Genomic DNA, 72,089 nt, shown 5'->3' on the forward strand with positions numbered 1-72,089 from the left:
TGTGTCAACTACAATGTCACAGACAAGTAAAAGGAAGCATGGTAAAGTTATTCATAGTGAGGCTCACAATAAAAATGCAACTATAATAAAAAGTGTGTGAGTTAGGAAGGTAAATCAAAACAGTTGAATATTTAGGACTAGTTGTGCAATTGGAGTGAAATTATACATTTACACTGGAAAAAACAAAAACTTTTAATTTTAAAATCTTCAATTTTAGTTTTCTAGTTAACCTACTTTTAGGACAGGACCCACACCAAAATAAATTCTAGCTACATTGTTGTGTACATATCATTGGTTTCATTACAGCCAAAATTCTTCTCTTTCTAAATCAATCAGTTGATTGGAGAATCATAATCTCGTGGACTACTTTGCAATGGCACTTGTTACTTCACACCACAAAGTGCTATTTTCTGCTATCCCCTCACATTGCAGGAGCATTCAGGTAGTGCATATATGTTTAATCCAAAACAGCTATCTTATTAGAGTATACCTTGGCTTTTTTGTTCTTCAACTAACCCTTCAACTGTACTTCTTTTGTATGTCATGTTGCCTTATAATGTGCCTGAAGTACTTGGCAATATACTGCTTTGCTACTGTAGGGCAAGGTTGCCAATATTGCACTGCTTCCTAAATTGCCCTACTGTGAATTAAAGGAGGATGGGAAATGCCAGCATACCCTCATGGCTTTGATATAAACTAAATGAGTTTCCCATCACATGTTATGTGTTTGGCCGTAGTCTGCTGAATGGTTGTGATCTTAACATTGCTGTTCTAGAATTGAATATTTTGATGTAATATTTTAACCAGTGATGTAAGACTCCTCTCTCCTTGCAAGTAGATGAATTTATTGTAACTCACTTAATGTACAAAGAAGTATTATCATAAAATGAGCAAGTTTCTGAAATCGCCTCACCTGTCATTTCCAAAATCACACTGGTGCAATTTGAACAACTCACAGAGGCTTTGTGTTGCTTATATGTTGCAGGTAGGTAACGTAATTATAGAAAAGTGTGAGTATGGAGTTTGGAAACATCAAGAAATTTCAGATATTGCAAATTTCAAAAAATAATAAGATTGGTTCAAATGAATTCTGTAGGAAATATAACATTCTGAAGAAGATATTCACCAGACATTTGACAGGTCAAGTTAAACGAGGTGTAGAAGCACATGGCCCAAAAATTTTAATGGGAGAGACACTGCTGTCCCAACCAAAGTTGAAGATGAGCTTGTCACATGTATGTTAAGATTAGAAGAATTGCTCTTTGGCTTTACACTATCACAGATGTGCAGAAACTTGTTTATGATATTGTAGTTGCAAATCACATCTACCCAACAGATTTAATAAGCAAACTGAGTTAGCAGGAAAGAAATGGTACTATAATTTTATGGCACGGCGTCCCATAAGTCTGTGCCAAGTAGAAAATGTTTCCATGGCCCACTCTAAAAGTTTTAAAAATGCTAATGTAAATCTTTGACTTTTTAGAAGAAGTGGTTGATAAAAAACAAATTTGTTACCTTGACTATTTAAAATTTTGATGAATCTAGTTATAGCACAGTTCAGTCAAAAGTAAGGAGAATCATTGCTCTCAAAGGAAAACATCAACTAGGGACAGTGGCTATTGGAGAAAGAGGAGTCAATACAACTCTCATGGCTTGCAGAAATGCTGCTGGCAATTTTGTTCCAACAATGATTATTTTCAAACGAGTATGCGATCATCCTACTCTAGCAGATGTTGCACCACGTAGTAGCTTTGTTGAGGTTTCTGATCCTGGATATTATACAGAGTGTATCCGTGATGGTTTACAAACTTTCAGGGATGATAGAGGATGGCAAATGGATCAATTTGAGATAAGGAACTGTAATCTGAAAACGTTTGAGTCAAAAGTTATTAATAATCCAAATTTTTTAAAGTCTGTCCATTCTTAACAGATGCCGGGGTGAAGGAATTTTCTCCCGCAGTAGTTCTGTAATGTGCCAGAAGCCAACGACATGAGGTTTTCACCGTTAAACACCTTTAAAAGCTACCAACCTCAGACGGGTTTGAACCTATTAACTTGGGATTAGTAGACCAATGCTTTATCGACTAGACCACTGTTGCCAGCAGTCAAAAGTTAAAGCAAAAATTGGTCTGATACCTCCAGCTGTACTGTACACTACATGTGCTAAGAGTACAACAGGGGAGACAATCCTGACAAGTGGAAAAGGGATAACAACTGAATGACTCCAATGCAGATGGCGTACTGTGTACTGATGTGATCGGTGTGCAATGTCTGCACTGTAGGCTTCAGTCTGTGTTTATGGTTTGAAGTGGTATGTTGATCAGCCCCATGCAAATAGAGTTGTACCCGGTTACGGAATATCCACCAAATATCCACGTAGGAGACATCCAGCTCACACCATGTTTCCACGACGGTTCCAACGATTAAGTAAAACAGGGCAATTGGTACCACAGTAACATGACCAAGGAGGATGACGAATTACACAGACTACCGACTTAGAAGATGCAGTGCTTTCTCACGTGGATGAGGCACCTGCAATCAGCTCTCAAGCAGTTGCTCGTGAAATAAATGCTTTGCATTTGACTGTGTGGCGAGTATTATGTGAGATGCAGCTACACCCCTACCATCCTTAGAAAGTGCAGACTTTTCCTGCTGACTTCACACCTTGAGTCGTGTTCAGCCAATGGGACTTGCAGCGCCTTGCAGTCGATCCTCACTTTCCTGCATATGTGCTTTTCACAGATGAAGCCTGTTTCACCAGAGATGGAATGCTAAATAGTCATGTTTGTGCCGATGAGAATCACCACGCTAGAGTTCTGAAGAGACACCAGCCCAAACTTTCAGCAACATGTGGGCAGGCATAGTCAATAATTATGCAGTAGGCCCATTTCTTCTTCCTCCCTGCCTAAATGCAGCAGTGTATACAGTGGTGCTTAGAGGTGTACTACCCACATTCCTGGAACACATCCCACTTGCCCTTCATCAACAAATTTGTTTCCAACATAACGGAGCCCCACCTCATCTGGATCAGACTTTTGCTGCAAAGTGGATAGGAAGAGGAGGTCCTGTTTCATGGCCTGCTCGTCCACCTGATTTCACCCAACTTGATTTCTTCTTGTGGGGCCATGTGAAAGGCCTTGTGTATGAGGCAGCTGTCGAGACTGATGAGGATCTCTTGACAACTATTCTCGTACCTGCGACACTGTTGAAACGAAATGGGGGATATTTGAACAGGTCCGACAGAACTTTGTGCGATGATGCCATGCCTGCATTGATGCAGGGGATGCCATTTTAAACATTTCTTGTAAATGGAGCAGCTTATGAAACTTGTGCAGGTAAATGGACTTAAATGAGTAGAATTTTACTTAACTTTTGACACAATTGTTTCCAGAATATGGTCCCTTATCTCATTTGCTGTCCTCCATCATCCCTGAAAGTTTGTAACATTATCACGGATACACCCTATAGCAACTCCGGTTTATTTCTACAATGTCTGAGACCTTTCATCACACTTGTATAACCAGCAATTGAAAGGTAAGCACTGCTTGTTCTCAGTGGATACACCACATATTCCAAAATCCTGGAAGCAGTCAATCTAGCCCAAGGAAATGGTTTTATAATACTGTGGTTGCCAGGACTCACAACCCATAGATTACAGCCATTAGACATTTCAATATTCAGTCCTCTTGAAACTTACTACAATGATACAATGAAAAAGTGACAGTGCTCCATCTCTGGAAGAACAGTATTACAACTTGAAGTGTCAGCTATACTTGGTGAAGCATATGAACATTCTGCATCAGTGAAGAATGCTGCAAGATTTAGTGTCACTGGTATATTGCCAGTAGATAGCAATGTTTTTTCTGTATCTGATTATTTCTATTCCTTGATGAGCACACAATTAAAATTGTATCTTACAAATATGAAATAAAACAGTGATACAATTCACAAAAGTAAGTGATATCTGTCTAAGTGAAGTGCCGTTAATGATATTTGTGTTAGGAAGTGTAATCTTTGATAAATCCTAGTGTAGAATAGACAATATCTATTTCAAAAGAGCACTAGGCAAGATTTTTTGCAGGATCTGCCATCTTGGAGCCTGCTTCACAAAAAACACAGAAAAGACAGATATACCAACCAGGCATGCCAAAAGAAAGCCACCAGCGCACTGCAACATCTAGTGAGGAAATTGATAAACATGAAATCTGTTCAATATGCAACAAAAGAGTTGAATAAAATGAAGCAGCTGTGACCTGCAATGGGTAATGCCAGCAATGGCACCACCTCTCATGTGCGGAGCTACAACAAGGTCAATTTAACGCTCTTAAATCAACCAATAAAAAGAAGACAAAACATCTATGGTTATGTATTAGCTGTAAACAACATTTTACCCTATATAAAGCAGGAAAGAACATGCAGAGAACACTGGAAGACATGCGTGTGGAACTAACTATGAAAATAAATTAAATGGCCAAAGCACTTTCCAAGCTAACTGTAGAATGCCTCAAGAAGAAAAGTAAACAACAAGACGAAATTAATATAGAACTTGATTACAGCCCTCGGAAGGCAAAGATAAACCAAATGACAGAGGAAAGACCAAAATCAATAGAGCAACCTATCATCAGCAAAACAAAAGCTATCATCCATGACTCAAACATAGAATATGTAGGACAACACTTCGAACACCATTGCAATAAAAATGGTGGAGAAGATGAACATAACAGTTATAAAGAAAGAAATAACAGAAGAAATAAGCGTTACCAACGGGTCATCATAGGAACCTCTATGGACAACACGATTCAAGCAGCAGAAACGAATGCATGGTTGTACTTGGGTAAACTATCCAAAAGCACCACAACAGAAAGTGTCAAAAACTTCCTTCAACAGAAAGGAATAGAAGAAAATATAATATGTGAGGAGTTAAATTATCGGGTACTTTTAAATCGTTCAAAATAGGATTCCCGTATAGGCAACTAAAAGCAACAGAAGACCCAAGATTTTGGCCTAAAGGAGTGATTGTGAGGCCTTTTCATTTCCAATGTCAACACAGAAACAGGCCAACTCAGGGAATCAACCTGGAAACTTACATGTGAAGATAAAACTAATGCAAACAAAAATAAGAACGTCCACAAAAATGCAAAAATTGATACCGTAAAAATTAATAAAAATTGCACCCCAGATTTATTAAAGACACTACTTTGGAACATTGAAGGATTAAAAAAACGCCCTGGATTTCATACCAGAAAACTTATTCCAACCATATGATGCAGTAATCTTAACTGAAACATTCCTCACCATAGAATGGAACACCAAAAACTTTTACTCCATACATTCTCACACAACACAAAGTCTACGTGGCAGACCTAAAGGCAGTATCACGTTGTTATTAAAAGCCAGACTGTCCCCATTCAGTGTCACGATGGAAACTGATACCAATCTAATGGTAAAAACAAAGCTATGCATAATAATCGCTGTTTACCGAGCTTGATAGCTGCAGTCGCTTAAGTGCGGCCAGTATCCAGTATTCGGGAGATAGTAGGTTCGAACCTCACTGTCGGCAGCCCTGAAAATGGTTTTCCGTGGTTTCCCATTTTCACACCAGGCAAATGCTGGGGCTGTACCTTAATTAAGGCCATGGCCGCTTCCTTCCCACTCCTAGCCCTTTCCTGTCCCATCATCGCCATAAGACCTATCTGTGTTGGTGCAACGTAAAGCAACTAGCAAAAAAATATTTAAAAATTGCTGTTTACTTTCAGCCCGAATATAAAGAAGATATCATCGATGAGCTGGCCACAGCAATAAATATGATACATCGGAACGAAAGAAGCATATTAATGGGAGATATAAATTGCAAGGTCGACATTAATCAAAAGAAATTGGAGAGCGTAGTCGAGTATTTAGAAAGCAAAGGCTTGCTAATCTATATATATAAAATAAGAGCTTTGTCTGTACATTGCTCAGAATTTGAAAAGAATGGTATTTCTGTATTGGTTGTATCCATAATAGCAAGAAAATGCACTTTTTTATTTTCCATAATTTCTGTCTGTCTGTCTGTCTGTCTGTCTGTCTGTCTGTCTGTCTGTCTGTCTGTCTGTCTGTCTGTCTGTCTGTCTGTCTGTCTGTCTGTCTGTCTGTCTGTATACACATGCATCACGAGAAAACGGCTGAAGAGAATTTAATGAAAATCGGTATGTAGTGTCCGGGAATAAGTCGCTACAATCTAGGCTAGAAATAATCTTATTCACGCTGAGAGAAATGGTAGTTTAGGGGAAGGCCTAAAATTTAATATCTCAAATATTTATGTTATTAGTTGTCCTATCTTACTGAAAATCTGTATGCAAAGTCGGGAAATAAGTCGCTACAATCTAGGTCAAAAATAATCTTATTCACATTGAAAGAAATGGTAGTTTAGAGGAAGGCCTTAACTTAAATTCTCAGATTTTTATGTTATTAGTGGTCCTATCTTAATGAAAATCACTATGCCAAGTCGGGGAATAAGTTGCTACAATTTAGGCCATAAATAATTTTATTCACGCTCAATGAAATGGTAGTTTAGGGCAAGGCCTAAAATTTAATTCTCAAATATTTGTGTTATTAGTGGTCCTATCGACAAATACTTCATTACTAAAGTTATATAGTATTAAATTTCTGATCATTTATGTCTTATACATTTTTACCATACCGGCTAAGATAACAGAGATATTCATAAATTTGGATTTTTGTTGCTAAGTCCATATCAGCGCCAAGTCACGAGAAAATGGGTTAACAGAATTTAATGAAAATCGTTATGTGTAGTCGCGGAATAAAGAACTACAGTCTATGCTATAAATAATTTCGTTAGATGCCCTAATATCACAGAGTCGAAAGAAAAACTAAATGTGAAGGCCTACAATACAGAAAGCTCATAACATCGAACAACAATAACATTCCATTGACCATTGTTTGTTGTGATGTGTTTTGTGTCTTCTGTTGCCAGTCATGTCTGATAGATGGGACTACTGATGTATACCGAGTATTTATTTTTAAAGTTTGCTTTACGTTGCACCGATGCAGATAGGTGTTATGGTGATGATGGGATAGGAAAGGGCTAGGAGTGGAAAGGAAGCGGCCCTGGCGTTGAGTACTGTACAGCCTCAGCATTTGCCTAGTGTGAAAATGGGAGACCACGGAAAACCATCTTCAGGGCTGTCGACAGTGGTTTTCAAACCCGCTACCTCCCGGATGCAAACTCACAGCTGCGCACCCCTAACCGCACAGTCAACACTTCTGGTCGTACCTAGTATAACAGCCTGCCTGAATATTGGTGGGAAGTAGTTGGGGAGTTAGATAACTTTCTTCTTAGGCATGCCATTCCTCTGGTTCTTAAATTTTCTGATACTAGTGGTACGTAACACACTGGTTCATCATGGCATTTGTACTATTCAATTCCTACCCTGAGGCACTGATTGGAATGAGCAGTGTGTATATTTAAGGGAACAATGGCAGAGGAGTGTTCACGGCTGTCTGTGGCCTGGTCATTCCAGCACTGGGACTTTGGACTGTTAGATCGACATCGTAGTACTGGTAGTTAAAAGTGAGAAAATGTGCGGTTTTTTATTTGAGCGAGTATTTTATATGATAACATTGATTTTAATCTTTACATTCCTACTGACGTTTTTGTAGTGGCCTAAGTTAACTTTAGTTAGGAATAACACAAAGACAATCTTTTTGAGAATCCCGTAGCGAAGCACGGGTACATCAGCTATTGGTAAATAACAGAGACTCTAAAACATATATATGTGTAAATGGTTGCAGCACAATTGATCTAGTCTTCAGCAATGTAAGGTCAACGCAACAGAAGGTACTATCAAATATAGTTGCAAGGAAGCACCTACCAGTGGACACTATCGTAAAACTGGAAGAGTTTCAAAAGACTGAAAATTAAAAAGAAAAACCCAAGAGGGGTAGAAGAGTTGACCAAATTAGATTAGCTGAAGTGGACACAGATGCAATAACAGAAAAAATTCGTGAAGGCAATATAGATAATGCCATTGCCAATTTAGAAAGATATATCAAAGATATTGTTATATATAACAATCAACAAAATCGAAAAGCGAAACCCTGGTTTAATCACAACTGCTATAAGGCAAGGAAAGACGTGCTGAAGGCACTGATACGCGAGAACAACGCCAACAGAAACATCACTACAAAAATATAATGACGCAAGAAAGAATTATAAAACAACAATCAGAAAAGCAAAAGACATGTTTCAAGACAAAGAAGAGCAAAAAACAAATAGAAGAGGCAGAACAACAATGGTACAAAGTAGTACTGCCCAAACAACCACAATTTCCAAGCAACATCCCAATTAAAATATGGAAAGAACATTTCAGCAAAGTCTTGCAGGCAAAAGTTACTCGACCAGAAGAGCTAAATGAAGATGAGTATCCAGAGATTAATTTCAATCCTGTTATGGTAGAAGAAGTAGAACATGTAATAAACACAACAAAAGACAAAAAGTCTTGTGGTTCAGATGGAATTTACTATGAAAATCTTAAAGGTACAGCAACATGCCTCAAGAAAATATGGACAGACCTATACAATGAATGCATAAAGTAAGGAAAAATACCTCATAACTGGAGACTTTCTACTCTTAAAATTTTGTACAAAGGGAAAGAAGACATTAGAAATCCAAACGCATATCGTTGAATAGCTCTCGCACGTACTGCCCTAAAAATATCGGCAAGCCTTATACCAAAACATCTATACAGCTTGGTTGAAGGATCAATACCGGAAGAGCAATTTGGATTCATGAAGGGTAAATCCACTCTCCAAGCAGTACAATGTTTACAAGGGGATATAGAAGATGCATTAAAATTCCACAGAGGTAAACTACACACTATCTTTATAGACTACATTGAGGCCTTCGACCTCGTAAATAGAAATGGTATGTTCCGAGCTGTCAGAGGAGAGATGGCGTGGAATGACATTAGTAGACGAATAGGTTTGAATGGCGTTTATAAAAGTAGGAAAGATCACAATATGAAGATAAAGTTGGAATTCAAGAGGACAAACTGGGGCAAATATTAATTTATAGGAAGGGGAGTTAGGGATTGGAATAACTTACCAAGGGAGATGTTCAATAAATTTCCAATTTCTTTGAAATCATTTCGGAAAAGGCTAGGAAAGCAACAGATAGGGAATCTGCCACCTGGGCGACTGCCCTAAATGCAGATCAGTATTGATTGATTGAATATAGCAATCGATAAACTAGAAAAACTCATTAGGAAAATTTACATCACGAGGATTTTAAGGAACATTCTGAACAAAAATTTCAAACAAATAGATGACAATGTTGATATATCAGATCCAATAGAATAAACAAACAAACAAACAAACAAACAAACAAACAAACAAACAAACAAACAGAGTTTTACAAGGTGATCCTATTTAACTTAGTAACTGCGGACATAAATCAGAGCATTAGAACAGAAAAGGTCAAATTGTACACATACGTGGATGACATGGTGCTTGTATCCACTGAGTTAACAAGTCTGCAGGAGGCTTTCAATAAACTTACAATATGGGCAACCGAGAACGAACTTCAATTAAATGAAAACAAAACTGTGTCAATGACTTTCAGAAAAGGAAGCAAACCGGCTGCTAATGATGTTATAATTTATAAAAAAAGACACACTACCGATCATAACATTACAAATATTTGGGAATCACATTATAGACTTGTGGAAATGTATACTGTATCCATGTTCAGGAGAGAGTTATGGCTGGTTTATCAACTATGAACAGTATACCGAATTTACAAAAGTTATCATTAAATACTGAGTTAAAAATTTTAAAGTTAAAAATCACCCCAATAGTGAGATATGATTTGACATTAATCTGGGACCAACTAAGAAAGTAGAACCTCAAGGAAATCGAAAAATTAAAAGTAGGATTCCTGAAAAAGGCTTTGTGTATTTCAAAGTTTACCCTCACGTCTGGCGTATGTTCTCGCCAAAGAATCCTTCTATCTTGAGGATTTGAGATACGACCTATGCCTGCCATCAACAGAAGCCTACCAGAGTCTACTCTGAGAACTGCAAGGAAAAAGAGAAGAAATATTTCCTGAATTTTACGCTACATATGCTATGGTCAACAGAGAATGGATAAAAGCCAATTATGCATTGAGACACTTCATGACGCGTTTTGCTGTTCATGGTTTTCACCACCGTATCTCCACGAGAGACATCTACCACCAAGCGGATGAACTAAGCATATGCAAACTTTGTGATAACCCATGTGACAGATATCACATAATGACATGTAAGCGCAGAGAAATATCTCTGACAAAATTCTGTGAAAGTGCTTAAGAGTATGTCCTTTACTTATGCACATAGTGCAAAATTAAATTAAATAAAATTTTGCTGCAGGTGACAATTAAAATACCAACCCAGGACAATCTGGAAATGAAGAAGATGGTGTTCGTTGATGATTTGTTTTAAAATGTAATAGCACTTAATGTCAATGATATGGTAATGTGTTCTGTGCATGCAAAGTGGGCTCATGAAGCATGTGTAGGTGTTTGAAAAGATGGTACAATACTTTTGTGTGTGATTTCTGTAGGAAGTGGATGCTTGGGAACTGAAACCTACAGCAATCTCTATATTTTTACAAAGTGATATGTATTCTGATCCTTCATTTTTACATTTCCAGTTAAATATTTGAAACGATCTTAGATCTTATTTAATTGCCATGTTCTACTTATTGAAGTTTATACTTAAATGGTAAAATAACTGAGGGAGGAAGGGGGGAGTGTGTGTGCGTGCATGCATGCGTTTGTGCGTTTTTTTAAGTAAGTAAGTAAGTAAGTAAGTAAGTAAGTAAGTAAGTAAGTAAGTAAGTAAGTAAGTAAGTAAGTAAGTAAGTAAATCTTGGTCTACTGTTTTATGCAGTTTTGGCAACCTTTAGCTTTAGTACAATTTAGGAAACTGGTTGCCTATATCAGCCCATTTACGAACCTTTCATTAATTAGTTATATATAACTTAAAAGTTTTACAATCTGCTGAAACAAAAAATATAACTCTTAGAACAGTATAACAAACTGGTAAAAAATGATCAATTATAAGTGGAATGACATGTTTTGTTCTACAAGAACATCAGGTATGTTATAGTGTACTAAGTGTTATATTGTGCGTTTTGACAGACTGAAAAACTTGTAAGTTATATCAACTGAGTCTACACTGCAAAAGAATGGCTTCATTCTTGCTGACGAAACATTAGTTATAAGTCCATTCAATTTCTACAGACCATATATTTTAAAATGGGATTAAGTGCAAAAATCTCTGGGCAAAAGGCTTGTAAAGACACATTATTCATGCGTTAATTCTTAGTGTATGTCCAACCCTTGTCCCATTTCTCATTGGAGTTGGGTATGAAGTGAGATGATGTTTTGTAGTGAGGTTTAATGACTGGATGCCCTTCCTGATGTCAGCCTCATAACAGGAGTTAATGAGATGAAATGAATGACGATATTAGAAAAGGAGAGGGTAAAATCCAGTGCTGGCACATAGGCTACCCCTGTCAAATACCACCAAGGGGTCTCCTCAAGGCTTAATGTCCCCATTCAATGGACGAATCATCATCAACAGCATCGTATGCCCTGACTCCATATGAGCGCTGTGGAGAGGTTTGGAATTTAATCCAGGCTTTTGGCATGCAATCTAATGATTAGAAATCCTGCCAACCAACATTCTGTTGGTGAAATATTTTCAACCAACAGGACTCAAACCAGCTAACCATGGTGTCATATAGACTTCATGCCTTAATGATAATTCTTATTTTTGTAAAGAAGTGAAAGCTGAGGCAATATAGGGAACTGTACCCTGCATACATTCAGTTTGAGCTTGTCTGGTGTTGAATGACTGGTCCCGTGGCATTCTCAGCATCTAACTCCAACAACTCTTCCAGTTCTAGTACCATCCGTCAAGACAAAGTGACTGCATCAGAAGTGACAAATATATTTCACTAGGTTATTCGCAACATGCCTAATTGTTATTATGATTGTGACTCTAAAGTACTTCCAGCAATATTTCCAGACTAAGAAACAGGGGAAAGCATATATCTAGGACAGACCAAAGCAACAGCAATTGTTACCAATATACTTGCACCTTTTTCTGTAAAAGAACATATCAGAAAACTAGTACAGAAAAATATGTTTTGTTCTGTATCTACAGTACCAGCCATAAGTATTTTGACATCCATATGTTCGACCATAGATAACATAAATGATACCCATGATGCAAAAAAACCAGGGAACCAATTCATTACTTTACCTGCTTGTGTCTGAGTAGAGACATCAGTGTTGTTTATGTCTTGAACCTAGCAGTAAAGTGACACCAACTGTTTACATGGAGACCATAAGTATTTTGACATATGAGATTTTACTTACAACAATACTCTACTTATGTCTGATTTCCAGTTCTTTCTTTCACCCAAACAGATATTACAATAAGGAAAAGGAAAGAGTATTCATTAGATCATAGGCAAGCAGTGAAAAAATGAAATGTTGTATGGCTTTTATTGCCGGGATGTCCCAGGACGGGTTTGGATCACCAGGTGCAGGTCTTTCTATTTGACTCCCGTAGGCGACCTGCATGTCGTGATGAGGATGAAATGATGATGAAGACAACACATACAACCAACCCCCGTGCCATTGGAATTAACCAATTAAGGTTAAAATCCCCGACCCGGCCGGGAATCGAACCCAGGACCCTCTGAACCGAAGGCCAGTACGCTGCCGTTCAGCCAACGAGTCGGACGGCAAGCAGTGATTGTGGCTTAGAAGAGAGGCAATAGCCAAGTGCAAGTTGCAGAAGACTTTGGCCCTTCTAGACATATTGTAAATGTTTGGAACAGAGTCTACAACAACCACAGAACATTTTCAAAAGAAGCCTAGATCTGATCATCCTACAGTTGTTACCCCTGCTGTTGAGAGACTCATTTAAAGGCAATGTGTTGCTGATCCTTGTATGATGGCAGTAGCTGTACAGAATAATTTAGAAGACAATTATAAGATCAAACTTGGCTTAAATACTATTAAACAGTACCTCAAACACCAAGGTTTAATGGGCCAACAATCAAGCAAGAAGCCCTTGATTTCAGCAAAGAACAGGAAGGCACATCTTGTCATTGCTAAGAAATATAGTGCCTGGACAAACAAAGAATGGTGGAAAGTATCGTGGAGCGAATAGAATAAATTCAGTATGTTCAACTCGGATGGAAATTAGTTTGTCAGACGTCCCTTTAACACACCAGTGATATACGGTACACAAACCCACAGTAAGACATGGTGATGTAAGTTCTGGATAAGAGAACTGCGTTATCTCCCTGCTTGATTTTTACAAGCTGTGAGAGGCTATCATGTTTAGTCAAGCATGTGTTGCGAGCTCTGAGACCAGATATTTTGCAATTTATAGAGCTTCTTTTTTTTGCGACATGTTTAGTAAAAAAAAGGAGTGTCAGTGAGTAACAGATAGCTTCATTTTTGGACGTCACAGATGTAGATTAAAGTGATTTTTCATTTGAAGTGTCCGAAGATGGAAATTCAAGTAGTGAGTCTTCTCAACGCAAGAGCGACTCAAGTGCCACAGAGAACAAAACAGTTGATGAGTGGTCTGACGTTAGTAACTTAGACCTAGGACCGTCAAGTACCATTCCAATATATAATATTAATCAGGACCAATTTTACCAAGTCTACAGAGTACTTTTCACTATTTTTTATACTGACATTTTTGACATAATTCACCAGGAAACAGTAAACAAACGGAGACAACAGGTAACACCTCCGACTAGAAAATGTAGAATCAATGGCTGTTCATTATCAACACTATCTGATATATGGGCTTTGATTGGCATAATCACTAATAACTTATTTGTGGAATGACACGTATGCCTTTTATGCACTAAAATACTGTCGCAAAAAAATTCATTAATATCCCATGCATCTCTGGGACCGAGTACATCCATTATTCAAGGTATGTTATTAATATTATGTACGTATGCATGTTTATAGAAAATGTTCGATAATTCTGGATGAGTGTTAATTTGCCATATTTGCGGTCCGCGTGCAGACGTAAAACGCTTCCCCTCGCGTAGGGTTAAAATATTCTTTCGGTTTATCACCGGAGTTCACATTTTAACTGTTGCTGTTATATAGGGATCTGATTTGATTTACCAGATGGTGTGGTACACCCATTTCAAGAATTACCTATCATCCATATATTCTGCCGATGAATGCAGCTGAATGCTTTACTCTAATCAATGAAGCATATAAATTCTGTAACATTGACTATTCTGCATTTTTCAATAATATGACATATGTTAAGGATCTGTTTATGAATCTCTCATGCTGTTCTTGTGGTATTTGTGACAGGAAGTATGATTTAATCCTTTCTAGGATAATACCATACTGGCAGGCCTATACAGCATTTAGTTTGTTGGGGTGGATCATTGGAGCTGGTGTCCTAAAATTTTGAATATCATAGCAGCCTTTTTTGCAGACTGGAATGTAGACTGACCTTGGCCAATCAGGTGGCCATGTACTACTATGCCAGATTAATTGGCATATTCTGAACATAACCTCATCAAGACTTGTGAGCATTTCACTGACTTCACCTAAATTCTATAGAACAGTTAAAATGTTGTTTTCTGTGATTTCCCATTTTCACACCAGGCAAATGCTGGGGCTATACCTTAATTAAGGCCATGGCTGCTTCCTTCCAACTCCTAGGCCTTTCCTATCCCATTGTTGCCATAAGACCCAGCTGTGTCGGTGCGACGTAAAAGAAACTAGCAAAATAAAAATTGTTTGCAATACCATAACAGTGTTTTATATCACAAAACCTGAATGTATAAGTACCTTTTAGAATCTTGATCAGTAAATAACATATCCTGTGTTGCCATTTGAATTAAATGTTTTAATAATTTAACAGTTTTCAATAATTATAAAAGCCATTTTATTTAACTAATGCTGAATTTTACTCAAGCTATAATATAGATAATTGTCATTTTTTCCTAATTTACAGCAAGTAGCACATATGGGGATTTATGCAGAGAATCAAGACATTTCTCACGAATATCCATTTTTTCCTGGTCCTCGAGAAGAATGAGAAAGTGCTAAGAGTGAAAAAGGGAGCTGTGTACACTTCTTTGCTCTCTCATTTTGAGAATAGATATTCAAAATATTCACACATATCCTGTAGATTTGATTAGAAAGTTTCCCAAAGAAACTATATGTTATGTCATTTTTACATAATGTAACGGCATGATGATTTTGTTAGATTTGTTATATTTTGTTAATAAAACCTCAATGTGTGAATAAAGACCTTTGGCTCTTAATGTGGTCCTGTCACTGACAACTTTCAACCTCTGTTCCCAGGAACCTTCAAAATGATCAGAATGAATAACTTATGGTATGAATGTATGTAAAGACAAAGTCACCTCCGCACAGGCCATGAAGTCCCTTGGAGGAGTGGAAGATAAAGGCTTCCACCGCAGCATGTGATGGGGTAGAGTGGTTAGCTCTACGCCCGGCCGCCTTTGCCCCCAGGAATTAACCTGGTACTCATTTTTTGTGTAGGCTGAGTGAACCTCAGGGCCATATGCACCTCCGGAAGAGGAAATCTCATTTCTTAAATTTTATGAATTCCTGATGGGGATTTGAACCTACGTCCTTCCGGGCGAACCGAGCACGCCTTTACCGCCTCGGCCAGGCAGCCCCTTATGAATGTATGTACAGACACTAAAAAAAGATTGTATGTTCCTCCCACTTAATCATCTAACAGATTTCATTTTAATCATTTTCAGAATATAATTCACCTCGCACATAGATACACACCCTATGGCTAACCACAGCAAAAATATATATAGGTTCAATTGTTTCTCAGAAAAGTGTACCTGGGAAGAACTTACACAATATCATGTACTCATTCTTTCTTTGAACTACTATACATAATCTATTTTCATTGACTATTCTCTCTATTTATTCTGCCCGAAGGCAGGTCCGAACCTTCGCAGAGGTATTCCTGAGCCGGAGTTTACGTGCGGTAGGGTGGCCAGTTCCTTTCCGCTCCTCCATTCCCTTACCCCCCACCAACAGCGCGTGGCAACCCATCCAACTCCTGACCACGCCCAATGTTGCTTAACTTCGGAGATCTCACGGGATCTGGTGTTTCAACACGGCTACGGCCGTTGGCTTCATTGACTAAATACCCTAATAAATAATTCAAAACATTTCTTAATAGCATTATTAGTGTTGCAACATATGAGTGTTCAAACAGCTACTACTCATGATCTGAATAGCTGGAGTTAAAATTCTTTGAGTCCATATATTACAGGTTGTTGTTAGAAAATATTTATATGCAGTATGACTGCCTTAAATGTTTCTCCTCTCAGTTCAATGACCATGCCAGGTAAGTCACCCTCATACTTCTCTGCAGCTTTTAAAACCCTTGCATCTTAAACAATACCTACATCATGTTTCTTAGATAAAGGCACTGCTAACTCTGACACAATATGATCTAAAAAGGAATGAACACTGTAATACAGTAGTATGTCACTGGGTCACTAATTGGTTTTGGCTAATTGCTCAACAAGTATTCTGAAAAGGACTCTAGGTAAGCTGACCCATACAAATGTGATAGTGACAAACGTACCCCATAGACATGATTTAACAGACTGGTCAATTGTGAATAAAGCTGTCAAGGACACAAATGAGAAATTCAGGCAAATATGTAGTCATTTCAAAAATGTTACACAGTTAGACATTAGTAAATTAAACCGAACATCTCATACGAGGCATGGCATGCACTTGAATGAACTTGGGAAGCAATATGTAAGCAAGTTAATAAGTAACATCATTACAAGTAAAGATCAGGAAAAGACTGTCCTAGAACTACCTAGTCCGGGAAACGTGTGTTAGATTCTGGACCCAATAACATTTCAATCGAAAATGTGGGTCCAGAATTAAATACCGGTAATGACTTGGAGGGTAGGAATAGGCGGTTCAAAATATTTCATCAGAACATTCAATGTCTTAAAAATAAAATTTTAGAATTACAAGTAATTTTAAGTTCAATACAGGATGTTATGTTTATCTGTTTGGATGAACATTGGTGTAATAATGATGAACTTGAACTCATTAATATTGAAGGTTATTATCTGGCAAGTAATTACAGTCGGGTTAATAAAGAGCATGGGGGAGTTTGTATTTTTGCTAAGTCAGGAATTGAATGTAAAGAAAGGAAGGATCTTGAAGTGCATAATTATGAATTAGATTTTGAACTAACTTCAGTGGAATTTAAGCTTCCCTATGGTAAAAGGGTAATTCTGTTAACCGTGTACCGTTCACCGGATGCTGATGTGGAGATTTTCTTAGAAAAATTAGATCAAGTCCTTCATAACATTTTCGGTAGGAATAGCAGCACAGAAGTAATACTTTGTGGTGATTTTAACATAGATTTTACTGAAGAAAACCTTCCATCAACATCACAACTACTGCATGTTCTTCAAAGCTGTAATCTAAAACACTTAATTTTTACACCCACTCGGGTAACTGCCACCTCAGCTACAACGATAGACAACATTTTTATTAATTTCCATTGTTCTAAAATGCAAGCATCCAATATAAATTTTGGATTATCAGATCATCACGCTCAAATTTTACAACTAGAATTTGAGAATGCTAGCAAGCATTCAACCAAAATAAAGCAAGCACAATTAACTGGTTTTTTCTCTGCAGCTGCATGTAGCAGTTTCATTGAAAGCCTTAAACTTCAGACCTGGACTCCAATAACATTCGGTCATAGCATTGACCAAAAGTATAGAACCTTTTTAAGCATTTTTTTAATGGAATTTGAATTACATTTTCCAAAAAAACTTGCAGTAATTAATGAATCTTCAAAAAAGCCATGGATCACGAACGGTATACGGATCTCAAATCAAAAATGTAAATTACTACGTAGATTAGCACAGCAGAGTTGTGACCAGGTTTTTTGTAAGTATGTTAAAAACTACAAATCAGTCTATCGAAGAGTTCTTAGGATGGCTAAGATAATGCACAATAACAGGAAAGTTAAAGAGTCGTGCAATAAATCACGAACCATATGGAAGGTAATCAAGGGAGAAACCAACAGACATGCAGTTGGAAATAAAGTTGCTGCCATAAAAAATGATAAGGGAATACAAATGAATGACCCTCATCATTTGGCTAATTATATAAATGATTTCTTTCTATCCCTACCATACAAACTTGAAAATGCAAATAAATCAGATGTATTACCAGAACTCCCAACCTTTGTGCAAAACTCTATGCAGTTAACTCCAGTAACAGAACTGGAAGTTTTTAAAATCATACAATCTTTGAAGAACAAAACTTCCACAGGTGTAGATGAAGTTCCCACAAAACTCATTAAAAAATGTGCTCCCTATCTGGTACAGCCTTTAACTTATCTCATCAATGAATCATTTTCTAGTGGTCAGTTTCCTAATCTCCTAAAAATAGCTAAAGTTATCCCAGTCTTTAAAAGTGGAAACTTACACGATTTACATAACTACAGACCAATATCAATACTTACTGTTATTTCAAAAATATTTGAATGTGCTATGAAAGATCGGCTTACTAAATTTTTAATCAAATATAACTTGTTAAATAATGCACAACATGGGTTCAGAGCTGGCAGAAGTACTTTGTCTGCTTTATCACATTTTACACAGTTGGTCGTAAATGCTCTCGACAATGATGAAACTGTGATAGGACTATTTCTTGACCTTTCAAAGGCATTTGATACTGTTGATCATGAAATATTGTTGCACAAATTATATCAGATTGGAGTTAGAGGAATTGTTAATGACTGGTTTAGATCATACCTGAATAAACGATCCCAGTTTGTTGAAATTACACATTGTAACAGTAAAGGGCATAATGAGACATATCACTCTCAGGTAAAAAGCATAGACTTAAGTATTCCGCAGGATAGTATTTTGGGGCCTGTTCTTTTCTTGATCTATGTGAATGATCTTCCTCACAATAATCAAGTAGAAACAGCAGTTCTGTATGCTGATGATACAAACATAATTATTAATAATCCTGACCCTACGTCTATGGAAACTACAGCAAATACAGTCCTGTCTAGGTTAGAATCATGGTTCAGGAAAAACAAATTAACATTGAACTTTAAAAAGACCCAATACATGGAATTCAAGGCATCTAACTACCATGACAAAACTGCAAAAAAACACAACCTTATATTAAATGCAAATGCAATTGAAAATACGTTGACCACAAAATTTTTAGGTGTCCATATAGATGAAAAATTAAAATGGTATTGTCATATTAAAAAAAAAAGGGAAGTCTCTGAGTTCTGTTTGTTTTGCCTTAAGGATTTTGTCTAATAGTTATAGTGAAGAATATGCTAGAATGGCATATTTTGGATATTTCCATTCAGTCATCACTTATGCTATTGGTCTCTGGGGCTGTTACAAATCAAATCTTGATGTTATTTTTCGAATACAGAAACGAGCTATCAGAATTATATTGAGACGTAACAGGTTAGATCATTGCAGACCATTATTTAAGAGACTAAGGATACTCCCAGTACCAAGTATATACATCATGCAATGCATTCTACACGTGAAAAAAAATATTGATCACTTCAGAAAGAATTTTGACAATCACAATTACCAGACGCGAACAAGAAATAATATTTTTATTGAACACAAGAGTAAAACCATTGCCTTGAGACATGTAGACTCTGTTGGAATCAGATTGTATAATAAGCTTCCAAATACGATTAAAGATATTAGTCCCGTCAGTTCATTTACCACAGATTTAAAAAATCTCCTGCTGAGTAGCTGCTTCTACAGTACAGAAGAATACATGATGAAGTGCTGGTAATGATGCTACTACTTATTAACTTGTAATCTAGTATATAGCCTTAAAAATATGTTAATGTCACATTGACTATGTTCACATTATTAACACCACACCAATATATTTTTATTTTGTCTTGTAAATATTGGTTATTAATATTATTTAAAAAAAATTAAGATGTGCTGTCCTAACATTGAGGTATGTGGTGTTTCTGTTCTTCTTTTTCAAAATGTTCATTGTTGTGCATATATTATTGTTATTATTAGGAAATCACTTGACAACTCCTATACTGTTGGCATATTTCAAAATATGTAATTGTACAGTCTATGGAAGCTAAATAAATGAATGAATGAATGAAAGGTACTGACACTCAACTTTCAATCTGTATTCTGTCAACTAGCATAGAATATGCAATAGACATTGTCATGTACATGTTGTATATATATTTATTGTTATATGTTGGCAGGGTAAATAAATAAGCACAGAACCTGGTAACATTATACTACTAACATTTGCTAAGACCACACATTAACACACAGGATGACTGAGCTCACACTTACACTGACAACACAAAATTACACAGTTTGCACTCTCTCTCTCTCTCTCTCTCTCTTAGCCTCCGGCTGTATATTCAAACTAATACACACAGATTGCCGACGTTTTGAATACATTGCAGTATTCTTTGTCAAGGCGACTGAAACACCCCTATGCTCGATCTAAGGTAATCAGCCTCCCAGGCAGCAGCAACTGTACGTAATGTACAGAAAACAACAACACGGTTCAACCCGGAAAATAAACTAAATATTTCTACACACTGTGGAAGCTTCAACTCTAAGATAATACCCACAGACTCCAGTCACTTGCACTACAGTCTCATTCAGTCACACAGTCCTCTCATTGCCACTGTCACAGCCCCCAGTTTGCAGCCTGTGCAGGACAGTTTTGCACCTCAGGATGATCCTCACTGTCTGCACTTTCCAGTAGAACTTCATTCACAGCCCTGTGCTGACATTTCAGCATTCTCTTCCACACCTTCCCAACATTGGAAATTGAGAATGACGGGCGGAGAGGCCACGCCCGTAGCAATGTATTACAATTTTGGTACATTATATTTACAGTATTGTGAAATTAAATTAAAAGTTCAAATTTTCCTTGAACTGATGTTCTGTGGTTTTACAGTGTGTCAGTTGTATGAACTGCTATTTATTTTTATTGATCAAGTTAAGCAAGGTACACTGAAGTTGGCACGACAATGGTAAAGTTATTCAAAAAATCTCTCCATCTACTTTCAATGTGACAATAAAATGAAACTGTGTGATGGTAGATAACATACCGTTAGCTTAAGCCATGATTATTCCTTCCTGTTCTTCAACAATTTCTTTGAGTGCAACATATAATGGAAAATCAACACAAACACAGGTCTTCATATGGTCTCACATGGTGGTTTAAGCCATTTCACTTTAGACCGAGTGAAATATTTTTGAATTTTTGCTTCCAACAATGAAATTTGTTTTGAAGAATCACAGGTGAATTTACACACTTCTTTTATTGTCCAGAAAATATTCCTTTGGTGTAACTAGATCTAAATACTGCCCTAGTCCAAATTCCAAACAAACCATAAAACAGTTAAAGTGGTATACAGTAGAGTTGGATAATGTGAAGAATTGAGTCGTGTTATGCTATAAATTGTCAAAGAAAGGGAGTAAGAAGTATGTAGATTTATACAATAATGAAAGAAAACACTAAATTTAGCAGCATGTCAAGTAATTAATAAGGGGAGTAATAGAAAACAACAACACGGTTCAACCCGGAAAATAAACTAAATATTTCTACACACTGTGGAAGCTTCAACTCTAAGATAATACCCTGTGCTGACATTTCAGCGTTCTCTTCCACACCTGGTGACTCTCCAATTGATTTAATGGACTTGATTGCCCAAACCTATGCAGTTCCAAAACTTGTTTTCATGTGGAAGGCTGTATCTATTCATGAAGTTAAAAGTATGGTGAAGAAACTTAAAGTTTCACACATCCAAGATATGTACCGTCAAACAGGGCGATTTTGGACACAGGGGTGACTTCGGACAATATGGTAGTTTTGCCGGTTTTTGTTGCATAGCAACAAGTCGCCGCTGCTTTGCACTTCCGCGCGCATTTTATTTTGAACATGAGGTTCTGTTTCCCGCGTTCCGCGCTTTTTATTACGATTCGACTTCATATCTTGGAAATTTTACAATGTGCACTTTCATTGTTGAATGTTCATGCATTATCATTAAGCTGATACTTTCTATTGTCGCGACCAGAAGGAACGCATTATAACTACAGTTCTTAATGAGATAAACTGACTAAAGTGTTTATGAGCGATTGCTGTGGAATTCTGGTGCGATTTAGTGAAAAGTAGTGTTTTACGCACATTTTATTGAAAACTGAAAGTAGTCTGGGTGATTTCGGACAATGCCTAGAAACTATCAGAGGCAGAAAGGAGCTACTTCAAGGTGTAATTACGAACCAAATGTATTACAAAAAAGCCGTTCGTGATATTAAAAGTGGCAAGTTGTCTTATAGGAAAGCATGTGATTTGTATGGTATACCTAGGTCCATCCTACAAAATAAAGTGCAGAAAGTACATCCAAAAAAATTGGGAGGACAACCAGTGCTAAATGAGGAAGAAGAGGAAATGCTAAACCAGGGTGTTATCAGGGCTGCACACTGGGGATTTCCTTTCACTAAACTGGACATTAGGTATTTAGTGAAAGGTTACCTTGATAAAGCTGGCAGGAAAGAGAAGAGATTTTCAAATAATCTACCAGGAGAAGAATGGGTTCAGTTATTTCTCAAAAGGCATTCAGAAGATCTCTCTGTTCGCCTTAGTGAAAATATAAAAAGAGCTCGCGCGGAGGTGAACAAAGCAGCTGTTGAAACGTGTTTTGCCAACATAAGGCCAACGCTGGAAAATCTTCCCCCCAGCAATATCGTAAACTTCAATGAAACCAACATGCCAGATGACCCGGGCAAGCAACAGATAATTGTAAAACTAGGGAGTAAGCATGCTGAAAATGTGATGGATTCATCGAAATCTAGTGTTTCTTTAATGATGGCAGCAAGTGGAGATGGGAAAATGCTCCCTCCATATTCTTTATAAATCGGAGCATTTGTGGGACATGTGGCAAGAGGGTGGTCCACAAGGTACTCGCTTCAATCGAAATAAGAGTGGGTGGTTCGATCTGCCAATATTCAAAGACTGGTTTTTCACAATTGCGTTACCCTATTTAAAGAAGCAAAATGGACGAACAGAGATGATCGGAAACAACCTATCAAGTCATGTGTCTTTGCGGGTCATCCAGGAGTGTGAGCGGAACAGTATATCTTTCATTCTCCTCCCACCAAACACAGCACGCACCTCCTCCAACCGCTGGATGTAAGCTTCTTCAGACCTATGAAAGCAGCATGGCAAGCCGTATTAACTGAATGGAAGAAGTACACTCGTGGGATCATTTCTAAGGACGCATTTCCGTCTCTTCTGAACCAAACATTACGTAAGATATCAGCAAATTCTGCTGATAACATAAAGAGCGGGTTTCGAGCCACAGGCCTAATTCCATTTGATCCAGCTCATGTCTTAAACAAACTGCCAGATAATGAAGAGGTTCGGCAATGCAGCGCAGAGGCATGGACTTCCAGGTTCGAGGAAACGCTCAAGGAAGCCTGTTACCCTCCAACCAAACCTGCTACTTCCCGCCACCGCAAATTAAATGTTCTTCCTGGGAAGTCAGTTTTGGGCCATGACTTCCGCCGAGATGAAAGCAGAGCAGAAACAAGTGATAGTGTTCGAAACAGCAGTGAAAGTGAATCCGAAGAAACGCACAATAAAAGCAATGACCAAGGTAATGACGTTCTTGTGTTGCAAGAAGAGGTTTTTCTAGTTGCAGATTATAAATACAAATTGAAGAACAAAGAGCATACGAGGCAGTATGTTGGTCTGGCCACAAATATTCGTTCAAGGGATGTTGATGTCTAATTCTTGCGCCCACATAAAAACAGCAAAAAAGTGTTTGTGTTCCCTAACATCCCTGATAGAGGATACAATAGCTAAAGAAAAAATTTTGAAAATACTTCCAGCCCCAGTTGAGAAGAGAGGAATGTTTATTTTCAGAGAAAATGTGTTTTAGACTTATAGACCATAGCAGCTACATGTTCATTATATCGACCCTTTTAGCATTACAATTTGCATTGTTTGTAAGAAAAAACATTTAGATTTTTCAGCAGGATTTCTGTGTAGTTCATAGCTATTAATATTTTAATTTACACTGGAACATTTTACATTTGCCTTGTTAGAAAATAAAGATTGATCAAACCAGCTAATCAAATTTTGGACACCCTTAGCACACTTAATAACACTGCACGGAAGCAGAAACAATGTGGAATAAAGAAAAGGACTATTTGTGTCCGAAATCACCTAATAAGCTTTGAAACTTCGGACAGCTGTTTAAAAAGTGTGCGCGTCCGAGATCACCCTGATGTACGGGGTGAATCCGGACACTTCTTTTTGTTTTCTCACGAGCACATATGTTGGCGTATATTTTTCGTTTTTAGTGTATCGTAATAATTGGGTATATACCCCATTATTTGGGTGATAAACAATACAATTTAGGATTCCCTTCGTGAGTTAAGATGGAAATAACCTCAAAACAGTCCGAAATCACCCCGTTTGATGGTATAGCATATGAATAACTTTCCGCAATTACTACCAGTAAATAGATCATGCTCTCAAACCTCAAACTATCGGTATTAATGACAGTTTGGAAACAGTAGCATTCTCAAAAAATCGAAAGTATTCAAGAGTAATCCCATAATTTAAAAAAGATGAACATAATGAGCCAAGCAGTTATGGTAGATTTCAGTTGTCCCAGTATTTGGAAAAATTTTAGAATGCATTATTATAGAGGAATTGGTAGACTTGTTTTGAAGCTTATAATCTTCTATGTAAAGAATTTGGATTATGACTGGGTAAATTAACTATTGGAACAACTGACTCCCTGCTTGTACACATTTTCTTTGCTTTAGAAAACAAGAGGCTTGCTCAGATTATGTTATGTGATCTTAGCAAGGCTTTTGACTGTATATCTCAAACAAATGTGACTGCAAAATTGCAATACTATGGAGTTAAATATAAGAAGCTTGATATCCTGAGGTCATACCTAAGTGATTGTTAACAAGCAGTAAATATGGAAGGCATGAGATCATCTACCCTTTACATTAAATATGGTGTCCTTCAGGACTCAGTGTTAGGGCCATTTTTGTTCTTGGTGCTAATGAATGAGTCAGTTAGTAGCAAAACTAAGCATGTTCATGTTAAAGTGAACTGAGAAAAATGGGAAAAACTGTTATCAGTGCTAATATCGGGATTAAACCAGTGAGAATGTGTATTTTTATAACGGAAATTGTTGTGATTGAAATAACAACAATGACAATAATGTAGGGTTTCACTAGAGTAAATAATAATGACATTTTGGTGGACATGTTGAGTTTTGGAACAAACAGCAATGAACACAGTGAGTTTTGGAATGGATTCTAAAGGAAGTTGCAGACTTCATACAACTAAACATTCTTATTTTCATGTTAGGCTCAAGGTAGCTCATATTCGATGACAGTGCTGTATTTTACAATGGGAAAATGGGATAATGTTCATCCTCAATGATTACTTCAACAATGATTACTTCAGATTTCTGGGGATATAATAAAGACAATGGGTTGGGATATAGTGCCATATCTGAAGTACTTATATGATTATTGTTTGGTCGGAGGAGCTATACCAGATGAATGGAGAGTTGCTATAGTAGCCCCTGTGTATAAAGGAAAGGGTGATAGACATAAAGCTGAAAATTACAGGCCAGTAAGTTTGACATGCATTGTATGTAAGCTTTGGGAAGGCATTCTTTCTGATTATATTAGACATGTTTGTGAAATTAATAACTGGTTCGATAGAAGGCAATTCGGTTTTAGGAAAGGTTATTCCACTGAAGCTCAACTTGTAGGATTCCAGCAAGATATAGCAGATATCTTGGATTCTGGAGGTCAAATGGACTGTATCGCAATTGACCTGTCCAAAGCATTTGATAGGGTGGATCATGGGAGACTACTGGCAAAAATGAGTGCAACTGGACTAGACAAAAGAGTGACTGAATGGGTTGCTATATTTCTAGAAAATAGATCTCAGAGAATTAGAGTAGGCTTTATCTGACCCTGTAATAATTAAGAGAGGAATTCCTCAAGGCAGTATTATCGGACCTTTATGTTTTCTTATATATATAAATGATATGAATAAAGGAGTGGAATCAGAGGTAAGGCTTTTTGCGGATGATGTTATTCTCTATAGAGTGATAAATAAGTTACAAGATTGTGAGCAACTGCAACGTGACCTCGAAAATGTTGTGAGATGGACAACAGGCAATGATATGTTGATAAACGGGGTTAAAAGTCAGGTTGTGAGTTTCACAAATAGGAAAAGTCCTCTCAGTTTTAATTACTGCATTGATGGGGTGATGATGGGGTGAAAGTTCCTTTTGGGGATCATTGTAAGTATCTAGGTGTTAATATAAGGAAAGATCTTCATTGGGGTAAGCACATAAATGGGATTGTAAATAAAGGGTACAGATCTCTGCACATGGTTATGAGGGTGTTTAGGGGTTGAGGTAAGGATGTAAAGGAGAGGGCATATGTCTCTGGTAAGACCCCAACTAGAGTATGGTTTCAGTGTATGGGACCCTCGCCAGGATTACCTGATTCAAGAACTGGAAAAAATCCAAAGAAAAGCAGCTCAATTTGTTCTGAGTGATTTCCGACAAAACAGTAGCATTACAAAAATGTTGCAATGTTTGGGTTGGGAAGAATTGAGAGAAAGAAGAAGAGCTGCTTGACTAAGTGGTATGTTCAACAATAATAAAGGTGTTTTAATTTGTTCCACCTATTCAATACTTATATTTTCACTTATAGTGGTTACATAATTAGATTCTTAGTTACATGGGACATGTTTCGCCCTCAATTAAGGGCATCTTCAGCCTAAACACAATCATCAAAAATACAATTAAATTAAAAGTGGAAGTTAAAAGTTCAGTCAGGTATTAAAATTCGGAACATAAAAATGTGAAAAGTGATAAAATATAAAAATGCTAATGGAAAACTGTCTTATGATTAAATTATAATCTTGTCGGAGACTAAAACTTCTTCTATTAAAATTCCAATTAAAACAGTTCATATAAAATATTAGTGGAAAATCAAAGTGGTAATAATATAAAGCCAACGACATGAGGGCGTGAACACAAGCATAAACTTGATTGTCACGAATACAATCTTTCCAAGGCCGCTGATGAAATTCGTCAGCAAGTGAGGCAGAAGCATCTGTTGAAAAATTGTAAGTGGCCGTTAGCATCGGTAGGTAATAAAATGGCTGAAACCTAGCCAGAAAATGTCAGTAGATGCAAAAATAATGTTTTCTGTAAGAGAAGGAAAAAAAGAAATAAAAAATTGAACGTAAGGAGAGAATTCGGTTTATATAAAATTGAAACAGATGAGGACTTACATGAGCACTTAGAATCCTTCTATCTCCCAAGAATTTGAAGAAAGAATTAAATTATATTAGATACCTCGCTAAACAAAATGGTTTCAAAATATAAATGATTAACAAATTAATCAATAAAATTAAGAACAAATTATCTATGAATCTGATACCAGAAAAGACCAAAAAAACTGAGTATGCTACATTCACTTTTAATAATCCAGCTATACACCAGATTACTAATGTATTCAAGAAACATAATTTTAATATAGCTTTTAGAACTACTAATACTAACCAGTCCATATTCTTTAATCATAAAAAAGTTAATTATGATAAAAATCGTTATTTGGGATCGGGAGTATACAGACTTAAATGTACTCAGTGTAATTTTTCATATGTTGGTCAGACTGGGAGAAGTTTTATGACAAGATACATGGAACATGTTAACGCGGAAAAACATAGGGAATATTCAGCGATGAATCTGCATATGAGGGAGACTGGTCACAGATTTGAATCCATAGAGAAAGACTTAGCGATAATTAGAAACATACAAAAAGGAAGAATGCTGAATGAATTAGAAAGTTTATACATCTATTTAGATCAGACGTACAATAAGCAACAGAATCTCAATGAAACCACGGACAAATAAAAGTATGTTACATGAATTAATGCCGAAATTATTAAAGTCAGTTAGTTCGAATAATTTTAGGATACCTAATATATTTAATTCTTCAAACTCTAATACTCCTCCCATACGTACAGATATTAGGCCTACTTCCAGCAATGCGGTTGACTCCGCCCCTTTGTCTGCCTCGTCACAATTGACTCCACCCGTCCTCTCCTCCCTTCCGTACTCCCCTATTTCTTCCCCTCCGAGTTCACTGCCGCCTCTGCAGCACAGTTACAACACCAGACTCAGAGCCAACAGACGGGCAGCAACCAACTCAACAGTAGATAACAAATAACAACTTCCACTTACATGTAAGTCCTCATCTGTTTCAATTTTATGTAAACCGAATTCTCTCCTTACGTTCAATTTTTTATTTCTCCTTTTCCTTCTCTTACAGAAAACATTATTTCTGCATCTACTGACATTTTCTGGCAAGGTTTCAGCCATTTTATTACCTACCGGTGCTAACGGCCACTTACAATTTTTCAACAGATGCTTCTGCCTCACTTGCTGACGAATTTCATCAGCGGCCTTGGAAAGATTGTATTCGTGACAATCAAGTTTATGCTTGTGTTCACGCCCTCATGTCGTTGGCTTTATATTATTACCACTTTGATTTTCCACTAATATTTTATATGAACTGTTTTAATTGGAATTTTAATAGAAGAAGTTTTAGTCTCCGACAAGATTATAATTTAATCATAAGACAGTTTTCCGTTAGCATTTTTATATTTTATCACTTTTCACATTTTTATGTTCCGAATTTTAATAACTGACTGAACTTTTAACTTCCACTTTTAATTTAATTGTATTTTTGATGATTGTGTTTTGGCTGAAGATGCCCTTAATTTAGGGCGAAACATGTCCCATGTAACTAAGAATCTAATTATGTAACCACTATAAATGAAAATATAAGTATTGAATAGGTGGAACAAATTAAAACACCTTTATTATTGTTGAACTGTTAAGTTTTCAGTATGGACCTAAAATGAGGTTTATAACATGTAATAAGTGGTATGTTCTGAGCTGTCAGCGGAGAGATGGCGTGGAATGACATTAGTAGATGAATAAGTTTGAATGCCGTTTATAAAAGTAGGAAAGATCACAATATGAAGATAAAGTTGGAATTCAAGGGGACAAACTGGGGCAAATATTCATTTATAGGAAGGGGAGTTAGGGATTGGAATAACTTACCAAGGGAGACGTTCAATAAATTTCCAATGTCGTTGAAATCATTTAGGAAAAGGCTAGGAAAGCAACAGATAGGGAATCTGCCACCTGGGCGACTGCCCTAAATGCAGATCAGTATTGATTGATTGATTGATTGATTGATTGATTGATTGATTGATTGATTGATTGATTGATTGAACATTAAGAGTAAATTAATATTGTCTTCTTGGAGAATAATTTGAAATAGCATCACTGTCAATCATTGGCTGATCTTCCTCATTCTGTTGTTCTTCCTGCTCTTGGAAGTTCAGTTGTCTAGAATTTGTCAGTTCCTTGTAGAAGCCGAGATCTGGATTAGATTTCCATTCACTACCATAATGCTTTTTGAGTAGATTTAGAACGTCATTAACTTTTATAACTTTAGATAAAAAAGATGTAATGTGTTGGTTCACTAAATATTTGGTTTATGTTCTTGTCTGTTCTGCAAACTCCTTTTGGCTCCCCCAGGTTTGTAAAATACATTGCTTCGGCTTGAAGGCCTACTGTGGTTTTGTTCCTTTGTATGATGAATCTTTTTTGTGGGAGCAAATTTGAAATGCCTCTTAGTAGGTGGTTGTAAAATTTCACTGACTGCTTTCTTCCAGTTAGAAAAATTATCAGGACAGATTAGAGTTCCAAATTTCTGAAAACTATCTCTATAGTCCCCTGGCTTTAGAATTATTTCCTGTTTTCATATTTCTTTTTCAATGTGACCAAATACTCTGTCTGGTGGTATAAAATAATGTTCTGGTATTGGAAAACTACAAGTACTCATTTTATGTGATTTAGAGCATCACTTTTAAACCACTTACTTAACATATGGTACCTATCACAAATTGATTTTTGTTCCCCCCCCCCCGCAACCATCGACAAAAAGTCGAATAGTGTGCACAGTCGCAGTTCGACCATAATATTCAACCTGTGATGAACACAAGAAGCTATTTCGTTGGAGCTTTTAAAATCGTCATTTTCTTGCCAGCAATAAATAAGTGTGTTTTCTTTCAATTGAGCTGTCATAGATGTTCCTTTGCATATTGTAAAATAATACATGTAGAGCTGGTGACCGTAGTAGGCAGCTTGGTCGGGAAGCTTTGGCAGTACAGCATTCTTCTGCCAGATGAAGAAGTAAGTAATTTCATCTTCATTCTGTGTTCGTAACAGTCAGTAAAATGCCTTTGCATGTTCTTTGTGATAACCAAGTTCAGCTAACTTACCTTTCAGTGCTATATTCCTATCTGTTTTTGCTCTCATAATACATTCATCTAGCTCAAAACACATTGAAGATTTGTGTGTTGCCAGAATCTTGAAACTTATATTGTACTTGGTTGTAAAAATGTGATGAAAGAAATCATATTTGACTCTCAGTTCAGTACTTTGTCCTGCATTATAAATAAGACATAGTTGTTTAATAGTCAGATCGCTTGACAAATACCGCCTCTTGTATGTACTGCAACATTAGTGTGACTCAATGGGAATCAAAGATTCAATGAAATTCCTCAAGTTTTCAGTACGCACCTCGAACTTTCTTCAATTAGTATCACCTCCTCTTCTTTCCTTTAGTGAGAGACCTGTCTTCAGATGTTCCCTTCCAAGTCTCTTAACACAAAACTTTGAAATTTCCAAAATTGAAACAAAGGGATTTTTGACATATGTACCTGAACCAATAGACTTTCTCAAATCAAAATCAAAATCTCTTTATTTGCAAATGAGGTGTCTACCTCGGTGGCAAATGGTACACTAAAATACATTATTGTCAAGCACTAAATATTAAATTAACAAGAGAAGAAAATTTTTCCTATAATACAATATTATACAATTTACGCTAACAATGTTTTCTATTAAACACACAGCTCATCCTTAATAAATTTATATTGTTTACAAAATTCTACTTATAATATATCCTGTCCTACTTACAAATATAGTCAACTGATATACAGTATGTGGAATTACTTCAAATGATACTATACAACTGGTATAACATTAATATTTACATTGCATTTATTTATTTACTTTTTTTTTTTTTTTTTTTTTTTACCCGTTCTGGATCCTAAGTAGCATAACGACCTGCTGCGTCTTAACCAGAGCCCCTTTTGCCACCACTTTTCAGAGTTCCTGAAGGGCCTTCACAGCTACCGTAGCGGTCCCAGGGCCCTCGAAGTCCCCACTGTACTTCACCCCTACAGGCAGTCCCCTACTTTGGCTGTCCAAACTCCTTAGACCAGGGGATGGAATTAATTTATTCACACACATTTTTTTATATACAATAACCTGCACTGGTCGAATGCCCTCTAACATTTCATTTATTTTCTCTGTTGCTGTTTATTCTCTTCTTGAATATCTGTACAGATTTTGGAAAAGGATCAAACACTACCCCTGGTAAACTGTTCCACTCCTTCACACCCTTCCCAATGAATGAAAATTTACCCCAATCGCTTCTGCTAAAATTCCTTCTAATTTTATATTTGTGGTCAGTCCTGCCGATATAATTATTTTCCAACTGAAGCCTCTCACGGATATCTCCCCATGCTTCTTCTCCTGTATAGGCTCTATATAATCCTGTAAGTCTAGTTTTCTCCTGAAATCCCCTGTTACAAATCTTGCTGCTTTCCTCTGCACACTATCTATTTCTTTTATTAGGTATTCTTGGTGAGGATCCCAAACACTGTTTGCATATTCCAATAATGGACGAACCATACTCGAGTAACTTTTTTCTTTTAATTCTTTGTTGCATCCTTTAAGTAGCCTCATTATGACATGTAATGATCTGTATGCTTTCCCAACAATGTCATCAATATGACCCTTCCAGTGCAAATTACTTTCAAATCTCACACCTAAGTATTTGCACTTGCCATCTTTTGGGATAACTACCTCATCCAAAGTATATTCAAATTCAGTTTTAAAGCTCCTGTTTGTAAAAGTTGTAACAGTTGATTTGCCTCCATTAACCTTCATATTATTTTCTTCAACCCATTGTTGGATACTTTCAAGGTCCCTTTGTAATTCTGAACAATCCTCAATGTTGTTTATTTCTCTATAAACAATTATGTCATCTGCATACAATCTTATTTTTGATGTTATATTGTTCCCTAAATCATTTGCGTATATTAAGAAAAGTAACGGACCGATTATACTACCCTGTGCAATTCCCTTCCAAACTTTCTCTTCCTGAGATACATTATTTCCTACTTTGACTTTCTGAACCCTTGAATTTAGAAATGCTTTTATCCAACGTGTAACCCTACGTCCAATCCTATTCCCTCCAATTTCTTTAATAATATTCCATGTTCCACTCTATCAAAGGCTTTGGAAAGATCTATGGCTATGCAATCTAACTGACCTCCTGAATCCAACTGATCTTTCAGAAACATAGGAATATAGTACCTCACAGTCACTTGTTTGCCTTTGTTGTTTGTACTTAGTCATGGTCGCTTTCTCTGGGGGAGATTCTTATGTCACATACCAGAGAATGAATGAATCTTGACGTACTTTATTGTGAGAAACATAAAATGACTGGTAGAAACATCTGACCGGGCGAGTTGGCCATGCGGTTAGAGGCGCGCGGCTGTGAGCTTGCATCCGGGAGATAGTAGGTTCGAATCCCACTATCGGCAGCCCTGAAGATGGTTTTCCGTGGTTTCCCATTTTCACACCAGGCAAATGCTGGGGCTGTACCTTAATTAAGGCCACGGCCGCTCCCTTCCAACTCCTAGGCCTTTCCTATCCCATCGTCGCCATAAGACCTATCTGTGTCGGTGCGACGTAAAGCCCCTAGCAAAAAAAAAAAAAAAAAAAAAAAAAAAAGAAACATCTGACATCCTGCAACCCAAAATCATTATAATTAAAACTGAATTTAGATGGATGGGTGCAGTTTGGTTCCTTCGGAAGAGATTTTGATGAATGCCTGAAATTAAAAAAAAATTTGATAATTTCAAAACCATAAGGAAATTATTTGTTTTTTCTTCTTCTTCTCCTTCTTCTTGCATTCCGGCCTTCTAAGGACCACGTTACAATATCAATTCTTCCTCCTTAGTTGTTCTTTCCTTTTCTTTCAGTATTCTTTCATTGTTTCACTGTGCTTCTTTTTCCTGTCTTCAGTCCACTTTGTGCCTGTTTTCTTTTCCTTCCTCCCTTGGAATCTATTCATTTGTAAGACTTTCTTCCTAAAAATCTTTCTTTCCAATAATTCTTCTTCTTGTATGTTGTTCCTTTCCAGGTCTTTCTTGACTTCTTGAATCCAGGTGGTAGCTGATTTCTTTTCCCAAAGGTACTTGAAGATTCGTTTAGTTAGTCTATTGTCATCCATTCCATAAATGTATCCAAGAAATAGCAATCTCCTTTTTCTTATTGTTTCTGATATGTTTTCTATGTTCTGTAAATTTCATTGTAACTTCTTAATTTCCAAAACTCTGCAATTCTTAGAGGACCTAATATTTTCCTTATAATTCTTCTTTCTAATATTTCTAATTTATCAAGCTTGTGGTTCAGTGCTAGACATTCGCTGGCATAAAGGCATTCTGGTTTCACTACTGTGTTGTAGTGATTTATTTTAAGTTTTCTTGATAAGCACTTTTTGTTGTAAGTATTCTTAGTTATACCGTACGCTCTTTCCATCTTTCGTATCCTCTCCTCTATAGCAGATTTTTCTAAACCATTTTCTTGAATTGTCTCACCCAAATATTTGAATTTCTTTACCTTTTCTATTTGACCAATATCCATTACTAAAAACTTTGGGGCACTTTTTATATTTGTCAAAAATTTTGTTTTCTCGGCAGAGCTCTCAAGCCTGTCATGTTGGCTGTCTTTTCAAGGAGATTGACTTGCATTGCTGCATCTGTAAGGCTTTCTGAAAGTATGGCAAAGTCATCTGCAAATGCTAGGCAATTTATTGCAACACCTTTGTTGTTCTTCCCCAGCATGAGTGGCAATATTTTGGATTCTTTCAGTTTTTCATTCCAAATTCTTACAATTTACTTTCAAGATAGGGTCTGTAAGTGTTTCACGAATTAGGTTTGTTAATTTAGTTTTAACTCCAAATTCACAGATTACTTTATCTAGGGTTTCCCTATCAACAGAGTCAAAAGCTTTTTTAAAGTCAATAAATGTTACAACTATGTCTTTGGAGTTTATTAATCTGTGTCAAATTATAGATTTCAGGTTGAAAATCTGTTTGGAGCAAGATCTTCCCTCTCTAAATCCACCTTGATATTCAACCAATTGACTGTCTAGTGTCGATTTTACTCTGTTTAGTAGTACTGTTGAGAATATCTTGTAAGCAACTGGCAAGAGAGATGTACCTCTGTAGTTGTTGACATTCTGTCTGTTACCCTTCTTGTGTAATGGATGTATCAGAGCCACTTTCCAATCCTCTGTGATCTTTTCTGTTTCCCAAATTTCTTCAAAGATTATTTGTAGATCTTCTGTAATTTTTGGTTCAGCCCATTTTAAAAGTTCAGCTGTTATGGAGTCTTCCCCACTAGCTTTGTTATTTTTAAGATTTTTTAATGTTTCCTTAATTTCTTCTGCTGTTGGAGGTGAATCAGCTTCTAGATTTTTGTGAATTATTTGTTTTTATTTATTCATTATGTTTAACCTCAGGCTAGTCTAATGCTATAACAGTTTTAAAACAAAATATTGTAGATACATTGCTCACTTTGCTTGTTTATTTCTATTTTCCTTCCATGTACAGACATCTCATCATCTTTTCCTACTACGTCCTGACTCAGCAGCTATAATGTTGTTTTCACAGACTCTAATCTCTTGTTCACCATCCTTTTTACTAGTTATAAAACCTACATGAGTGTGCACACTGGCTTCCCTATAATGAAGGAAGTTGCTGTTGATACATTGAACTACACATTATTAAATGAAAACCTTTCTTACAACAATAAGCTTCCTTCTGTTACTACATTACTATGGACTTGTCAAGTTATGGAACAGAACATGTTGTGAACATACTCAGTTTTGGAACAGAACTGAAATGTTAATGTTTGATATCTAAGGAATAACAAGAGTTATGGGATAAAAACAGTATCACGTATTACATAGAGAGGGCCCTTAATTATAAGGGAATTTTACTGTGGGGAAATTGCAGTAGAATCTCAGAGGTTTTCATAAGCCAAAAGCAAGCTTTACATCTTGCAGCCAACTCTCCACCAAGTACACTCTGTAAACCCTTGTTTATTGATAATTCTATTATGAGCGTAGTTAATCTGTACATTTTTAATGCATTATAAAACATAAAACATGTCACAGATATTAAATAATGAAGTGACTTCCACAGTCACAAGATGAGGAGTAGAAACCATTATGCTTGACGACGATGATGATGATGATGATGATGATGATGATGATGATGATGATGATGATGATGATGATGCTTGTTGTTTAAAGGGGCTAACATTCAGGTAACCACATCTGATATACCCTATTGCATATTCCAGAAAACAAAGGCAGGTCATTCAATTCATCCATCGGAGCTCTCCAACAGATTACCAACTACTGTAGAGTACAGGTTCTTCCTAATAATATACTGAAAACTAGATTGAAGCATTGGCTGCTCCCAACATTCTTTTTATTCAAATGGACATAATTGAAATGGACATAATTGAAATGGACATAATTGGTATTTAATCACAAATACAGTAAATATTACGTAATGTAACCAAAATTGTAATATATATATTTATCTGTATACAACATGTGACAATGTCTATTGCATATTCTATTCTATTCTGATTGATTGATTGATTGATTGATTGATTGATTGATTGATTGACTGACTGACTATAAATTGCTAGTGGTTGCAACATGAGAAATCGTGTCTGCACACCACCATATTTTGCTACCATAACAGCCACTCCTTCATGGGTTAGTATCAAGCAACTAGGAGAGAACTAATTATTTTAACCATAATGGTCAACAACCTTAGGTCTATATTGACTTAAAATTCATTATACATTTATTTAAACAACTTGTTCCACCTTGTCAATACTATCATCAGTTTGTTGTTATTGAAAGCCGTACATGTTTCAAAGAAGACAACAGTTAAGAGTTCTTTAAAACATGTATAGCTTTTAATAAGAACAAACTGTTAATGTATTGACAAGATGAAACAAGGTGTTTAAATAGATGAATGCATGATTAGGGAAAAACTAGTGGGCACTAGGCCAGAACACCACTGGATCCTGTTTTGTTCTCCAAGTTGTTTCCAAGGAGTCCCTGATCTGTAAAAAGGTAGTAGGTTTCTAGTCACTCCCATAAGTTTGAGGCTTGCTTAAAACATTTTGACTGGGTGAGTTGGCTGTACGGTCAGGGGCACGCGACTGTGAGCTTGCATCCGGGAGATAGTGGGTTCGAATCCCACTGTCGGCAGCCTTGAAGATGGTTTTCCATGGTTTCCCATTTTCACACCAGGCAAATGCCGGGGCTGTACCTTAATTAAGGCCATGGCCACTTCCTTTCCAACTCCTAGGCCTATTTGTGTCAGTGCGATGTAAAACCACTAGCAAAAAAAACTTTCTATGAAGTAGGAAGCTACCCTACTTTCACATAGTCCCAGTGGGAATCTCCCTCTCCTCTAACAGATTAGGGACTGTAGTGGATTGCATAGTCCTAGCTGCCTGAGCACAAGGGTGGCCATGGTGCAGAATGTATCCAAGTGCCCACCCCTATTTCATGGCAACTGTTATCCTGAATCTCAGGACCTCTTACCAGGCTACTCATCCATTGTCTCTGGTTCATGTACAATGGACATGACTACAGTAACAACAAACTGTTAATAATATTGACAAGATGGAACAAGGTGTTTAAATAAATTAATGTCTTTTTTTTTTCTTTTTTTCAAAGTTGCTTTACGTCGCACCGACACAGATAGGTCTTATGGCGATGATGGGAGAGGAAAGGGATAGAAGTGGGAAGGAAGCAGGCGTGGCCTTATTTAAGGTACAGCCCCAGCATTTGCCTGGTGTGAAAATGGGAAACCACAGAAAACCATCTTCAGGGCTGCTGACAGTGGGGTTCGAACCCATTATCTCCCGAATACTGGCTGCACTTAAGTGCAGTGCAGTGAGCTATCGAGCTCAGTATATTTAATTTTCAATATCATCATCATCATCATCATCATCATTTCCCATTATCCAGCCATAGCCGGGTAGGGGCAAATATGGTTCCTCTCCACTTTCTTCGGTCTTTCCACCACTCCTCCTCCAACACTGTGTCCCAGTCCAGGTTTCTTTCTCTAATACTGTGTTGGATTGTATCCTTCCATCTCAATCGTGGTCTTCCGCGGCCTCTCCTTTCTTGCATTTGCATTTACATCACTTTTTTTGGCATTCTTTCATCACTCATTCGCTTTATGAGCCCAAACCATCTTAATCGGCTCTTCTCTATTCTATCATTCATTTCTTCCACTCCAATTTCTTCCTAGATTTTCTCATTCCTTATTTTGTCTCTTCTAAATATCCCGATATTTAAAAAAGGTAATAAAAAGGAATGCAATAACTACAGAGGGATCACCCTTATTGCCCATGTAGCTTAGATATTTGAGAGAGTATTGGAAAGAAGACTGAGGAGGAAGCTAGAAGGAGAAATGGAAGAAGAACAGTATGTTTTATGAAAGAGAGATCAACATTTGACCCGATCTTTACATTAAGACATATGATGGAGAAAGGATGGGAGTTTGGAAAAGACATAGTGATGACATTTATTGACATTGAAAAAGTTTATGACAGTGTGCCCAGACAGCTGGTATGGTACACATTAAGGAAAAAACAAGTTAACAGAGTGGAAGTGCAAATGATAAAAGCTATGTACAAAAATTGTGTTAGTAGTGTGAAGACTAGTATGGGAAAAACAAAATGGTGTAAAGTTGAAACTGGTCTTCGACAGGGAAGTTTACTATCCCCCATACTATTCATCATAGTTGTGGATGAAATTCATAAGAACATTAAACAGAGATTGGGAAAACAGGCAACAAAAGCCATGTTGTTTGCAGATGATATAGTGTTATGGGGTGAGGATGAAACGGAAGTGCAAAAACAAGTAGATGTATGGAATCAAGAGATAGAAAAATTTGGGATGAAAGTAAGCACAGAGAAAAGTAAAATAATAGTGATGAGAATAGGAAGGAGGGAAGGAAGAGGAAAAATAAAACTCAATGGTAATGTTCTGGAAGTGGTTAAAAGTTTCAAGTACTTGGGAAGTGTGATCACAGAAGATGGAAAGATTACCGAGGAAATTGGAAAAAGAATACAACAAGCAAACAGCTTCTACCGGAGTGTAAGGGGTATTTTGTAGAATCAAGATGTCCCGAAGAAATGTAAGAAAGTATTATATTCAACCTATTATGAACTCATACTAACCTCTGCAGCTGGATCGTGGACTACAACAAAACAAGTGGAGAGTAGAATACAGGCAGCCGAGATGAAATTCCTAAGAGGTATCAAGAGCAAGACCAGAAAGGATAGAATTAGAAGTGGAGAGATAAAGAAAGGGACAGGAATATTGAAACTTCAAGACAGGATAGAAACAACAAAGCTAAAGTTGTATGGGCATATGATGAGAATGGTTCAATCCACATTCTTCGATCTTCCCATTCACCACATCCAACTGTTCTTGAACCTTCATGTCATCTTCTCCCCCAAATCACAATATCATCTGCAAATAACAACATGTTCATTTCTCTTCCTCCATATGCTGCTATTGCTGTTTTCATGTTGTCATCCATTACTATTGTAAACAGAATTGGTGATAGAACACTTCCCTGTCTCAGTCCGCTAGTGATTTTGAACCAACTTCTCCTGCCAACTTACATTTGCATACAACTACAACATTCCTTGTACATTGCCATGATCATTTTTATTAATCCCTGTCCAATTCCTTTTTGCAACAGGCTCTCCCAAATTTTAGTCCTGGGGATACTGTTATATGCCTTTTCAATATCGATGAATGTCATCACCATATCATTACCATACTCCCATTGCTTTTCCATTAGTTTTCTCATAATGCAAATGGGCTCTATTGTTGACCTTCCACTTCTCAAACCAAACTGCTTTACCTGTATCTGATTTTCAACCCTCAACCTTATCCTACTTTTCAGTATTCTATTCATTATCTGAGCAACATGGGATATCAGAGTAATTCCCCTGTAGTTCTTCAATACTTTCTTATTGCCTTTCTTGAAAATTGGGATGATTATTCCTTTTTGTCAATCCTCAGGGACCTCCTTATTCTCCCAGACAATCCTGAGAACTCGATATGTCCACTGCAGACCTACAGTTCCAGCTGCCTTCATCATCTGCACTGAAATTTCATCTATTCCAGCAGTTTTTCCATTCTTCATCTTTCTTACTGCCATTTCAATTTCATTCATTGTAATTTCTTCATCCATTTCTTCATCAACTAATTGTCTTTCCTGGTGGTCAATAGCAATTAAAGGCTAATAACCAGGGAACGGATTTATATGTACCAGGTGCATCAAATATAAACTGGAATTTAAAATTAGCGGCTCTGGTAGCAAATGGAAGTGAGTGGGACTTTGAGAGGATGTTGGTGATGTCTAGAGTAGGAGTTTTGATGCATCACACACCAAGGGGTGACCGCTTGCTTCAGTACGCCATGAGCGAGCAAGAGGTACACGTCCTTTGCGCAGCGCATCAGCATCATCAAGTCTCTGGCAAAAGAAGGCACCAAAGCTTTGGAAATTTTGAGAAGGGAAGTAACCCTTTCAAAGACCCAGGTGTAATAATATAATAATTTTGTGTGGCTATTTCTAGCCAAGTGCAGCCCTTGTAAGGCAGACCCTCCGATGAGGGTGGGCGGCATCTACCATGTGTAGGTAGCTGCGTGTTATTGTGGTGGAGGATATCGTTATGTGTGGTGTGTGAGTTGCAGGGATGTTGGGGACAGCACAAACACCCAGCCCCCGGGCCATTGGAATTAACCAATGAAGGTTAAAATCCCCGACCCGACCGGGAATCGAACCCGGGACCCTCTGAACCAAAGGCCAGTACGCTGACCATTCAGCCAACGAGTCGGACACCCAAGTGTAAGAATGGTACAAACAATTTTTGGCAGAATGGGAAGAAGTGGAAAATGAGCCCCACCAAAGACAACCGTGGACAAGAATCTCTGCATATAACATTCATGCTGTATGTGACCTTATTAAAGATCGGTGCATAAAAATTTCTGAAATTGCTTTGCTTGTAGGAGTAAGCTTTGTAAGTGTTCAAGCCATCATCAATGATGACCTCAACCTCCGTAAATTGTCTAGCTTGTGTGTTCCTCATCTTCTTACCCAGGAACAAAATATTCTGCCAGGATATTTGTAGGCAACTGAATTCCTATTGCATTCGTATTGTGACTTCTGATGAAACTTGGGTTCATCGTTACATCCCGGAGTAAAAACAAGCAAGCATGGAATGGTGAAAATGAGATGCAGCTGGGCCGGTTACAGCCAAAACATGCCTTTCTGCTGGAAAGGTGCTAGCAACTGTTTTTTTCTTGCATATCACAGCATATCACAACAAACATTGCCGGCAATTGATCCGAGATGTTCATCTTCTGCACTACAATGCAGGGCCACACACTGCTGTTGCAACACGGAAAAAACTGGAGGAAATGCATTGGACACCTCTGGAACATCATCCTTAGAGTCCAGATTTGTCACCTTATGACTACCACTTGTGTGGACCACTGAAAGAAGAACTGAAACGAAAGGAATTTCATTATGATGCAATGGTAGAGGAGTACGGGCACAACTGGCTGCACACATGTTCTTCTTTTCTCAAGGACAGAATCAAAAAGTTACCATTTCAATGGCAAAAATGTGTGTCAAATTTGGGAGACTATGTAGAAAGTGAGGTGCTTGTTGTGTATTTGTTGGTGGATTCGATAAAATTGTAAAAAATAACTCTGTTTTATATTCAATTCACCTAGTACTAATATTGAAATAAGTACATATATATTTAGTGATTTTTATTGAAATATGGAACTATACATGGACTTAAAATTATACAAAAAAATGATCATTTCCACTTAATATTAACACAGTTATAATCATGCAGGCGAAGAGGGAGGTAGTGTATTGTGTGAGTGCTGACATAGGAATTTCGACTGAACAGTACCGGCTGACAAGAAATCGTTGGCATGGTAGACGCAGGCCAGCGAGGCATAATATGGAATGCAATACCGGACAACAAATGGGACTTATTTCAATTGTGGTGGCAGTGGTGCTTGTTATTGGAGGGGTGGAGATGAATCCTGGACCTGGTCCTGCTGGTGCAGTAGGAGGGGAAGAGATGGAGAAGATAAGAGAAATTATCAAGGGCCGAGAAGAACAAACGAGAGAACTCCTATGGGAACAAGCCAAAGAACTGACAGTAATAAAGGACTGTATGAAACAGGAGCTAAAAAAAATGTATAACCAAGGTTTTGCTATTGCCCCCTCCATTAACATTTTGGATATGGCATTCCGCCTTGGAAATTTGTGTTAGCTGAAAATTAATTTTCCCGAATTAGTCTTCTTTTACCTTCACTGTGACTTGTTGTCACATTTGTTGTTTTAAACCTTTACCCCACCTCTGAGCGCTGAGCTCATGTTCTGTCATATTTCATTTATGAATCTCCTCCTCTCTGCTCAGAAAGCGTTAGCTCCTGTTTGGTGCTGCCCTCAGTTGGCACTGAGTCTAACTTTGTTTGCTCTGACCAATTAGCGCACAGCTGCTTCATTAAACTAAGCGGACGGCAGCCAGCCAGCGTTTGTCTGCCATTCTGTGTTCTGGTGTCATGAAGGCAACTGGTGGAGTGAAACGGCGTGGCGTACGGGCTTGGCCTGTAGTGATGGGGCCGGGATAAGCAACCTTGATTACGGTGTAATCACTCAGAAATGTTTCTTTGGTCATCCTCGTCATTTCTTCCATAAACCTTACTGTGGATTATCCTACTTTTTAAAATAACCTTCAATACCCATGCCCGTGGTCTGTATCTTGTTGGAGTGATTAGTAGGGCCCGGATTTTTAGGTGGCATAAACCTTCACTTTAGGTTTGTTGTATTCTTAAAATAGGTTATTTTAGGCTTTGCCTACAGGATCAATATAGGTAGCAATAATTTTTTGTATTCGTAGTTCTGTAAAATTTATTTATGTACTTATTTCACAAAAATTTACATTGTCATATTCATAATCATAAAAACACACTTTAGTGTTTCCTTTGTAAGTTATTTTTTGGCATTGCAGTAAATAACAATGTACATGCCCAAATTGTCAGGTGTACATGATTTCTTGTTGTCACGTTACACATTCTTATATGATGAAAAAGTTCTTCCAACGGAACATGACGTCATTGGAGCGTAGTACATAGATGCTAATGCAGCAAGTTGTAGGGGTAAGTTTCCTGAATACTTTTCTCCCTGTAATCCTGAAATGATGACTTTTATATCTTCAAAACCAGGATTGCATTGAAGAATCTTCTGAAGCTTCAAAGAACATGCTACTCCCAATGGCCCAGGTATTTCTCTTCTGGAAACATTGCCAATGATATCCAGGGAATCTTTGAGTGACAAGGTTGCACTTTCCAACTGGAGAATAGCTTTTGGTATAGAACAAAAATGTGTTTTAATATACATGTTACTGAAGCGACGAGGGTTGGGCCCTCGAGCGATTTCTTGGCCTTAGCGATGCAGGAATTTCTGTTTCATCCAAGTTATTGACGACATTTTTAATTCCTTCTAGGTGCTCACCATAGTAAATAGCAGCAGACAGCCAAGTTCCCCAGTGGGTAAGCATAAGCTCAGGTGGAAGAGGTGTCACCGGTAGTTTCTCTTTGAACAACTGTATACGTGTTGGGGTTTTTAAGAAAACTTTCTTGAATGAAGAAACCACGCCGTTCACGTCACTGACGTTGGCTCTAATCTCTTCCGCAAGGCGGTGCAAGCCGTGGGCCAAGCACGTTACGTGTAGCATGCTCGGGTAGAAGGACTGTAGAAACTGCAATGCCTACAACGTGTAGGCAGCACTGTTTGTCACTAACAAAAGGAACTTACTACTGTATCTTGATTCTCTGCTAGCCACAATATGCGTAAAGCATCTCTCACTGTGCAGGCTATTGTGCTGTTGTTAGTTTCTTCTATTTCCTTACAAAGAATTAGATGAGTGTTACCTGGTTCATTTTGATCCAGCTTACCTGCTACCACATTCACAATGAAGCGACTGCAACTTACAGATGTTTCGAGAGAACACCAAATATAGTGATCACCTATATCTTTTCTTGCTTCATATAATGTCATCTGGTAAACAGGATGCAAATAATTCTTCCTTAAAGTGGATTCATTAGGTATACTGTGGCCACTGATGTCTCCCAAGAATGTTTTTAATGGTCAGGTTACTTAGCACGTTCCAAGGGACGTTTGCAGATACCAACACTTGACATAGGCGAAAGTTAAAATTATCTACAAGCCTGCCAACTGTGGAAGAAATAAACGTTTGTTTACTGTTGCTGCTGGACTTATTTTTCCTTGCTACTCTAGCCATGTGAGCAGTTGCAGATTTATGCTGCTCAAGATGGGATTTTTGCTCACATTTAACCTGAAATGAAAAATCCAAATCATAAGTACTCTTTAGTAAGTGAGCTAGGGTATTGCAATGCAGGTTTTAGGTCAGTTATGGGAAACTTACTTCTTTGGAGCATGCCTGACAGAAGATTACTCGAACGTCTGTAGTGAAGTGTCCATCTGTAGCAATCCATTTTCTCAATAAGTGCGATTTAGGCATTGTTTCGCTATACAACAATTATGGTTAGAAAATACTGCAGGAACCATTCACCACACACTCTGTCGGCTGTACTCTCTGTGGACGACTGGAGGCAAAACTGTTCACATTCCTACTGACCTTCTATCAGGTGCATCAAGGTGACACCAGATGTCACATGTGTAGTGGGAAGCATGGGTTGTACTGCATTTAACAGTAGTAACCTGAACTATCTCCGTCCTACTGCTTGTAATCATGGTGGAAATAATTTTACAATGCATTTCAATGGAGAAATAAAATTCTTTATTTGAAGAAGGTAAAACAGCTATTTAGGTTATTTTAAGTGTCAAGGAAGTGTGAAACGAACTAATATATTGAAATTTGTGAAATAAATAGCAAGGGAAAAAAGATTAAAACCTAAAAATGTGGGCCCTAGTGATTAGATGTTAAGGTGGATTGTTCTATCTTCAAGAAACTGTAAGTAATGTTTTGAATTAATTTTTGGAATATTTCGTCATGTGCTTCAAAAATCATTCTGGACCGAGACATCAGCTTCATGTGGTCATCATTTTGAACTATGCTGTGGAACTTACGAACATTACGTCCCTGTTTCGAACATATGAAAATGTTTCTTTCTTAAAATTATTCTTTTAATAGGGCTTCTATTTATGTGTTTTGAAATTTAAGCCTGCTAACAAGTCATATGTTATTTCCATTATGGTTGAGTTAAACAGTTTCACCGTGTATGACGTTGAGTCAATTACCTTTTTTTTTAAATTATTATTATTATTATTATTATTATTATTATTATTACCAGCAGGCCCTGTGACCTATTATGTAATGCAGAATTAACTGCAAAAATTTTGTTAGTGGCAGTTTAACTACCATGTGAGTTTCCACAAGAGCTTTTAAATTTATGATCAGATCCCTTTCAAAACATTAATTTTTCTGTTCCCATTTTATTATTATTATTAATAATATTATTCATCATCATCATCATCATCATCATCATCATCATCATCATCATCATTTCCCTTTATCCAGCTGTAGCCAGGTAGGGGCAAATATGGTTCCTCTCCACTTTCTTCGGTCTTTCCACCACTCCTCTTCCAACACTGTGTCCCAGTCCAGGTTTCTTTCTACAATGCTGCGTTGGATGGTATCCTTCCATCTCAATCGTGGTCGTCCATGGCCTCTCCTTCCTTGAATTTGCATTTCCATCACCTTTTTTGGCATTCTTTCGTCGCTCATTCGCTTTATGTGCCCAAACCATCTTAGTCGGCTCTTCTCTATTCTATCATTCATTTTTTCCACTCCAATTTCTTCCCGGATTTTCTCATTCCTTATTTTGTCTCTTCTACTCTTCTGTATCATACTCCTCAAGAATTTCATTTCGGCTGCCTGTATTCGACTCTCATCCTTCTTTGTCATTGTCCAAGTTTCTGCTCCGTAAGTTTTATGGGTACGTAATACATCTTGTACATAGTATCCTTTGCTTCCATTGGCACATCTTTGTCCCATAACATATTTCTTACACTATGATAGAAACAACTTCTAGCTTGAATCCTTTTACTAATCTCAGCATCCAGTAGAGCATTCTCCATTAATTCACTCCCCAGATATTTAAAAGTTTCCACTACTTCCAGGGACTTGTCTGCAAGTCTAATCTGATGTTTCCCTTCTTTCTCCCCTCTAGTCATAACAAGAGTTTTACTCTTTTCTACACTTATTTTCAATCCACATTCTTCAATCTTCCCATTCACCACATTCAACTGTTCTTGAACCTTCCTGTCGTCTTCTCCCCAAATCACAATATCATCTGCAAATAACATCATGTTCATTTCTCTTCCTCCATATGCTGCTTTTGCCATTCTCATGATGTCATCCATTACTATTGTAAACAAGATTGTGATAGAACACTTCCCTGTCTCAGCCCACTAGTTATTTTGAACCAACTTGTCCTGCCAACTTGTGTTTGCACGCAACTACAACATTCCTTATACAATGCCATGATCATTTTTATTAATCCCTGTCCAATTCCTTTTTGCACCAGACTGTCCCAAACTTTCGTCCTAGGGACACTGTCATATGCCTTTTCAATATCAATGAATGTCATCACCATATCATTCCCGTACTCCCAATGCTTTTCCATTAGTTGTCTCATAATGAAAATGGGCTCTGTTGTTGACCTTCCACTTCTGAAACCAAACTGATTTTCCTGTATCTGCTTCTCAACCCTCAACCTTATTCTACTTTCCAGTATACTTTCCATTATCCTTTCCATTATCTTAGCAACATGGGATATTAGAGTAATTCCCCTGTAGTTCTTCAAAACTTTCTTATCACCTTTCTTGAAAATTGGGATTATTATTCCTTTTTGCCAATCCTCAGGGACCTCATTATTCTCCCAGACATTCCTGAGAATCCGATATGTCCACTGCAGGCCTACAGCTCCAGCTGCCTTTATCATCTCCACTGAAATTTCATCTATTCCAGCAGTTTTTCCATTTTTCATCTTTCTTACTGCCATTTCAATTTCATTCATTGTAATTTCTTTATCCATTTCTTCGTCAACTAATTGCCTTTCCTGGTCGTCCATTGAATGACTGTCATCCGTTCTTATGTTCAGCAGCTTCTGAAAATACTCTCTCCATTTATTTCTTATTTCTTCTGGCTTTGTTAAAATTATGCCACCTTCATCCTTCACAAATCTGGTGTTTACTTGATCTCTCTTTTTGTTTCTTAAGATACCATACAGTAATTTCTTGCTGCCCTGCGTATCATCTCTCAATGTCTGTGTGAATAAGGCCCAGCTTTTCCTCTTTTCTTCCTCCACTACTTTCTTGGCCAAATTCTTTGCCTCCACATATTTTCTTCTACTTTCTTCAGTCTTAGATGTTTTCCATGCTTTCCATGCCATTTTCTTTTCCTTCACTTTAATCTTTACCCTATCATTCCACCAGTGTGTTTCTTTGTATTTCACATTTCCTGATGTTCTACCACACACCTTTTCTGCACATCCAACCAGTGCTTCCTTAAATCTTTTCCATTCCTCTTCAACATTCCCCACCTCTGTCCTGGGTACCAAGGGTATTATTTCCCTTTGAAATTCTTCTTGTATGCTTTTCTCCTTCAACTTCCATACTTTAATTCTTTTCTCTCTTCTTAATTGGGGTTTTTCAATCTTTCCAACTTTCAATTTTCCTATCACAACTCTATGATCTCCACCAAAGGCTTCTTCAGGCATGGCTGTTACATCTACAAGGTTCTTCCGGTGTTCTTTCTCTATGATTATATAATCAATCATGGTCTTTGTCCGTCTGTCTCCCCAGCCATACCTTGTAATCTTCTGACTGTTCTTCTTCCTAAACCAGGTGTTTCCAGCAATCATGTGATTCCTCATGCAAAAATCCACCAACAACTCACCTTCTGGATTTACATTTCCATATCCAAAGGGCCCTACAACATCTTCCTTTCCTTGTCTTTCCATTCCAACTTGTGCATTTAGATCTACCATCAATATCTTCTATCTGTCTCTCCACTTCCTCTAAGAAGTCCTCTAGATGTTCATCTATGCAACCAGTTTGTGGGGCATACAACTGAAATAGATCTTTCACGCCATTTTCAAACTGGAGTCTCATCATCATCATCCTATCGCTGACATACTTTGTATATTCCAGATATTCTTGGATTTCTCTTCTAAGTATGATGGCCACTCCATTTTTTGCTTCAGGTCCTCCGCTGTAATACAGCCTGTATCCTTCTCTCAGAGGGATCTCCCCTGTACCCCTCTTCTTGGTCTCGCACAGTCCAAGTATGGCTATATCTTTTTCTATCATGAAGTCAACCAGTTCTTCTGTCTTTCCCGTCAGTGTCAGTACATTAACTGTTGCAATTTTGATGTAGTTTGGTGCTGGTTGCCCATTTTTCACAGTTCCCCCAGCACCTGAAGAGCTGCGCATCACTTTTAGCAGGGGACGCCCTAACCTTTTCCGAGGCACCATATTTGCTTTGTCCATATAGGCTATTGTTACGATGGGCTCGCCACACCCAAAGGCATTTTATACCTACTGCCAGGTTCAAAATTAGGCCGCCCCTAACATGGAGACAGACGCCTTTCGTAGCCGCTCCTCTGGAGTACAGGCGCTACGGGTATGCCCCTTCCACCATCCCCGCCGTACCGAAGTCCACCTTCTCCGCCGTAGATGCCGTTGAGGTCTTATTATTATTATTATTGTAAATTAAGTTGTAATTTTTCGAGTTATGGGATCTGCTTGATTCTCTTTGTTTGATCTTGTGTGAGCTTCCTATTGTTGTGTATTTTTTCGGAATTGGTTGTTCCATCTTCTTGTTTGGTGGTTGCTATGGTGATGGTCATGATGATTGTTGATTGAAGAAGCTGGCGTGGCTGTTTTTCTGTGGAAGTCCTTAGTCTTCATGGAGTGTTTTATGTTAATTTTTCCCTTCTGTGGTATATTTGCACTCTTTCTTTCACTCCTTCGTGGTAATACTTTCCTGGTTTCTTGTATTTTTAATGTACCTAATATAAACTCAATCTTGTGGGTAATTACGATGACATGCCTTGCGGAAGCTCAGTGGGACCTTGTTGATACCATCAAATTTTAACTAAAACTGGGAATTTTGTTAAAAGAAAGAAGTTAACGATTTACCTGAAATTATATTTTAAGTTAATTTAATGGTAACAGGTTTAGTATTTCTACTATTTTCTTTTTGCGTCGACCAATCACGTTGGAATGAGATTTAGTCTCCTGGTTGTTAATCTTGTTCTCATTTTAAAGAATTGTTATTATTTATACATGCTTGGAATTCTAGTTGAGGATAACCTTAATATTTTTTCTTGGTTTCTGTATCATTAATTTTAAAATTTAAATATTCCTAAATTAAATTTGATTGTTTTTCCCTTAAAAGGTGGTTTTCTTTTATTTAAGCATTAAGTATAATACCGTAAACAGACATGTCCCGATCCACGTTTTCCATGTGACACCCTAGGCATTTTTTCTTTTGGTCTTATATTTTTATTCTGTGATTGTATTTCCTAGGGTGTTGTTATTTGTGTCTGCTCACTTCAGTACCATGGCAGCACAGTAAGTGTTGTGTAGCTATGCCAGTTTTAGGAGGTCTTTTGTCTCGGTTAAATGCAACTCCTGGTCAAAACTCCCTAAGAGGACTGTTTCAGGGAGTCAGGAATTTCTTTGTAAACTCAGTAGGGGAGTGTATTAGATTCTTAAGATTTCTGGTGGAATTAACTGAATCAGGAAGTGTGTACTCCATTGATGATCTGGGCATATTTTTGGGTACGGTTCCCACATTGTGAAGGGGTTTTAAAAAGGGATATTTCTGAAATTATCTTGCAGAATCTGAAGGTAAATGATTTCCACAAATTAGTCCTTTCCAAATTCATCCCTTCCCTAGCTCTGCAAGGCGTAACACTAGAACTGCGGCTGGGTCATTTGTGACCTAGCTGTTCTTTCTTCCATATACTCTGGGGGGGGAAACCTATTTGTAGGTAGTGTACAGCCAATGAATATACCAGTACCTGCATTAGATATTTTGTTTGAAATTTAATACACATAGTGTATTCTGGTGTAAATTTTTTTTTTTGCTATTTGCTTTACATCGCACCGACACAGATAGGTTTTATGGCGATGATGGGACAGGAAAGGGCTAGGACTGGGAAGGAAGCGGCCATGGCCTTCATTAAGGTACAGCCCCAGCATTTGCCTGGTGTGAAAATGGGAAACCACGGAAAACAATCTTCAGGGCTGCCGACAGCGGGGTTCAAACCCACTATCTCCCGAATACTGGATACTGGCCACACTTAAGCGACTGCAGCTATCGAGCTCGGTATGTAGAATATTAACCATACAAATAAGGAAAATGTGGACAATAGGATTGCCCCACGTCGCTGACCACATTGAGTCCCGTTCTAAGCCCTTGCTCCTATGGCATCGCGAATGTACAGTATAGCAGGAACGGCTTCCATCTCCTCAATTTTTAGAGACCAATAATCTGACATCAGTGCACACGATATACATTATGCTGCATACAGTTTATTTGTAGGAATGGCACTTCACACGACACACACATTGAGAATACATAATATTCCTTGGCTGTACGCATGCTACAAATATTTCTTTTGCAGAAAATAGGGAAGAAAGAAATAACAGGGGGGACACAAATGACCCAGCCGTGGTTCGAGTGTTAATCTGACAACATTTCTTTTGCAGAAAATAGGGAAGAAAGAAATAACAGGGGGGACACAAATGACCCAGCCGTGGTTCGAGTGTTAATCTGACAACATTGTTTCAGGACCCAATTCCTCCATGCAAATCTTATTAATTATATACTTGATCTTAGATTTTTCTGTAAGGTTTTTAAGATTTCTGTACCCGAGGAAGAAATGGTCGCTCAAATATTGAAAGGAATGTCACCCTCCTATCTGTCGTACCTTTCGTTAAGTTAGAGTGCCCTACTAATTTCGTTGAATTGTAAGCCCCTTGCTCCTTCTCAGAAGATGTGAAACATGGGGATGAGTGAAGACCCATCCATTGAACTCCTCCTGTTAATTCTGTGTGTCCTGCTCCCTCTGTTCCTGGTCAATTAACCAGGAATCCTAATGTTAAGAAGTGCTTTAATTGCAGGTCCAGGGACCATCCTAAAAACACATGTCCTTCTGTAAACCAAAATGTTGGAAATTGCTGCTATTTGTGTGGATCTAGGCAGCACCTCAAAAAGGACTGCCCAACTTCTTCTTGAAACCATGCCCAATGACTATTGGCTAAAACTAAAATGTGTAAACATGTTAAATCTAACTTTTCCGATGATTTTAATGAGGTAGTATGTCCGCAGACGTACAAAAAGATCTCTGCCGATGTCATACCCAAGGGTACTTTTGTCTATGTTGAAGTGAATAATGAACCATTAGTGGCTTTGATTGATTCAGGGAGTATTGTGTCTTTAATTGATTTGAAATGGTATAATTTAATGAAATGTGCTTGCAACATGTTGAATTTTTTATTTGTTTTACGTCCCACTAACTACTTTTTAAGGTCTTCGGAGCATGTTGAATTTAAGTGTGTTACTGCTAACGGGAATAAGATGGAAATACTAGGATCCATAAGTGTAAAACTTAGAATTGATGATTTTACTTGGAAAGTTCCATGTTTAGTGACCTCTAACCTCTCTTGTGATATGATTCTGGGTACAAATTTCTTATCTGGTGCTGGGTTAGTCTTGGACCTTCAGTGTAGAAATTTTTTCTTTAAGTTTTGCCCTAATCATACATTAAACTTGGTTGATGTTCCCTTGCATGATCATGATGTAACTTGTGTTGTTAACCTAACATCTGAGGAAATCCCCGACACTGATAATTTGAATCTTAATCATCTGTCTGAAGGTGAAGCTGAACAAGTACGTATTCTGCGTAAAAGGTTTCGTGAATTGTTTACTAACAAATTAAGCTTGACTAATGTTCTTGAATACCAAACTGAATTATCTGACCATAATCCCGTTAGACCTCCCCCTTACTGTCTTTCTCCTCCTCGCATGACTGAACTAAAGAGAATTGTTGATCAAATGTTGAAAGATGGGGTTATTAGGCTGCCTACTTCCCCATATGCCTCACCAGTTTTTCTTGTCACGAAACCTTCTGGTGGATTCAGAGCTGTAGTTGACTACTGTTCTCTCAACAAAAGGATCATCCTCCAATCTATCCCGTTGCCTGATTTGCATACCTGTTTTGAATGGTTACTGGGTGCCAAGCTCTTTACTCTGCTAGATCTCAATCAGGCATATTGCCAAATTCCTCCTTCCAAGGAATCCATTCCTCTGACTGCATTCGCCACTGATTGGAATTTGTATGAATTTTTGAGGCTTCCTTTTTGGTCTGTCGTGTGGAATGGCCATTCTTACCCGGATGCTAGATTCCATCTTTTCCAATATCAAGTTTAAGTTTGTGTTCAATTATTTTGATGATCTCATTATATTCTCTGTTACCTTTCAGGAGCATCTGGAACATGTTCGTGAAGTCCTTGAATATATGAGAGGCGCTGGCCACACAGTCAAGCTTTCCAAGGTCGCCTTTGCTAAACCTAGGATGTCATTCTTAGGGCACATTGTCTCTTCTGAAGGAGAGTCAGTTGATCATACATGCACCCAAGCCATCAGGGATTTCAGACCACCTAAGGATGTTAAGGGAATAGCCCGTTTCGTTGGAATGGTTATTTTTTAAAAGAAAATTTATTCCCAACTTTGCTGAGATCGCTGCTCCTCTCAGTCATCTAAGGCACAGGGACGTCAAATTCATCTGTGATTGTCCTCAGCAAGAAGCCTTTGAGGCGTTAAAATTTGCTCTTATGAATGCCCCTGTCCTAGCTATTCCGGACTTCAATAGGAGCTTAATTGTTCAAACTGATGCCTTGTGTAAGGCAATCGCTGGAATGTTACTGCAGGAGTACGATGAAGAACATAGACCTGTCACTTATGTGTCCAGAATCTTGACTAGTTTGGAGAACAAATATTCTGTGTATGAATTGGAGTGTCTAGCTGTGCTGTTCGCCTTAGAAAATTTTCATTCGTACATTGAACATGTCAACATTGATCTTGAGACCGACAATCAGGCTCTGTCTTAGGTGTTGAATCGACCTAAAAGAACTGGAAGACTTACTAGATGGGCTGTCTGGACATCTTCATTTAGTTTTAATGTCAAGCACATTAGAGGATCAGAGAACATCATTGCTGACAATCTAAGTCGGTTATTTGATGTAGATAAAGATATTGAAGTGAAGTCTGACGTTGGAAACCTTGAAGAGGTTAGTACCCTTGGTGTTGGTGCCATTCTTTTTTCGCTACTTGCTTTACATCGCACCGATACAGATAGGTCTTATGGCGACGATGGGACAGGAAAGGCCTAGGAATGGGAAGGAAGCAGCTGTGGCCTTAATTAAGGTACAGCCCCAACATTTGCCCGGTGTGAAAATGTGAAACCACTGAAAACCATCTTCAGGGCTGCCAACAGTGGGGTTCGAACACACTATCTCTTAGATGCAAGCTCACAGCTGCGCGCCCCTAACCGCACGGCCAACTCACCCGGTGGTGCCATTCTTTCTGACCTTCCCCTGTTGGATCATGAGCTTAGTGATCATCAGAAACTAAATCTGGAGTGGAAAGAAATGGTGAATAAAATTAATTCTGGCATTCTAGTCAAACCGTACTTGTTATCCAAAGGAGTCCTCTGTTGTAAAGCTCGTAATGATCGTAACTTCAAAATTGTTGCTCCAAAGGTGCTTATAGCTGTGGTTTTCAAATATTATCATGTTCACACCTTGGTGCTTATTTGTGGATCTTGAAAACCAGGCAAAAGATCAGGAAATTCTTCATTTGGAAGAGAATCGATCAGGACATTAGGGACATGGTCAAGAACTGTAATACGTGTGCTATTAGCAAACTTTGTGGGAATTCAAAAGTTGGTTTGCTGTCTTCTTCTTAAGTGTCTCGTCCAATGGAGAGGTTTTTTATTGAATACGTAGGTCCCCTTCCTCGATCTTCGCTCAGGAACACTCACATTTTCATATGTATTAATGCATTCTCTCGCCTCTGTTGGATTTTTCCTACAAGATCAACTAATTCTCATACCACTGCCAACTGTCTGAACTCTATTTTTGCATCTTTTGGTCCCCCCAAGTTCTTAGTCTCAGATAACGCCAGTGCTTTCACTAGCCACTTATTTAAGAAGTACCTCTAAGCTTCCTACCAAAGATTCAATATTGTTGGAAATAATATCTTAGAATAAATTTTCCTGTTACTAACCTGCGATGGTTTCATTGCTGCCATCCTATATTGTTTTCTAGGATGACTTTTGCACCCTGAATCAGGATCTGACTTTAATTTTTCCACATCACATCCTATTTCTTTAAAAACTGATATTACCTTTTTTGCATATTTTATGCACATGCACCAATGCACTCATTATGTTCATAGAAATGCTGCTTTAAATAAGATTTCCTGATTCAAATCATGTAAGCATTTTCCGGGCTTGTAGGCCGTGGTCCAGGAGAGAGTGAATGTCCCGACGTTTCACCGAAGACTGCGTTCGGCATTGTCAAGGGTTCCGACTGACTTCGACACCAGCGAAGCTCTCAGTGGAATGAAGTGCTCTTGTAATTGCACCTACCTATATAGTGCAGGATACGGTACGCTGCTCGCCTATTGGCCACTATGGTGGGGGGCGGTCGCTAGTTGGCTGTTCTTCGGCCAATGGTTGAAGCATTAGGGAGCCCGATGTACACTGATCTGCCTTGGCAGAGACAGGCAGCTGATCACCGGTTGCTTTTTTCTGGTCTGCCGCGGCTATCGTGTCCTTCAGGGTTAGAGCTTTCAAGACTGGAAACCAGGCTTTGTTCACCCATTCAGATTCCTCCTTACAGTTGAAGCTGTTGGTGTGCTTTAGGATTTCAATGGCTTCCCTCTGTAGCCGGGCGTGATCAGACACAGTAGTTGATAGTACTTCGGTGTTGCTGTACTGTATGTCATGGCCTGCTAGCAGCGAGTGTTCAGCGACTGATGATCTATCTGTCTGTCCCAGCCGGCTATGTCTGTTATGCTCCTTCAGTCGTGTGACGATGCTGCGTTTGGTAGTCCCTATGTGTACCTGGCCACAGCTGCACGGGATCTTGTAGACACCTGCTGTGGAGAGAGGATGGCGCTTGCCTTTGGCAGACCTAAGCAGTTCCTGGATTTTCTTCGTCGGCCTGCATATGGTTTTAACCCCATGGGACTCCAGTAGCCTCCCTATTCTGTCAGTTACTTTCTCGATATACGGCAGAAAGGCTTTAGCTGCCATCCGCTCCTCTTCTTTTTTCTTGGTTGTTGGACGTCTGGGATGGAGTGCTCGCTGAATATCTTTAGGGCTGTACCCGTTTGTGAGTAGGGCCCTGTTGAGGTGGCCGAGTTCTTCGTTTAAGTGCTGAGGTTGACAAATTCTCTTAGCACGGTCGGCTAGCGTCTTAATCACTCCGTATTTTTGTCTGGGTGGTGGTTGGATGTCTTCTGAAGATAGTGGTCTGTGTGGGTCGGCTTGCGGTATACTGTGTGTCCCAAGTTTAAATCGGCATTCTTCATTACCAGAACATCGAGGAAAGGGAGCTTTCCCTCATTTCTGTCTCCATAGTGAACTGAATACTGGTGTTAATACTATTCAGATGCTGTGGAAACAGCTGTATTTGTTCCTTTCCGTGTCTCCAGATCACAAAGGTGTCATCTACGAAGCGCAGCCACCCCTTAGGTTTCAGTGGTGCGGTCTCGAGTGCTGTTTCTTCGAACCTTTCCATATAGAAATTTGCTATCACCGGACTCAGAGGACTGCCCATGGCGACGCCGTCCACTTGTTCATACAAATTGCCATTCCACAGAAAATAGCTTGTCGTGAGACAGTGGTTGAACAAGTTGGTAATGTCCTCGTAAAAATCAGAGCGATGTGGTCCATGGCCTCATTCACAGGTACCTTAGTGAAGAGTGAGACTACGTCAAAGCTGACAAGCAGGTCTTCAGTTTCTAGCTGGATGTTATTCAGTTTTTCTATGGAGTGGCCTGAGTCTCTGACGTACGACTGTGTGCCACCGATGTAAGGTGGCCAGATGTTTAGCAATATCGTAGTTCGGTGATCCAATAGCACTCACGATGGGCCGTAGAGGTACGTTGTCCTTGCGTATCTTGGGTAAGCCATATAGCCTCGGAGGTAGAGCTTCACTTCTGGAGGTTTCCCTCTTCACACTGTCTGGCAATGAAGAGGCCTTAATAAGGCTGTTGGTGTTGCAAAGAATCCGATTGGTTGGATCTTTCGGTAGTCTGCTGTAGGTTTCTGGGTCCAAAATCTCCGACATCTTCGCAGTGTAGTCATTAGTAGCCATGATGACAGTGGCGTTCCCTTTATCTGCGGGAAGAATGAGTACACTCTCGTCCATGTTCAGAGTTTTGATGGCCTTCTTCTCTTGAGCCATGAGGTTGCTCTTCGGTGCTGGTGCCTTTCTCAGTATCCGCAAGGCTTCGTAGCGGATTTCTTCTGCCTGGTCAGATGGTAAATTGCGAATAGCAGCTTCGATATTCACGACGATCTCCTCGACGGGAATCGAAGGAGGGTTAACCACAAAGTTTACTCCTTCAGCCAGTAGAGAGGTTTCTGCCTCTGACAAGCAACGGCTAGTCAGGTTGACGATTGTCCATGAGGTATCCAAGGCAGGCATAGTCTTAGGCGTAGGGTGCTTCTCTTGATATCACTCGAACTTATTCTTCTGTCGGTTGGTCGACTGATCGAATGTTGAAGTCATGGAAGAGTAGGTAATACGATCTGCTTTTTCCCAGTCCTTTGGTGAAAGTGTGGCGCTCAGAAGATAATGCAGCTGTAAAAACACCTGGTCGACAGTAGCGAACTCCTTGCGTGTGGAGCATATACGTTCAAGCACCAGAGAGCGCTCCGTTCAATCGTAGATGCGATGCGACTGGGCAGAGCTTAACGGTCTATTCATTCTCAGAAGTTTGGGCACTATACCCGAATCTCTGCATCGGAGAAGAAAAGTGAGTGAAAACAAGAGCTGCGCCTTCTTCTTACGTAGTTTCTCAAAGCGACGGAGTGAGTTTGAAATTTCCTCCCCGTAGAGGCGATTCATGTAGCAATTGAGGCTTTCACGGTCGGCATTACAAATCATGTCAGCATTTTCCGGGCTTGTAGGCCGTGGTCCAGGAGCGAGTGAATGTTCCGACGTTTCACCGACGTGGTCTCACTCTTCACTAAGGTACCTGTGAATGAGGCCATAGACCACATCGCTCGGATTTTTCCCGAGGACATTACCAACTTGTTCAGCCACTGCCTCACGATAAGCTATTTTCTGTGGAATGGCAATTTCTATGAACAAGTGGACGGCGTCGCCATGGGCAGTCCTCTGAGTCCGGTGATAGCAAATTTCTATATGGAAAGGTTCGAAGAAACAGCACTCGAGACCGCACCACTGAAACATAAGGTGTGGCTGCGCTTCGTAGATGACTCCTTTGTGATCTGGAGACACGGAAAGGAACAACTACTGCTGTTTCTACAGCATCTGAATAGTATTAACACCAGTATTCAGTTCACTATAGAGACAGAAAACGAGGGAAAGCTCCCTTTCCTCGATGTTCTGGTAATGAAGACTGCCGATTTAAACTTGGGACACACAGTATACTGCAAGCCGACCCACACGGACCGTTATCTTCAGAAGACGTCCAACCACCACCCACGACAAAAATACGGAGTGATTAAGACGTTAGCCAACCATGCTAAGAAAATTTGTCAACCTCAGCACTTAAACGAAGAACTCAGCCACCTCAACAGGGCCCTACTCACTAACGGGTACAGCCCTAAAGATATTCAGCGAGCACTCCATCCCAGACGTCCAACAACCAAGAAAAAAGAAGAGGAGCGGATGGCAGCTAAAGCCTTTCTACCGAATATCGAGAAAGTAACTGACAGAATAGGGAGGCTACTGGAGTCCCATGGGGTTAAAACCATATACAGGCATACGAAGAAAATCCAGGAACTGCTAAGGTCTGCCAAAGACAAGCGCCATCCTCTCTCCACAGCAGGTGTCTACAAGATCCCGTGCAGCTGCGGCCAGGTATACATAGGGACTACCAAACGCAGCATCGCCACATGACTGAAGGAACATAACAGACATAGCCGGCTGGGACAGACAAATAGATCATCAGTCGCTGAACACTCACTGCTAGCAGGCCACGACATACAGTACAGCAACACCGAAGTACTGTCAACTACTGTGTCTTATCACGCTCGGCTACAGAGGGAAGCCATTGAAATCCTAAAGCACACCAACAACTTCAACTGTAAGGACGAATATGAATGGGTGAACAAAGCCTGGTTTCCAGTCTTGAAAGCTCTAACCCTGAGGGACACGATAGCCGCGGCAGACCAGAAGAAAGCAACTGGTGATCAGCTGCCTGTCTCCGCCAACGCAGGTCAGTAAACATCGGGCTCCCTAACGGTTCAACCACTGGCCGAAGAACAGCCAATCAGCGACCACCCCCTACCATAGCGGCCAATAGGCGAGCAGCGTACCGTATCCTGCACTATATAAGTAGGTGGAATTACAACAGCACTTCATTCCACTGAGAGCTTCGCTGCTTTCGAAGTCAGTCGGAATCCTTGACAATACCAATATAAATGGTCCATTATTGGACATTATAAATTTTCCAGCTAACTCATTCTTGGTTGCCAGCGTTTCGCCCTCGTGTGCTAGGGTGGGCTCATCAGTTGGCACCTAGCGCACCCACCAATACGCTGGCCAGTGCATACCGTGGAGGCCACTGCGTAGGCCAACTGGAGCCACTGGCAGTGCCAATGCACCGAGAGACTTTGTCTCATTACCAAAAATCGATGCCCGTCTATATCATCCTTGACAATGCCGAACGCAGTCTTCGGTGAAACTTCGGGACATTCACTCGCTCCTGGACCACGGCCTACAAGCTCGGAAAACGCTGACATGATTTGTAACGCGGCCGTGAAATCCTCAATTGCTACATTTCCTGATTCAGTTTCTAATACAATCCCCTGCAGCCATCTGACAACCCTGAATAATCATGCTCACAGCTCGCAGCCTCAACAATGGCAGGTTTTGCTGAGTGGGGCCATTCTGCTGCAATGCTTTATGCACCATAGTCTAAGTCGTACTTTGCTTGCTAGTGAAAAGAGATTTTTGTCTTCGTAAGTATCCTATACATAACATTATCAACAATGGCGTGGTGGTAGGTAGTTGTGTGGCGGTGAAGCTCCCTCAAATTGTGTAATTTCAGTGTGTTATACCTTGTTTATGCAGCCAGAAATATATGTACTTCTAACAATTAGCATTTTACTATCAGACTGATAAACATATGTGCATTGAAATTCTGAAAGAACAGTAAAATTCCAAATAAAGTGAGTACGAATCGTGTAGGTTAGATGTAAAATAGTAGTGAATGCACTGTTACCAACAGACAATTTCTAACTAAGGGAGTACTATCGCCGATGAACTATCGATTCACTGTTTCGCAAATTCTTCGCTGCATGTGTAAAATGTGGTAAAACTATTGGCAAACGGAATAGTTCTCAGAAAATTAAGTGCAGAGCATGTCAGGGTTGGTACCATAGTAAATGTGTTGATTTAACAGAATAGTATATGGACATAATAGAATTGGAGGGACGGTTATGGAAGTGTAAGACATGTCAGGTTGTAGCCAATGGTGATAAAGCGCAGGCGCCATCTGTTAGTAGTTGGTAGATGTCACTGAGTTGAAGAATGAAGTAGTGTAAGTTGAAACAGAGATGAAAAGTGCAAAGACTGAACTAGAGAACGTGAAAATAAAGAACATGGAAACCGAACGGGAACTGGGGAAGAGTTTAGAATTAACTCATGAGAAACTGGACACCGCTGCGGAACTAATTAAGCTACAATCAAAAGAAATAGTGCTGTGCTTAGAAAACATTGACAAACTGAAAGAGGAGAAACTTCAACTTAAAACGCAGCTTAACGATGTAACATTGCAGCTTGACGATTTAGACCAATATGGTAGGAGGAATTCCATCGAAATTCATGGAATTCCTGAAATGAAAACAGAAGATACACTGGAATTAGTGAAGGTGTTCGGTCAAGCATTGGACATTGAAGTGAACAATGAAATGATCGACACCTACCACAGATTAAAGAAACAACCCCATCAGTCTTCAGCGGGAATCATTGTGAAGTTTCTGCGGAGAACAGATGAAGAAAACTTTATTCGGAGATGTAAAGTGAAGAGGAATCTGAACGCATCCCAGTTTGGCTTTCCAAGTAATGGAATAACCTACATAAACCAGAACTTAACTCCTTATCGCAAGATTCTTGGGCATCCGCACAGACTGAAGAATGAGAAGAAACTACGCGAATTTGTGGGTTGATCCTTCAGGCAACATAAAGCTTCGCAAGGGGAAAAAGGACCAGTACATGTATAACCTAAAAACACTTGAAGACATTAGTAACTTAAACTAAAATGACTTATCTTTCAAACTCATAATGGATTCTAATATAATTTTGATTTATTATCAGAATGTGAGAGGACTTAATACCAAACTAAATGAATTTTACGTAAATAGTACCAATTCAGAACATGATGTATTGTTAATTTCTGAGACATGGTTAAGTAGCGACGTCAGCAATAGTGAATTAGATAATAGGTATAATGTATATCGTAGAGATAGAATGGGTACCAAGAGGGGAGGAGGGGGTACTTATTGCTGTCAATCAGCAACTAGATTAAAAATTTAAGGATATTGAGGCAGTATGTGTTAAAATAGTGTTATGTCATACATACTACCCTGTATCTGTATACTTTCCACCTGCCAGTGATCTAGAAACATACTTAGCATTTTTTTTTTTTTTTTTTTTTTTGCTAGTTGCTTTACGTCGCACCGACACAGATAGGTCTTATGGCGACGATGGGACAGGAAATGGCTAGGAGTGGGAAGGAAGCGGCCGTGGCCTTAATTAAGGTACAGCCCCAGCATTTGCCTGGTGTGAAAATGGGAAACCACGGAAAACCATTTTCAGGGCTGCCGATAGTGGGGTTCGAACCTACTATCTCCCGAATACTGGATACTGGCCGCAATTAAGCGACTGCAGCTATCGAGCTCGGTACTTAGCATTTTACAATTTATTTGAAACTAATAAAAAAAAAAAACTTCAAAGCCAGGATACCATACTTGTAGGAGATTTCAACCTTCCATTAATAGTTAGTTCAGATTATATGTTAAATTGTGGAATCACATATATAATTCCCTAGCAAATTTTATGTCTCTGTACCAGTTGAAATCTCTCAATAATGTTTTGAACGTTAATGATAGAATTCTTGATCTGGTTTTAACTAATGTAAGTGGTGTAACTGTGAGAAGAGAGCAATGTCCGTTAGTCCCAGAAGATGCATACCACCCTGCACTAGCAATTCTTCTAGAACCAAGAGGTGAACATGATCGAATAAAGCAAATTCGTACTATAGCGTATGATTTTCAGAAAGCAAATTTTCTTGGCATATATAACATGTTTTGAGAAACGGACTGGTCTGAGTTGGGAAAAACTGAAGATGTAGACGATTAGTAGAATTTTTACGTGAAAGTAAATTCTGTATTTGAAGCCACGGTCTCCAAAAGAGAATTTTTTCAAGAACTAAATACCCGGTTTGGTTTACTTCGGAAATAATCCATAATATTAAGTTGAAAGAATTGCATAGAAAATGTCAAAAATTTTCTGATCACAGTAAACATATATATAAACAACTCAGGAAATATGTTAAAAACTTAATCAACAAAGCATACAATATTTTTATCTCTGAAATTCAAAAAAACATCACGATAGATACTAAATCATTCTTGAATTTTATTAAAAATAAGCTAACTCAAAAAGATCCACCCTTACAGAATATGAAACTTAATAATATTACATTAGATAATAGTCAAAGTATTTCCAATGGTTTTGCAACGTTCTTTAAATCTGTATACTCTTCTTCTACACCTTCTTACGCTGTTCCAGATACACCGCAATTACTGGTAAACGATTCCTTATAAGTAGAATTTATAACCGCAAGTGAATATAAAGCAGCTATTATGAAATTAAAGTCCAAAAAATCATGTGGCCCTGATGGGGTACGTCCCTACATCCTAAAAGCATGTTCTGAAGTGTTACTCATTCCTCTTCTGAGAGTGTATAATTTGATACTTAAGAAGCAGACATTTCCCAAAGCCTGGAAAATATCGAGAGTTTGTCCAATCTTTAAATCTAGGGACAATAAGATGATTGAGTATTATCGACATGTCTGTACTTTATGCACTCCGTTTAAATTCCTAGAACAGATTTTATACTTTCATATTTTTGCTCATGTAAAGAGGGCTGTAAGTGAATATCAGCATGGCTTTATGCCTGGTAGATCAACAACAAGCAATCTCGTTAATTTTACGCAGTATTCTTTTAATGTTCTGCATAGGCAAGGAAATGTTCATGTAAATTATTTGGATTTTTCGAAAGCCTTCGACAAAATTGATCACGACATTTTATTGAAAAAGCTCTCTGAATTTGGAATGACTTCGCCAATGCTAACACTGATTTCATCCTACCTTAGAGAACAGTATGTAGCATATCGCAATTGTAATTCGGACATATTTTCTGTATATTCTGGTGTTCAATCAATCAATCAATCAATCAATCAATCAATCAATCAATCAATCAATCAATCAATCAATCAATCAATCAATCAATCCTGATCTGCATTTAGGGCAGTCGCCCAGGTGGCAGATTCCCTATCTGTTGCTTTCCTAGCCTTTTCCGAAATGATTTCAAAGAAATTGGAAATTTATTCCACAGGGTTCAAACCTGGGTCCGTTGCTGTTTAACCTTTATGTCAACGATCTCCCACCTAGGGTTAAGTTTTCAAACTGCCTTTTATATGTGGATGATGTAAAGCTTTACAAGGAAATAAAATGTGATGGAGACATAGACAAACTACAAAGCGACTTAAATCAATTATACAAACGGAGCATAGAAAATAATTTACATTTCAATATAAAGAAATGTTGCTTCTTAAAAATTACACATGGCAAATCCCCTAAAGAACACATGTATTCCATCAACAATGAATTACTGACACAGGTTAATTCAATTAATGATCTAGGAGTATGCATCACAAACAATTTGTCGTTTAACCCAAACGTTTACGACACAATTAACGACGCCTACAAAAAACTGGGCTTCTTAATCCGACACACCAGAGACCTGTATAATACCCAAGCCCTCGAACTTTTGTTCAATACACTTCTGAGGTCCAAACTTTAGTACACTTTGGTAATTTGGTCTCCCCTTTATAAATCTTATCAAAACCATGTGGAGAAAGTTCAAAAATGTTTCTTACGTTATCTTTACTTTAAAAAATATAACAGGCTTGTCCCTAGCGGCATAATACGCTATAAATATCTCCTGAAAGATTTTTTTTTTTTTTTTTGCTAGGGGCTTTACGTCGCACCGACACAGATAGGTCTTACGGCGATGATCTGAAAGAATTTAACTTCACTTCATTATTAAATAGATGTATAATAAATGATCAAAAATACCTCCATAGAGTTATCAATAATGTGGTAGATAGCAGTTACTTTCTAGAACAATTCTCGTTCAATACCCAGAAAGGAAGTTTAAGACACAGACATCTCTTATTTTCCGATTTCTCAAACAGTATTTGATAGAAGCTCACCACTGTTCAGAATGTGCACTACATATAACGTCACAGTTCACAAATTTTCTGATCTAGATTTAGACTTTGCTGTTAGATACAATTATTATGTAAAATTATTGAAGAAGGCACACAGTTAAAGTAGTGGTCGCACTATGCTGGGCACTTTGAGTTCAGTTAAAACACTATTTCTGAAGATATACCCTATACTATATTTATACTTACTTCTTGGTTAGTTTGTGTTTCATTTTAGTGTTTTGTTTTACTTAAATTTATTTAATTGAAATATAGATAAACAAAATGTAGGGAAAACTGCAAATAAATTGTCATTATTAGCGTCCATTTTTACTTAAGATTTAATGTGCTGTTCATAGTGATTTCCACAACTCATCTCTTACCAAACATATATTTCACGCCTTAACCTTCCAAGATTTTCTTTTTATGTCAGTTGCTTTAACTGGTGTCAGTTTAAGATTAGAGTTATTTCTTTTGTAGATACTATTTCTTAATTTATTTTATGTTTCTGTATTTTTACTTTTATTTTATTCATTTTTAGATATTAAGTATTTTAGGTCATAAGTCCACTTCAGACTTGAGAAAGTGTTAATGTGCTGTGAATTCCGTTTGCTACTTTATTTCTTTCTGACATTTGTTATTTTTAATAATTAATGTATAGTAACTAAGCCACCTGTAATTGGAGAAACATCTATGTTGGTGGTATGAAATAAATAAATATCGTGGTAATATTTTTATTAAACTTATATCAACATGCCATGTTGTGGCTGCAAGAACAGTTCAGATACATTGTGTGCAAGTTTCGTGCCGATGAATCAGCAGGAAAAAGAAAAAAGAAAAAACAGAATTTGTGAGAAAGGCCCACTGTGCGTACTTCAGCATTGAACTGGTAGACCCAGACAAGCTGTGGTCACCACATAAGGCTTGTAGGACCTGCAGAGAGCAGTAATCACATACGTGAACGGTGAACAAACAACGTTACCATTTGGAATTCCAATGGTGTGGCTACAACCTACAGACCACAGTACGCATTGCTACTTCTGTTCTGTGACTGTAAAGGGATTTAACAGCAGAAATAAAATATGATAGCATATCCAAGCAATATTTCATCCACAATTTCACCCGTTCCCCATGGCCCTGATGTACCAGTACCACACAATCTGGAACAGTTACATTATTGTTCCTCTTCTAAATCTGATGCAGGATTGGACGGCGCTAACTCTGACTGTGATTTCTCACCAGGTGTTGGAAATCAACCCAATCTTTTCGAGCAAAGTGTGTTTGATCTGTTGGTCTTACAAATGAATCGGCTGAGATACTTGGGTCTGGACTCCATGAAAAAAACACGTTTGTAAAAGGGACAACGTACTATTGGTACTGAATCACGAAGAATTATTTTCTGACGAGGAAACTTTGGTTTACTGCAACAGTGTTCTGGAGGTTAACCTGTAACTAGGATTACCACAGTATGACCCTATCTACTGGAGACTTTAATGAGCCTCCAATTGTAGAAGGAAGTGCATCTTTCTTCACAACAAGAACAAACAGGCATCAGTTCCAGCTGAACATTCTGTTATTACATAAGAAACATTTGGAAATGCGTAAAGTAAAGTAGCAAGTATATGGTCTCTTTAAAGTGATAGGTGCTCTGTTAGGTCTACAAGCAGGTTAAACAAAGCACCCCTGCCTTCTCTGTGACAGGGATAGCTGAACAAGGTCACACAACTCGACTCAAAAGAAATGGCCACAAAGACAGTGCATTGTAGGTTTGTAAAACATGAAACAAAGTCTTTTGACAAGTCTAACATACTGTGACCTCTGCTTCATACATATCAAACTAGAGTTTATGAAGCAATTTGTTAATGCTGTAAATAAAAAAAGGTGAACGTTTTTAGTACCTGTGTCATCAATTCCCAGCATCAATAATACCAAAATCAGGTCCAGATATCAGAAAACTTCCTTCTGATGGTAATTTTGAAGATGTTACCTGCGCAGTAGAACGATTGGCATGGAAAGCATTCTGGGACATTCTTGGCAACACAAAGGATGCTGATTACAAACGAATGGTGGAAAAATGCATGTTTCTTTCCAACATTTAGGCTGCAGTATGACCTTAAAGGTGTACATGTTACATTCACATCTGGCCTATTTCTCTGAGAACCTTGGAATGCTGAGTGAAGAGCACGGAGAAAGATTCCACCAGGATCTAATAGAAATGCAACAAAATCATGCTGGCAGATTACCGCTGGTTACTGAAGAGAGAAAATTCCACTACAGCTCACAAGCGAAAAGCAATGCAAAGAAGTTTCTCAAAGTAAGTCAAGGTGTCATTAAACTTAAACTGTAGATTCTCATTCTAAAACATGTTACCAGTAAAACTGTAGATTCTCATTCTAGAACATGTTACCAGTAAAACACTAAGTGCAATGCGGTGTTTTACAGATGCTTTTAATTAGTGTTTCTTTTTCCAAAAGCCTGTTTAGATATATATACAATGTTATAATACAGGAGTGTTCAGATGAGTAAAAATAAGAGAAAAGCATTCCTTACATGTGATAATATAGTAAATTAATCCCGCATGTACATGGAAGTCTTATATATTCATTTTGATTTTGCAAAGAATCCTGATGTGATGGAGAAAAACTTACTTTAGGTCCATATTCAGAATGCCTGAAATACGAAAAATCACTACTTAAACATTATGCAATGATCAGGAAGTTTAAAGTTGCAGGCCAGTGTCATTTTGCTATTTCATATTATCCAGCTTTTTCTTCTACCATCCTCAGATCTCTCATGGGAAAAGCCCAGAATGCTTACTAAAAATTTTCAATAGAATATGCTTCCACTGCAAGGGCGCTGTTTATTACTGCAATTTATAGTCCTTTTATTTTGTGACATTTCCACAAACTGATTGCCACATGGCAGATGACCTGCTATTTTCTACCACATGTAATCATCCTTCTATAATTCAGTATAACCTAACTTGGACCATAATCTTACCAATAAGTCTCACAGTCCTTTTCCTTAGCTTCAATTATTTTAACCTCTTCCATTTAGCGACAATATCATGTAAGATATGGCCATGATGTTCAGTTTGTCTTTATTTTTACAAATAGTTTTAGCCAACTGTTTGGCCGTGCACCTGCTTCCTTATCTTCTCTCTATTCTGAAAATCTCATTAGAGTCTTGGTCAACTTCCCTGTTCACCTACTGTACCTGTTTATCTCAGAAGATGGATTACTGCCCTTTCCCTCACAGAAATTCCGGAAGTGTCCCAGTGCACTGACGGCAGGATGTCCAAACAGTGACATTGATAATACCAGCACCAGTAATACACAGACATTGTACATAGGACTACATCAGTTACTAATATTTTCTGCATTGTACAAGCAGATTTTAAAGAATTCTTTCATTAATCGTTTCCATTTTGGCGTCGATGAGATTTTGCATTATAGAAAAGTTTCTGTTCTGAGTAAGTTTTCCCGTAATAATAATAATAATAATAATAATAATAATAATAATAATAATAATAATAATAACAACAACAACTTACAGATTACTTTGTGCTCCATGTTACCTAAACACAAAAAGCTGAAGAATACAAACAATGGTAGAGAATAAAAGGGATATCTGAATCATGGCAAATTTACTGAAATGAGTAATGCATGCTTAAATTCAATTCATTTTACTCACTAAAATAAATATACAACGTTATATGTTTTCCTGCTGCTTCTCCCAATATTAATATAAATAATGGGACTTCAGCTCACTGAAATTTAGCACCACAGTATTCAAATATTAGCAACCTAAGAAGGCAACTTAAACATGAGACAACAGGAACCAATTACATTAGCAAAAAAACCACTTACAGTAAAACTTCTCCAATTCAGACTTTAAGGAAGAAACATTTATCTAAAACACACAAATTACTGCAAGAAATATAAAAGGTGGCTAATGCAATATGGTACCATCTGCACCAGGGAACTGACCAAAAAGGCTACTGATCCAGCATCATCAGTACAACAATGCCGATATAAAAATCTCACTGCAGAGGTAGGGGGTAGGACTACAAGTGTGGTGATAAAAAACCCATTACTTCGAGTCACCCATCTCTCTGAGAAAGACATTGTTTCTTTACACTCATACTCATATTTACTGTCATCTTTCTCTGAGAAACATTTTAGTGTTTATAGGATAAATTCATTTCACATTCTCTAGGTCAAAATTAACAATTTCTTTTTTTCAGTGAGAGCCCATCAAAAATCAATGGTTTAACATGGTTAAATTAGGAGGGTTGTACTACAGGGTCATTCAATTAACACAGAACTGCAGCTAGGCGGGCAAGCTATCACTTCCTGCGGCTGGGCAGTACGAGAGGAAGTAGTACGAGAGAAGTGCATTTTGTATGTGCTCACCCATGGGTTTTAACATAAGTAACTTTGTATGGAACCATACGAAATTCCCTTTTGCTGAGAAAGATGGCTAAGAGATTTATTGGGAGACTTTTTCAGACACTGTCCAATGTCTTCAAGATTATCTTCTGTTAGCACTGTATGTCACATTTGCTCCTTATCATTAATATTTTCTTTTCCACAAAATGTATTAACTAATCTGTGAACCATCCCACGAGTTGGAACTCAAGCACCTGGGAATTTTACTGCATGAGCAGATTCTATACGGACATACGAACTGTAAATAAACACTATGAGGAATAGAACAATTAGGTCCACAGGCCCCCCTAGCTGCCGTTCCGGTTCCAAGATAACTGGATAACCCAGTATTATTTAACCTATACTCGCTTCCTTTCTTATATGAGACTATTTCTGCACGTGCATAATGAGAGTTGAGTGATTCCCGCCGCCCCCCCCCCCCCCCCAAATGTAACATATGTAGCACCTAAGTTACACATTCTATAAATTTGACTGACACTTCCAGTTTCTAAAAAATACATTTCAAATTATTTGTTTCTATGAAACTATAAAAGTTACACCACATAATGTAAAATAAAAGACACTCAATTAAGGCACAACGTACAGCACATTACTATGTTACATAAGCTCTTCTACAGGCAGCATATACATGTTTCATTGATAACACTTTTTGTTCAATATTTCTTTTCTTTCAATCATATCAACAAAATTATAAGGCCATTGGTGATATAGGACACCACTAAAGGTCCAGATAGACTTCTTTAGTCAGTACTTTTCAGACTCTCAATTCCCACAGCTACAAGTGATCCAGCTCCTACTTCTAGATCTTCTCATCAACAAATAGCAAAACATTTAATTTCAATATAGTGCATGAATATTAAAAGAAATCAATATACGAGGGGGTACCCAAAAGTAACCAGAATAACACTGCCATGGGCGAAGCTTGTGTAGTACGCATTTCTGCCGCTAGGTGTGTACAGCGCAACTCATTGCCAGTTCAGTGCTGCCTGTGTTGTCAACCTGGTTTGTTCTGTTCATCTGCAGTGATTGTTTTTGCTAGTGCTGTTTTGTTCTTCTTTTGTTTTTTATGGTGGCAAGTTTAAGTGAACAACGTGCAAACCTTTCATTGGGAAGTTTTAAGAAGATTGCACAACAGTGTTCGTCAAAAAAAAGACCAGATTTGCGGCAGACAGGAGACTAATTCATCCACCACGACAACGCACCTGTCTCTGTTAGACAGTCTTGGGCTGAAAATGGTATGGTTCCGCTGTCCGAGCCTGACCCCACTCCATGTGACTTTTTCTTATTTCCACGCATGAAAAGGTGCCTGAAAGGACACCGATTTGACAACACTGAAGAGGTAAAAAAAAAAAAAAAAAAAAAAAAAAAAACGAGGGAGGAGCTGTCAGCCATTTTTTTTTTTTTTGGGTATCCCCTCATACTAGTTCTAAAATTCTAAATCTGATTCAAGACCAGCTACATTTCTCCACCAGCAACATTAAGCACAATAGCCTTCTTGCAGCCCATTCAGACTAATCTGTTATAATGGTATAAGATGTTACAAAAGCTATCACTTCAAAGGAACTATCTTAGAATTCCACCAAGAAAGAGGCAGTCTGGTTAACATGACACTTAGGTGAGTAGAGGGAGTCGAGAGAGTAAGTGCAGTTCTTTTAACTACATTAGTGACATTAAATTCTGACCAAACTGATCAATAGAGTGGTAAGGATAAGCTTAAAACTTTATCTGTATCAACAGAACTAGGCCACAAGTGGAACACTACAAATATCCTTCAATATCAGAAAATACATTTTGTTACATTTTGGTCATTCCTTACATGATGTGTTGTTGCTTCAATCACAGACATAAGGACATCATAGTTGAAAGTCAGCATGCACTTGCTGCATACATGAATTCTGCTACTGTTGTTTCATTTAGCAAACTGGGACGTTGTAGCTGACAGTTTCATGTACTTAACATATGTGAAGACTAATAAGCTGGCATCTCTACTAGTGCATTTATTTATTTATTCATTTATTTATTTATTGCGGCTAAGATTGGGAAAGAAGCAGCCAGTGAGTTAAAAGATAAGAAAGCAAGCATGTGTGTAGTTTTAGAAGATTACTAATATTGTGATTGTAGCCAAGCAAATTTGGTTTTATGTAGAATCTGAACCACAGGGATATTAAATTTAATATATTCCACATGCATTAGCCAGAATTGAAACTATGGGTACTTTTGGCTTTATGTCCCACTAACTACTTTTACGGTTTTTCAGAGATGCTGAGGTGCCGGAATTTAGTCACACAGGAATTCTTTTACATGCCAGTAAATCTACCGACAAGAGGCTGACATATTTGAGCACCTTCAAATACCACCGGACTGAGCCAGGATCGAATCTGCCACGTTGGGATCAGAAGGCCAGTGCCTCAACTATCTGAGCCACTCAGTCCAGCATAAAAAAAAAAAAAATCAAGGATATTCAATGGCGGTATTCCAACCTATCTACTTCGTGAGTCTACAGGTACTTGCCACATTATAGTTGGGCACATGGGAGCTGGAGTCTGACATTTGAGCGGTGAAAGCAGTAACAAAGTGTGCTGCATTGCCATAGTTACCCCCACCAGCGATATATCATCCTTTAACCCCTAAAGCCGGGATTTAAATTTCCTTCGCCTGAGTCTACTGTGTGTAATTTAAAGGTACCATCAGTAGCTATGTTAGAGTACTACAAATAAACATTTATATCTCAACAATGTTTGCACATAAATAATCCAAATTTGTTTCATTAGAAAATAGTGAAAAGAAAAAAAAAAAAGGAAAGAAATTTAACTCACATAAAAATTGGCTTCAGTATGATAAATTTTGAAACACCTGTCTACACAGAGCCTAACGCTGCATTCCAGCATGTAAGACAGAATACAACATTGCTGATAAATATACGAGATCTCATAATCAATTTTAAAATATCATCATCTGCTGATAAATAACTTCAATAAAGGCATAAAATATAAAAACTGCAGTCAGTGTATATCTTATATTCATCAGCTAGTCGTGGGGAACTTATGTTATAATACAGAGTAGAACTCTACCATACTGATATACTGTATTATTTAATGCCAGTTGTTGAAATATGAATTTCATATCTTGCAATGGTTGTTAACAGCACACTTCAAGAATAAAACTAGGAAACTTGTAAACTAGCCAATGATTAATAAAAATAATATTTGGAAAACAAACACGTAAGACAACAAAACTAACACAGTACCAATCCAAATGATATGACAAAAGCGACTGAGAGCAACCCAAGTTACGTGGCTATAGCATCCATAAAATGTGTCATCATTGGGATTGTTACCAAGGAAATGGACCATTTTCGAGCAGCATCAGTGAAGTTTCTCTCTCTGCTAATGCTAAATGTCAGACTCACACTCTCATGGGCCTAAGTATAGTTTCTACAGCTTAATGTGCTGAGCTTCCCCGATTGCTCCAAATTAAACCTAACTGGCAAGAAATACTACGCACACATCCAAGATAAAACTGTAAATGAAATAATTACATATTTTATAGTAATATATGCCTACGACACAGATAGAGAACAGTGACTTACCATGAAAACACATGTGGACAGAGTACACACAAAATAATCTGATGAAAGTTCAAAATTTTGGGCTGCAGTCTTTGTCAGGGAAGATAAGAGTAAGAATGGAGCTCACCATTTTTGAAAAGAAGACACTACTACAAGATAAGGCAGAAAGGGGTAGAAGATAAAGAGAATGAAGAAAAAAAGTATTTTTATGACAAGGCTGGGTGCTTCCCTAGACCTAAAGAAGGCAAGTGTGCACACACAGAAAAAAGCTGATATTCAACCTAACAATCTTCAATGTTTCTTCTTTTTTGCGAACTTTTCAAATGGCTCACCACCATACTCTATCCTCCAGTGATAAAGGCTTCAAGAGTTTCTTTTGTGTGTACTCTATTCACGCATGCTTACATGGCATATCACTGCTTTCAGTTTCCTAAGCATACATATTTAAATTCTGTTAGCTTTTTTACCTAAGCATTTACATTAAGTGGCAAGTTTCCTTTCCTAGCTATCCTATTGCATCCTTCATACCACTATAACCATAATGTTTGTTTCATCTAATACATTCTTAAAGCACTATCCTCGATCTGTATCACAGTATCTGATCCTATCAGTGCTACAAGTACTTCTACAAAATTTCAAGGACCAATTTTACAATGGTACATTTTTACATGTTTTATATCTTTTAAAA

The sequence above is a fragment of the Anabrus simplex genome, chromosome 2 (genome assembly GCF_040414725.1).
Source record: "Anabrus simplex isolate iqAnaSimp1 chromosome 2, ASM4041472v1, whole genome shotgun sequence".
NCBI classification, from domain to species: domain Eukaryota; kingdom Metazoa; phylum Arthropoda; class Insecta; order Orthoptera; family Tettigoniidae; genus Anabrus; species Anabrus simplex.